Source organism: Triturus cristatus, chromosome 9, assembly GCF_964204655.1.
Source record: "Triturus cristatus chromosome 9, aTriCri1.1, whole genome shotgun sequence".
NCBI lineage: Eukaryota > Metazoa > Chordata > Amphibia > Caudata > Salamandridae > Triturus > Triturus cristatus.
In genome coordinates this window covers 1,122,103,996-1,122,176,084 of record NC_140592.1, presented here as the reverse complement: position 1 = coordinate 1,122,176,084, position 72,089 = coordinate 1,122,103,996, and positions in this window count along the sequence as shown.

The following is a 72,089-nucleotide window of genomic DNA, read 5'->3' as shown; positions in this document are numbered from 1 at the left end:
CCCACTTCTACCCAGGACTAAGAAGTGGTCTCCAATGGTCACTTGGCTGACCTTCCATTAAGCTACAGGGCTAAAAAAGCTGGAAGAAGCCTACATTTTTCAATGAGCCCTGCTGACCAGTTCCAACTGGATTTTCCCAGAATCCTGCTGGTGGGTTCTAAGAGAGTGGTGCCTATAAGGTCATGGACCTTTGACTGGTGTTAGAATGTACTCCTTTGACCCTAAAAACTGCTCAACTGGACACTTTGAAACCTTTTAAAAAATGACCTTCCAGAGAACCAGCGGAAACTGGGACAGGCGTCAAAGCCGCAGATGCTGACATTGAATCACTGGTTGGATTCAACTTGCCGGTTTCCTATTCAAAAAGATTTTGACTTCTGGTTGAGGTTCTTAGTCCAAACTTGGTGGGACTTCACTAAGCCTGATGTTAAACAGCAGATGAACTTCATTCACTCTGTGCTTTCCTGCCATCAGCATCACCAAGTTTCCAATCAAAGCCATTACATTTTGGTGTTCATTTGTTTATTACATATTGCTGTATTTTTATAAATTGGAGTGTTTTTCTACTTGTTAACTGTTTACGTACACATAAACACGTCACACATTTCTCCTAAGCTTAGCCTATCTGCTCTGTGTTACACATACCAAGGGTGGAGCTCAGGTTTAGATTAATGACCCCTAAACGCCCCATACTGGCACTAAAATATAAAAGCGTGTAGTTTGTTTTTACATTCCAATGGTGCATATTTGCTTTTGTTGCTCTAGGCCCCAATCCCACAAGTTAATACGAGAGATGAGATCGGACCCTGGCACTAACATTCCTGCAGACTGTCTCTGTGAGATGTTGTTAAAAAATATGAAGAAGAATGTAGTCGTGTACTAATAGTTCTGTCTCTTTGCTTTTTCAATCCAACCCAAAGGTATTGCAAGCAGTAAATATATGTGCGGGTCAAATCTCATGCTATTCAATGGTCCAGATTTAACTGGGGAAAGATTAAATCTGACCCTGATTCATTATTCTCTACCTAGAGAACTAAGTTAAGGAAATTAAAACAGCTAGTGCTGAACAAGAAGTAATAGGTACCCGGAAACATGATTTTGGATAGTATGAAGAAGTAGCTTGATAAGATGGAGATAAATATTGCAACTATGGAGGATGTGTGGGTGAGAGTACAACACATGTGAGTGATAATTGTCTTAAGGTTGAAACACCTTTACAAGAATGTATACAAAACGTAGGAACTTTAATCTGTTCCTGTTACAAGTACTATGCAGGGTTTACGTTATGGTGCGATATTCTGAGTATTCTGAAAAATGCTGTGGTCAACAGCCACTGCAGGTAAGAGCTGAGGGGCAGTGGGGACAGCTGGGGGGGGGGGGGGGGATTTCGAGAGATGACCATGAGGGAAAATTAATTATTTATTTTTTCCTTCCTCGATAACTCATTGCGGACCATCCGAGAGGGTCTCAACACTTCAGAAAGTTGTTCTTCTTCACCCTTCATCTTCTCTATGTGACGCCTCGAACATTTTCTTCAGCACAAGATTTCTTCACAGTGAATGTTTGTCAAGCTGGCTGGATTCATGGAAGTATCCTAAGCCACCGCTTATTGAGGTATTTCACTTAAAAGAACCCTAATACACAAATGTGTCTGCTAGAAGACTAAACATGAGTGCCCGATACAGTGGCAGTTCCTTTTTGCACAATTAGTGCACCATGTTTGCTACCTATTAGGAGTTCACAAATTCCAAAATGAAGTACATTATTTTTAAGGGACCAAGAGATATATATTGGGTTATTCTTAGATGTAATAATAAATGTTACGAATTGAAATGCAGAATTGAAAATGTCATCTTTGTTGTACCCAATATTGAATGCACAGCCATAGTCAGGAAATAGCTGGATGTCAATCCAATGATGGAAAATGATAGTAGTAGAGCTTGTGCAATTTACAAGAAAACACCACGTAAACTGAAACAAACTTAAGCTGCATTACTTTGAAATTATTTGCATACCTGAAGTTGTCTCCAAAATATACCTAAAATGACATTGCCTCCTCTTTTACTTCGTTGGACCATTCCAAACTTACTTAGTCAATGTGTCCCATTCACTGGTACTGCTTATCACTTTTCAAATCGTTTTTTGTATACGCAAAGCTGGGATTTTACCCATGAATTCCTTCCCTTTCCCTAACACTGCCTGTTCTCTTTTTTACCCCCATATCACTTCCGAAGGGCTGTTTATTAATTTATTTGCAGTTTTTGTAGAGCGCAACACTCATCCCAGGGGATATCACGGCGCTTATACCAAGCAGAAACTACTGATGAGTGATACTGAAAAGTTTAGAAATTGGGGAAGAGGTGGGTTTTCAGCTTTTTTCGGAACAGGAGATAATTTGTGGTATGTCTTAAGTCGATAGGAAGCTCATTCCACCTCTTTGCTGCCAAGTAAGAAAAGGAACGGCCACCTGTTCTAACTTTATAAATACGTTTAGTCCTAACCAATGCCGATTGAAGTGATCGTAGGTTCCTAGTAGGGACATAAAATTCGATCTTCCCTTGAAGAATAGTGGGATCAGTCTTATGCAGAGCCCTATGAGCATGGCTGAGCAATTTAAAGGCAGCCCTCTGGCGCATCGGAAGCCAATGAAGTTTCTTCAAACATTCCGATGCCGAGTCTAGCTTGCCTTTGTTGCAAATAAGTTTGGCCGCCAAATTCTGCAATACCTGTAGGCGAGAGAACAGATGTTCATTCATCCCTACAAACAGTGCATTGCCATAGACTAAACGACTAACCAATAGGGCCTGTGTGACCAAACGTCTACAGTCCAGATGAAATAACCTAGCGAGAAGTTTTAGGATGGCGAAACCTTTGCCACAGAGGGATCGCACATGCTCCTTCATGGACAGGGCGTCATCCATGATGATCCCCAGGTTCCTGGCATGTTGTTTTGGAGTGGGGGCCAGACCCAATGAGGGTGGCCACCACGAGGCATCCCACACCCGTTTGGCGCCACCAAACAGAAGAATCTCAGATTTTCCTGCATTCAACTTCAGGCAGTGTGAATGCATCCACTGGGTCATTTCTGAGAGGCAGTCATGTAATTTGGTTTTAGTGATATCAGGCTTCTCATCCAAGGCCACCATCAGCTGCGTTTCATCCGCATAGAAGCAGATGCCAATGCCCCACTTCCTTCCAATGTTGGTGAGAGGTGACATATAGACATTGAAAAGAGTGGGGCTCAATGAGGCACCCTGGGGGACCCCGCAGCCGATGGAGTTAGGCCTGGAATGGAACTGACCCATATGTATTGCCTGAGTGCGGTTGCTCAAAAAAGAGTGCAGCCACCTCAATGCAGTGGATTGAACTCCTTTGCTCCGAAGTATGTCCAACAGGCAATTGTGGGATACCGTGTCAAACGCTGCTGACAGGTCAAGCAGTATCAGTGCCACTGCGCCACCTTGATCGGTGGAGGATCTGACACTGTCCGACACTGCCAGCAACGTTGCCTCGGTGCTGTTGTTAGCTCTGAAGCCCGTCTGGGAGGGATCCAGGAGGAGGTTGGTTTCCAGGTACCTTGTCAGTTGTACATTGACCAGTTTCTCCAGAACTTTGGAGAGATAGGGAAGCTGGGAGATGGGTCTATAGTTCTCTGGGTTGAGAATGTCAGATCCAGCTTTCTTCAAGAGGGGGATCACCGAAGCGTGCTTCCAAGCATCAGGGAAAATGGCAGTTCTTGGTGATTTATTAAAGAGTTGTGTGATCAAGGGACAGAGCGTGGATGCAATCTTTGAGAACACAAAATGGGGGCAGGGGTCTAAGGGGGAACCGGATTTGACTGTGTTCATGGCTGCTAAGACCTCGTCCACTGAGAGTGGTTCAAAGCCAGTTAAAAGGGGAGTAGTTCCCGAGTCTGGCGGGGCTGTTGGTGCTTCTGTTATGATCGCAGTATTGGGGGGTTTATCTGTGTTACTGTGAGCATGTTGGGGGGTGAAAGTAGAGTAGATTATCTTAATTTTCTCAGCAAAGAAGGTGCTAATACGGTCACAGGCCTCAACCGAAGGAGTGAGTGTTTGAGAAATGCTAGATGGTTTGCTAAGCTCCTTCACTATTTTGAACAGTTCCTTAGCTGAGTTACTATTTTCTTGAATGCGCTGGGTAAAATAATCTTTCTTTGCATTTTTTATGGCAAGGGTATACAGTTTCCGATTAAGGACATAATTTAATCTGGCTACACTATCCTTGGACTGTCTCCAAAGATGTTCAAGTTTTTGACATTCCCTTTTAAGATTTTTTAAATGGGGGGTGTACCATTTCTCCGTTATAGCTTTTTTCCTAGGTTCCCGCATCGGGGCTAGTTTGTTTAATATTTGCAGTATTCCAGCGTCTATTAAGGTGACATCAGTACAGACAGAGGAATCCTCTGGGAATTTAAAATTGGCCTCTTGAAAATAATTATCAAAATTAGATTCATTAACTAACCTCCAGTCTTGTTTAGAGATCTGGGGGACTGCCTTGGGTTTCAGAGACTTGCAGGGAAGGTCGAGTGAGAAAGATATAAGGGAATGTTCCGTCCAGGAAAGAGGCTGGACCTCACGTATGTTAGTGGATTCAATGTTGGTAAAAAGTAGGTCCAGTGTGTGGCCAGCTGTGTGAGTGGGACCCACTACCCACTGCTTAAGGTTAAGGATCTCCATATCATATTCCAATTGGGAAGCTCCCAGAGCATCCATTTTCTCATCGTGAATATTGAAATCGCCAACAATTAGGTAGTTTTTCTATTTTAAACAGAGTGGCAGAAGTTGGTTGAGTAATTTAGCGCCAAGATTGGCTTGTTGTCCAGGGGGGTTGTATATTACTGCTCCAGCTAAGATGGTGAGACCCTCATGGAGTTCTCTAAAAGGTAAGATCTGATGTTCGTTGTGGGCAACTATTGGTTCCGCAAAGCATGCTAAATGCTCCCTAAATATCACAGCGACCCCCCCTCCTCTTTTACCAGATCTATCTTGCGTAATAATTTTATAATTCAAGGGGAGGGCGTTAGCTAGACCCGGGGCATTAGTATCGGATAGCCAGGTTTCAGTAATGAAAACCAGGTCCGGGGTTTTGGATGTAAGTAAGTCCCAAATATCTAGAGCATGTCTAGGTAGGGATCTGGCATTGAGGAATAAACAGTTGAGGTTCATGTGATTATTAACATGGATTGTGTGATGGCCTAAAGGAGATTGATCCATGCTAGACCAATGACAAGCGAGGCAGGAAATAGGTCCATAGGATGATCCTGGGCCCATTTGAATACATAGCCTTTCATTATTGCCCTTTTTATCAGCATAGGCTAGCAACTCGCTACGAGAGTAGCGGATGGGCGTGGACAAGTTTCGAATGAAATCAGCAGGGGGTATGGCCCCTGGTCCCGGCTGGTCGCGGACGGGCGCAGACGGGCGCAGACGAGCTTACCTTAGGGGCACCTTCGGCGCGCCATTGACGCGCCCGCTGCGCCCGCCCGCTGCGCCTCGGCCAGCACATTGGAATAAATAGCGCGGGCTCCTGGCTCCGCCCTCCGGCTCGCAGGGGCTGACCCCTGATTGGTCTGCCGGTCTGCCTAACTCCCCTTTGGCTCTCCACGCAATCGGCACTCAGCCGTGGTGGAACGGAGCCCGGGGATTGGCAGCCAGAATTTTATGGGGAAGAGGAGCAGCCTAACTCGCTGTCGTCCTCACAGTATTCGTGCAAATCACAATTTAAAATGCGGGCAGGTTCGAAATGCGGGCAGTGCAATTAACAATTTTAAAAGCGACCAGAATCGGTGCAGGTAATCAATTTTAAAAATACGAGCAAGGTCAGTGCAAATATACACTTATAAACAAGCATATAAACAAACACAGCGCTGCAGCTACAGTAGCGATTCCACAGAGGTATGCTGCGCGACTGCTGAGGCCTAAAGTTAAATAGGGGGAAGCGCGGGCTCCTGGCTCCGCCCTCCGGCTCGCAGGGGCTGACCCCTGATTGGTCTGCCGGTCTGCCTAACTCCCCTTTGGCTCTCCACGCAATTAGAGGTTTGCAGCAGTCATGTTCTGTTTGTTAGAGGGTGCAGGGAAACCTTCTTTCGAAAATGCCATATTCAAAGGTAAGATATTTTATTTACGTGCAAATTCTATAGCTAATGCTTATAGGGATGGGATTGCTTTTACTGTTTAGTTTGGAAATTCCTTTTCCTCACGCTACCTGCTCCTACGGTGAAAGCTAACATGGTTCTTGAGACAGGTTGCCCTGTCTCCTCCCTGTTTCTCAGTTTATTGAGACCATTTTTTGCGAGTGGGTAGACTATTTTTTGCGAGTGGGTATTTCTTTTATACGTTGGATGACAAATACCGCTGCCGGAGACCCACATGTTTTGTCAAAGTTTAAACTACTATCTTTCAAAGTAAAAACAATTCATCTAGTTGAGGCAGCTGTCATTTGGGGATGGTATACGTTGGCTTGAGTTGTCACTCCCTATGTAGGTCTCTATCTCTTGGACCGTGCAGAGGCACAAAGGCTTCACTTTTTAAAGGAGCCCTTCGGAGTCTGTTTTTTTGCCTGATTCTTAGGTTGGTTCAGGCAGTAGGTGACTTCAGGGCCCATATGCCCATGTCGGTATTTAGGAAAATTGTGTTTTTCCTACTGAAGGTGATTTATCCCACTAATGTGTGGTTTGCTGCTATCATTGGGAAACATACTAAATAGTCATGCCATGTGTCTCCTTTTCCCAAAATATTATCACATGGGATCAGATATTAGAGGCAAGGTTCTAGGTATCCTTAAATTTCTGGGAGAGACTTGCAGGAGATGTGAAGACTGTGGCATATAATCGTTAGTGCAAAAGGAAGTCTCCTCTCCATGAGTCTCCTATTTATTCTGAAAAGTCTGCCCTGTCCACCTGTTCTCCATCCTCCTGCTCCTGATGAAGAGGATGTGGAGCTTCCTGATGATATTTCCGCTCCCAGAGGAAAATATATTTCTAAAGAGGATCTCAAACTGGTGATTTTGAACCTCTCTTTAAATTTCCAAGACCAACCTAGCACTAGTGGAAAGTAACTCCAGGCAATTCCATAAAAAAACTTGTCCACAGTGCCTGTGATATCTGCTTATCAGAATCTGTTGAAGAGAGAATGGAAGAATTTGGATAGAGTCTAGGTTCCTACATTTATGGGCAGGCTTTATCCCTTAGCTAATTGAGATACTGAACTACCCCAGTGCTTGGTAGTGGACACGCTTCTTCCAAATGTAGTGGGTAAACATTCTCTTCTCACAGAGGATGTTGCCTTATTCAGTCACAATAAAAAGATAGAGAGCTCCTTGGAGAGAGCTCATGCTGGTATCTTGTTTCAGCTTAGCCCTGAGGGTAAAGGATTATGGAGTTAATGTTTCGCAATCTTTAATCAAGAATTTTCAGTCTCTTTTCTCCTCCAATCAAGAGTGTGAGCATTTTTCTCAGCTTTTGGAGAGAATGAATATTCAAGCCTGTTTTTTATTGAATGCCATGTTTACCATCCTGAAATCCTCAGATGTCACTTACAACATAGGACCTGGAAGTTATAAGCAACCCAACGCAATTCTCTCTAAAAAATACCCTTCCTGGGTAACATGCTTTTTGGTGATGAACTGGAGAAGGGTTTGCGGAAATACTTTATGATCCAAAAGCATACTCAACCATCCAACCATAGCGAGAGGACTTGGTAAGGGGGCACAAAGAGGTTGGATCACTACAAGAGGAGAAGAATAGACTCCACCAGAATAAAAGTCGGTTTCAACCCAAGAGCAGTCAATCTGGCTCCTCCTCTTGTGAGGTAAGTGACAGGGGCAAGACAAAACAGAATATCTGACTAAGCCTAGACCCCTACTACATGAGTAGGAGGTTGTCTTCAGTTGATCTATTAGATTTAGAAGGACTCAATTTCAGACGAGTGGGTACAAAAGATTGTTTCTCAAGGATACTTTATAGAGGTTCTCCCAGATTTTCCATAGCCACATTTGTCTAGATTTACTGGCCAAAAACAAGAGAAAAATGCTTTATGGAACAGTACTTCTCTTCTTCTAGTCCAGGAGGCCCTCCTTCTTGTACCTCTAAGGGAAAGGGAGATAGGGTGTTATTCTAGATTGTTCCATGTTCAAAAAGCCTCAGGTGATTTCAGAATGATTATAGATTTGAGATTTGTCAACCAATACATTACCACAGTTCAATTCAAGATGAACACTCTACGACAAGTTATTCCTCTTTTCTCCAAGTGGGATTTTGTTGTGAAGCTTGACCTTCAGGGTGTCAGCCTCCACATTCTGATAGCTTTGCTATTAGATTTTTAGGGTTTGGGAATTGTGAGGACGATCGAAGTTTCCACCTGCTATTTTGTAATTATCTGTTAATTTGTGTATATCATTTAATAGTGTGTGAAATAAAATGTTTTTCCTTCCCATAACACAGAATATTGGCTTGATTTATTAGGCATTGTTTGTTATGTTCTTGGTCTCAAGCCCACAGCACCTCCCCTTAATAATCTTTCGACTGCTCTTCCTCACTCTGAGACTCAAGTTTTAAAAAGAGTATGTGCCTCAGTTGTTACCGGGTTCCTTACAAGTACCTAATGGTAAGGTGCTACCCTAAAATACTACTCAAGAGTGATAAACACCTACTTCGGCTTTAAGGGACTCTGGATCACTTGAAGCATATGAACAATTGGTATTTCCTTTCTCTTATTATCTGACAGAAATATTATTATCATCAGTAAAGTGAAATTATTGAAAATCTCCTGCCTGCAAGCCATGCAACCCTACTCACCTAGGTATTAGGACTTTTCCATGCAGACACACATGTTGAACAACTCATCTGAATAATGAGAGTATTAACTTACATCCAGTTGGCTAACATTTTAAGAGGATGGCTAACTCCCTAGTAAAGGAAACATACATCTGTATATTAGGTATGTAAACCAGGAAATTGATCCCAATTTCTAGTGTCTACTGACTTACAGTCAAATCTATTTAATCACAAAAGAATAGAAACATTGTTTCTGGAACATGGTGTGTAGAATTACCATTCAAAATAAACAATCAATTGTTTTTTTTTAAAGAAATTTAAATATTGTTTACCATTTGCCTTTTAATAATTCATTTGCCTTGACAGCCTTGTTTCATTGATCTTTTTAATAATTTCATGTTAGAGAACATAGATTTGAATGTCCTACTTTCAGCTCTAAATACTGTGGGGGAGATTTAATAAGATTTTGCGCCACAAAAGTGACTCAAATCGGCGCAAAATCTGATGAAGAAATACTTTAATTTCTCCTTTCTTTTCTGACTTTGCATGTGTGCTGCACTTTCCAGCACACATACAAAGTGGGAAAATGGATAATGTGAGTCTGCGCGTAGTATTTTGTACTGGGAGGGTTTCTTCCAGTACAAAACCTATGCTAGACTCATCTAGACACCCTTAGACCATGGCACAAAGGTATCTCAGTGGGGCACGGCAGCTAGTTTCAGCGCCAGTGCTAGTGGCAGGGGAGGAGAGTGCCTTATTTTAGTAATTTCAGGTAGTGCAGCGCAGCATTTGTTGCAGTGCGTTACGTGAAAAATTGTAAATCTGCCCCTGTGTTGCTTCTCCCAATTAAGATGGTTTATTAGGTGTCCATCATGGGATATTACACATATAATAAAATTCCATCTACTTAATTTATGGGTACTAGGTATTGGCATAACCTTGCGTAACAAAAAGCTTCAGAGATCAATAATCTACCAGCAGATCTATTCCGCAGTGAGGTTGAAAATACATATAGCTAAAAATAAATCTGACATTTGCCACTTATACTTTAGTGAACTAACCATAACTTGCACCCTGTCATGCACTGCTTACGATCTCAGATATTACATCAGTCAAGACATGTGAAATTACATAATGGATGATCACCCTGATGACACCTCAATTGCCATCCTCCTTGTTAATTTCATTCACGTTGCCCCCAAGCCCGTACTTCATTTAAAAAAGAAAGTTGTAATGCAAAGGTTCTATAATCATATATAACATAGAGTTACTGCGTGTACAGGTAATGGGTGCATAAAATGGAAATAGCATAGCCTTGGAGGCTAATGTGGTTGTGTATGTTGAAAGCTATATAGCAGATCATTTACAAGTCAGTAAAGTTTGAAGTTTGAAGTGCAAGTAATACTCTGTAATAGACAAGGTAAAGGCTGAGCACATCTGATGTGGATTGTAGAGGGTTGTTTCAAAGTAGGCTGTGGCTTAAGGCCAAAGCCTGTTTAAAAAATCTGTAAGAAAAAACTAAGCTTCCAATGTTAAATAGTGGTAAAACACTGATACAGACTAATTCTATGAAACAAGGATGTTCATGAGGTGTGGATGTTTATTTCCAGAATTTCGCCAAAGATATTGAGGCATTGCAGATTGTTGAGTAATGTAGAATGTAGGAGTGACCCACTGAGAGGAATTCACACTGGGTTTGTAAGCATGGTTCTAAGACTGTATGCCATTGTGCTCATATCAAGAAAGTGTGTAGAGTATTTTAGCAAACTATGGAGTGCTGCCCATAGGTTATTGTAGAAGGCGTCTTATCAGTGATATATGCATACCTGTGAAACTTGTGACTTGAAAGTACAGGTCATGTGAAGAGGGTAGCTCTGTTAAGGTGAATAGAGTAAAAACTCTTTTTCTGGAGGCTGTCCAATGTTTAAAAAGGGAGAGAACCCTTTAAAATCCAATCAGCCATTCTGATTGTTAAATGGGTGAATACCAGTTAAAAGGGGGTAACATTCACCAAATGTGGCTGACATGACAAAGAAGCTATGTGCCCTGCATATGGTCAAAGGTTCTGTCCATTACCATTTGATTGGAAAATTAAAATTTATCACAGTTGTAGATTGTGAAATTTCATCAAATCCAGAAACTATATGCTGTCAAGGGGGCTCCATGATGTCATCAGTCATGTCATTTGAGGTGACGTCAGTGATGCCATCAAAATAGTAATTTAACATGTCATGAGTGAGGTAATATGTGAGGTCATAAGCAGTCCATGACAGGGCTAAGTTATAGCTAGTTCACTAAACTTTAACAGGCAATTGTACCTTTCTCTTTTTTTTAAATGAGTTCTTGAGGTCCCTGAGACCTGAGTAGCAGCAGCAGAATTTCTTTAGTGTTGTGCCCAGCCAATCAAAATCACTCACTACCGAGGACCTGCACTGGTTCCGCGACACTGAAGTAACCAATGGTCAGAAAGTTCCCTCTACCATTCAACGTGGCCTAATATCCAGGTACACCCAACGTTTTCTGAGCATAAACCTTTTCATGCCCAACATTAGCCTCTCATTAAATGTTAATTACCCCATAAGGCCTGAATGGACTTATAAATCACAAAAAACACAATATCTGAGTAAAGGATTAACATTTTGGCAAATTGGGTTCAGCTGTTTTATTCGGTATTGTAGAATAATGTTTCCCATGGGAATTAACATGTAAAATCACACTTTTCAGACCACACCACTATTTTCCTAGGCTCCCTCATGATAGATTGGTACGAATCTTTCCATGACAGAGCCAAGGAGGATGAACATTTAATGGAAAGGTTCACACAGATTCATTAAGAAAACAAAAATGGTCTTCTTATAAAAACTCTAACCTAACTATAACTATATTCTGACTAGCTGACTTCCACTGTATATGGTGATTGGCCAAAGGGAAGCAAAAAAAAAGGGAGGTCCTAAAACACATTTTAGCACCCATGCACTTTCAATAAACTTTCTACTCAGATGTAGAGGCCAAACAGCTTGTTGGATTTTCATAAACATTGGCAGGATTATAGATTATGGTGTACAGATAATCTTTTTTGGTAGCACGGGTAAGTAGGGTAAGTATTTTTGAAGTTACAAGGGATTTAAACTTAGTGGCATCCCAGGCTGTGAAATATCACAACATTTTGTGAAGCCATTTTGTTTTACCCACTCTAGCTGTGTTCTGGTTTAGGGCCTTAGATATAGGTAAGTGGTAGGTTTTATATGTTTTCCCTACCTATTTCCACTTCATCAAATTGGTAATAGGTAGGGAAAATTAATTATATTTTCTTTATATATTTTTTTAAATCATGGAGTACAGTGGTACTACCCAGGAAGTGCTGCAGTACTTACAAATAAATGAAATTTGTAAAAAAAAACAAAATACAATGGCTACACTCTATTTCACAAATATACTGTACTATATTGTTTTTTCAACTTTTAACATATTTAATTCTTTACAAAACAATTCTACGGCAATACCTACAAATTACCATACTACTTAAAAAGCTATAAAAAACTTTACACTTGTTGAAAAAAAAACAGACTGCACCACACTATATTTCACGAATAAATTGTACTACTGTGTAGTTTTTTCCATTGTTTCTTTAACTATTGAGGTTCATTCTACTAGCGCTGAATTGGTCATCAGGTCGTGTGTGAGTGTTTGTTGTCAGGCAGGTTACTTTTAGCGCCGGGACACTCTTTTGAGTAGCCGAGCGCTTTACAAATCCGTCTTAACATAACATAACATTAGCCAGTCATATGCTGCCTTGTCATCGGCATGTACTGGAGTATACTGTGAAGTTACCGCAATAGACCATGATCCAAAATATAACTAAGGGCCATATTTATCTATGTATTGCACAGACCTTGCATCATGCATGGTTTCACAAAGCAACACAATACATTAGTCAGATTTACCAAGCAATGCAAGGCATTGTGTTGCTGGGTAAATCTTAAGTAATGTAAGGCAGTGCACGTTGCTGCCTTGCATTACTCTGCCCTGGGAATGCATTCCATGGATGGAGCATGGGTGTTCTCATACATCCACCCATGGATTTTGACACATTCCGAGATTTACCAAGACTGGGAAACAGAGAAATGGGTCAAAATGCTACCCCTCCCTACTAGAGGCAAAATCAGAAGAAATATCTTCATTTCTCCGTGTTGTTGCCACTTTTCAAGTATGCTACATTCTGCAGCACATATACAAAGAGTATAAAGCTTCCAAGGATTGATAGATATGGTACATTCCTTCCCTCTCCCTGTGAGGCAACACAGTGCAGCAAGGTGTCTTGCTGCATTGCGTGCCATTTTATTATATCTACCGCTATGTGTTTTGTGACTCATTCATTAACACTACTTTGTCCTTTTAGATTTATTACAAGCCGTTACCCTTTTCACCTCATATTCTACATTCCTGTCAAATTTCATCCACATCTGTTCAGTCATTTTCACACTACATCTGTTTAAACTAGAGTCTATGTCACTCCACTGTATGACATGCCACTCTATACCACTGTATGTAACTCAACACCATGTCATGTGACTCCATGCCATGCCATGCTATGCCATGTCATGCCACTCCACTCTACAACACAACACAATACTCCACTCTATGACACCCCATGCCACTCTAACACACAGCAGCACTCCACTCTGAGGGATGCCACTCCCCTTTATATAACACTCCATGCCACTCAACTTTGTGACATGCCACTCCACTGTATGACACAATGCTCCACTCTACCATGTACCACACCACTTTACAACATGCCACAACATTGCACGCCACTCCACTCTATGGTGTCCTGGTTCACTTTACACCACTCCACTTTATGACCCTCCACTTTAAGACACCATCCCCCACACCACTCAATGCTACTGTACAACATACCACTGCACTCTATGCCACTCCACTGAACTACAAACCACTTCACTCCCTGACATTCCACTTGACTCTATGCCACTCATCTCTATCCTACTTTAGTGTATGCCACTCCACTGTACACCAGCCCACTCTATGCTACTTCACTCAATGATATTCCACTGTATTCCGCTCCTCTGTACGCCGCTCTATGATATTCCACTTTGTGCCACTCCATCGTAGTAAGGAGCGTCATTCTGAGTCGACTGGACTATGGTAAAGCGCTACTGCTGGAAACCCCTAGATAACTGATTGAGAGACTCCAGAGAGTCCAGACGGTGGCGGCTAAACTGGCCCTATCTAGATCACGACGGTCATCTATATCCCTGGCGTTGGCAGAGCTCCACTGGCTTCCTGTTTTCCAGAGGATACAATTTAAATCACTGTGCATTGTCTTTAAGGCTCTGCATGGGATGGGACCGATACCGTTGCAATCTAAGTTCAACTGGTATAATCCCACCCACAGCCTTCGGTCCTCCTCGACTAATCTGGTGAATATACCCAAGATTAAGAAAGTTAAATCTGGCAGAAGAGCCTTTAGCTATACGGCAGCACGCCTTTGGAATAGTCTGCCAGTTGAGCTAAGACAGATGCAGGATCGGATGAAGTTCAGGGGAAAAATTAAAACTTGGCTTTTCCCTAGAGTACAGGCTTAGCCTAGCAACCAGCTAGCCAGGAAGTATGGTGGTAGAGTATTTGTACCGTAGAGAAAGGATGTCCGTAGGGTTACAGAGCGCTTTATAAGTCTGAAATACATACATACATACATATATTTTACAGCACTCACTGTATGGCACTCCTAGCTACACTGCTTTACTGTATGCTGTGTCACTCTATGCCACTCCACTATATACTCTTCTGCTCTATACCACTCCACTCTAAGCCAGTCCACTCTATGCCATCCCTGTGTAGGCCACTCCACTCTACACTATTCCATCATATGCCACTCCACTCTACACCATTCAACCATAAGCCTCTCCACTCTACGTTATTCCACTGTACGCCACACCACTCTATGCTATTCCACTTAATGCCACTCTACTCTCTCCCACTCCAATGTACACCACTCCATTGTGCTCTATGCAACGGTGCGCCACTCCACTTTATGACACTTTACTCTATGCCACTTCTCTGTACGCCACTCCACTATATGCTATTCCACTCTACCTCACTCCACTCTAGTCCACTCCAGTCTATGTCACTCAATTCTGTGCCACTTCACTCTATGCTATTCTACTGAACTGCCACTTGACACTATGCCAGTCTACTAAATAGTATTCCACTCTATGGTAATCTACTTTACTGTACGAAATGCTATTAGACTCGATAGTGCTCCAATCTATGCCACTCTACTGTACGCCACTCCTCTCTACTCTACGACATGCCCCCTCACTCTGCACTACTCCTCTCTATACACTCCATGGTATGGTATTACACTGTACACCACTTCACTCTATGCCAATCTTCTCCATGCCATTCTACTCTACACCACTCCAAATAATTCCACTCCATGCCACTAAACTCTATGCCACTCCTGTCTATGCTATTTCACTGTATGCTACTCAACTCCAGGCTCTTCCACTCTATGTGACTCCACTCTACTCTCTAAGAGTCTCTGGTATTCCACTGTACTCCACTCCACTCTACACCAATCCACTCTACAACACTCCATTCTACGCCACTCCAGTCCATGCTATTACACTCTAAGCTACTCCACGCTATACTATTCCACTGTACACCACTCGACTGTCCACCACTCCACGCTAAACCACTCCAGTCTTTGCTATTCCATTCTACAGCACTCCAGTCTGCTTTAGGACATGCTACTCAATTCTAAGCCACTCCAGTCAATACCACTCCACTTTATTTTAGGACACACCACTCCACCTTACACTGCTCTATTATAATCTACAACACGCTATTACACTGTATGCCACTCCAGTCCATGCCACTCCACTATACACTATTTCACAGTATGCCATTTCACTGCCACTCTACTCTAGGCCACACCATTCTACGGTACTCCACTCAATACCACTTCACTCTACATCACTCCTCTGTATGGTATTCCACTCTACTCCACTCTAGGCCACACCACTGTAATCTATTCCAGTGTAGGCCACTCCACTCTATCTAACTACCCTTCACACCACTCTACTCTACTCTGCTCTTCGATACTCTCCTCCACTCAAAGACACTCTATACGCCCTCCACTCTACCACTTAATGCTCTAGTTTATGCAAGTGTTGGGCACTCAACTTGACTCCATATCACTATATCACACTCTGATACACTCTGCACAAGTTACTCCACGTCACTCCACCACACTATAATGTACTCTATTCTATGACACACTAGTCCATTCTACCCTACTGCACTCCACTACTCCACTCTCATTACTCCACACTATGCTCCTCAATGCCACTTAACTCTATGACAAGCTTGTGCTAATGTGTGTGCTGTAGAGAGAAAAACATAAATGCACAGACTCCTTCTGAGTCATGTAGAGCAAAGAATGTGACCGTGGTATGGCCCAAACTGTCCTAATATGATGCCATACAGTGTCCAGATGGTATTTGCAGAAGGTATCTGTGTCTTTGTGTTTTTCATACTTGCCCTTTTCACGGTGCATATGTTAACTCAGAATATCTCAGAGTTAATGGATCACCTGCAGTCATTAGCACCGACAGCTAACTACTGCTCCCTGTTTTCGAACTACGCTGTATGCAGCCCATGCACTATCTTGGAGTTTTTGCAGATTAATACATTTGCTGCAGGTAGTGCAAATGCGAGGAAAAATAAAACCTCTGACACCATCTGCCTCTGCACTCCGTCCTGGATGACATCATCATGGTATGAGGTCTATTTGTAGCTTAGCTGTGCTGGTATTTTTCAGTAGGCTTCTGTGGCTGGGCAAAGTGGCCAGGGTAAAAATATACTTCCGAGTGCATTGTGCTGATGTTCATGAAGAACTGTTAGCATGGAGTCAGCCTTAACATGCACAGTCGATTCAGTCTGAACCTAATGATTGCCTTAGGCCTTTGGCAATTGTCTCATGGTATTGATAGCAACAGTTACTTAGTAATGAATTGTCACTGCAGACATTTGGTAGTACATCTTGTCCAACATCAGCTATTACTTGTCCCTTGTTGTCACTATGAGTACTCAGCCAACTACCAAATTTTATATTGCCTTTATGTTTTCACAAAATGAGCCACAAGTTACTTTCTCTAATTTTCACACTTGATTGCTAGTTTGGACAAACAATATACAAGGCTAACTTTACTAGTGAACTTTGAAATTAAAACATACACCTTAACGTCCTTTCACATTAATGAATGAAAGATTCCATGAAATATGTGCAAACCTAGAGAAAGCGTTTCCAGATGTACAATCATTTTTAGCAGTCGCAAATGGGAAATCGGCCCATTTGCAACCACTACAGAGGTGTGTGGTTTTTATAAATACTATTTTGCGAGTCAGTGATCTATTACTGACTCGCAAAATAGGGGTTGTGAGTCACTATTAGGAAGGGGCGTGTCATGGACCTCCCTTCCTAATAGTGAGTCACATTGGAATGTAACATTGTTTTGCGACCGCAAATGTGGTTGCAAAGTAGTAAATTTTTTATTGTTTGGTCAATTTAAACCTTAACAATATAAACACAAGTAAAAAACGAAATTTAAAACATTATAAAGGGAAAAAAGGAAAAAATAAATCACTGTAAATCAATTTAAAAATGAAAAAGGAAATTAAAAAGATCGTAAAATGACGTTGTTTAACAAATAATTTACCACATTATTATCCTTTTTCTGATATCAGACCTGGTGACGAACTTTTGTGTGCTTGAGCAAAAACTTTCAAAAATGTGATAATTTTACAGTTTAGTTGTGTGTCCGATGGATTTAAGCTTGCTATTATTGCGGCTCTACAGGATCTGACACCTCTATCATTTAAAATTTGTCTAAGAAGGGTGACTCGAGCATTATGAAGTTGGTTACATATGCAAATAATATGAATAAAATCTTCTTTATGGTAACCGTAAAGTCAACATGATTTTGGCCCTTTATATAACCAAGTGGGCTGATCCGCAACTGATGGTAATTTTCCAAATCGTATAGCCATTAGTTGCTTTTTCAAGAAAATGGAAAATGTCACATTCAGATAATGGGCTGGTGCAAGTGTCTAACAGTTGTTAATCACCATCCAAGCGTGCGACCTTGTCCTGAAGATGTTTTTATCGATTAGTAGTGAATTAATTTTTGCTACTTTTGTTATTGTTTGTTTGAAGCTTAGATAGGACAAGTTTGTATTCCATAAATCTTTTGTGCAGGTTATTGTCAGGGAATTGTTTAGGTATTGGTTGGAAGGTGATTTCCTGTTACGTTCAACGTCGATCCAAAGGGCTTTATTAATTGGTGATGATCCCACACTCAATTTCAGTCTACACCAATGCTTTATGGTGGCGTACATTCTTCCTATTGTTTCATTTATTAGGCCAAATTCAAGACGGACCTGGGCTGGGGAAGCTGACCCATCTACCTGAAAAACTTTTTTGTACGTGGAAACGATTAGTTGGTTTAAAAGCTCTACATCCTTGCCATGAAAGGTGGCACTAGCATATGTAAGGAGAATTTTCGCCGTCATTACCGCTAGTAATGGTTTATATGATGGACCTTTCAACTTCTTTGCCAATTGGCTGAAGGCGAATATAAGTGCGCTAGTTCTCTGAGTCATATACTTTTTCTGTTTTGTTTAATTTTGGAGGTTGTCTATGTAAAATCCCAAGTATTTGTAGTTCTTAACTTCCTCTAATTGACTGCCGTTATGCCAGATGATCTGTTTACTTCTCTGCCGACTTCCAATGACCATTGTTTTTATGTTTTGATATATTTATCTTTAGATTGTTCTCTGAGATATAGTCTGATGTTTCGTTTAGGAGTCTTTGTAGACCGATTTTTGTTAGACTCATTAGCACCACATCGTCAGCATACAAGAGGTGCGTGAGTGCTAGCCCACCTAATTTTGGTGGGTGAGAGTTAGTACAATCTAGCCTCTGTGCAAGGTCGGATAGGAACAAATTAAAAAGATGTGGTGCCAACACACAAGCCTGTTTGAGGCCTTTTGTTGTGGTCAACTTTCTTGATAGTCTGCTGCCATTACCTATTTTAATTCTTATCCATGTGTTCAAGTAAAATAATTGTATTCCCTGTATTATCCTTTCGGGAATATTCCATGTTCGCAGTTTTTTCCAGAGGAGGTGACGGTCTACACTGTCAAATGCAGCCTTTAGGTCTATGTAACAGAGGTAAAGTTGTTGTTTCCTCTGTTTACATTTGTTTGCCATTAACCCCTTGGCTGCGGCGGGAATTCCGCCGCAGCGCTGGGGGGGTTTGGGGGCAGCGTGGTGGCGCTGTGCTCATGACGGAGCCACTCCGTCATGAGCCACGGTTGAGCTGTGCTCATGACGGAGTGGTTCCGTCATGACTCCACCCACTGCGCTAATCGCCCGCACAGGCGGGGAATAAGCGCAGCGTGGGAGGAGCGGCGGCCAACGGCCGCAGCATGACGGAACCACTCCGTCATGAGCACACGGCACCCGTGGCTCATGACGGAGGGGTTCCGTCATGAGCGCTGAAGGGGTTAAGGATAGAGCTAAGATGTTTGAGATTATGGCTGTCTGACCATTCCTTAAGATCTTCCAGAATGAGTGCAGAGTGATATTTGGCTTCGACGTCCAGGAGGGCGATTAACCTGTAATTTGATGGATTCTGCCTATCTCCACCTTTGTAGATGGGAGTCAGTATTGAACCCTGCCAATTCGATGGAATACAATTTAGGAGCTCTATTTCATTATATAGTTTCAATAAGTGCTTGCTCCAAAATGATGGATCATTTTAAAAAAATAGCTTGTGGGATTCCGTTAGGTCCTGGCGCCCCATCCTCTCTGCTCGTCTTTATTATGCGTTTTATTCCGTCTAATAACAGGTTTTCCTTTGCATTTGGTGGGGTAGTGCCTATAGCTTTAGGAGTTTTTGATTTAAATTCCACTGGTTTTTGACCTAGAGCCTTTCTTTTTCTTCTATATTGCTTGCCATCCTCTCCTATGTTGGTTCCATTACTATCTCGTTGTGTAATGGTTTCAATTATGTTGTTTTTCTCCAGGTGCACCTTGATCTTTGCCCCTAACATGTCGTGAATTACTGTTTCTGTAAACTTTGTGGTTAAAAATTTAGCCCACTCATATTCCTGTATGTTTGATGATAACTCGTTTACCGGTCTTTGTAGTTTATTTATAATTCTCCAGAATGTGTTTGAATTTATCCTTGCTTGTTCTTTTTTCTTCCCATTGCTGCTTTTTATAGGTTTTTCTCAATTGCCGTACCTTGTCCCAGGCTATTTGGTCATGACTAGTTCTTTTTAGTCTCCAAATGGCCTTTTTAAGTTCGCTTTTTAAATCTCTTAGCCCTTTCGATGGTGTCTGAATTATTTCATTGCTGATTCTTTGTTTTTTCTTTTGTTGGTGTCTCACTGTCATCAATTTTGAGAGCTCCAAAGTGAATTTTTCCCAGGCTTGAATTTTATTCGGGGCCTCCAGTTCGCCAGCCATTATCATCATCTTTAAGCTGGACTGTAATGTATCTATCATTTCGTTTGACCATTTTAAGCGTTTTAGGTCAGTTGTATGGATACTTCCTTTTATTTCCGTATTCACTTGGTGTTTGCCAATTTTTAACCCAAAGTTTATGTGCTGATAGGAGTGATCACTCCTATTAGTGTACTCTATGGAGAAGTGTGTGAGATATGGTATCAAGGTTACTGAAATAGCTGTATAATCCATGAAAAGTATGTTTTTCCATTTATTATTCTCAGACCAAGAAATTTAACTAGGCGCCGACATTCAGGGTCCGATGTTGTACTCTTTGGCTGATATTGCTGCGGGACATTCCAGAATGTATTGTCGGCTGATAGCTTGTCATCTTCATCCGGGGTGTATATTAGATTAGAGTTAAAGTCCCCTGTCAGTATCATATCCCATGTGGGGTGTGTACTCCTTATATCTGTAATTATATTGATCAACAGGGCATTATGAGCTTTTTTACGCCATACTGATGGGTGCACATATGTATTAATCAGCAGGACAGTTTTTGTTCTGCCGATTGTCCCTGCAGTAAGTTTTATCAGTTGAATATTTGGATCTGTTGATGTTAATTGCTCTGATTCAATTTTTACTGCTACCGATATATATACTGCGAGACCTCCTTTATGTCACCCATAACTTTTTATTGCTGGAACTGTATAATGTGTGTATTTTGGCAGGGGAAAATCTTCCTGCGCCCATGTCTCCTGCAGTGCTATTATGTCGCACTTTTCCCAATTGATGGGTTGACAGCTGTTTTCTAACCATTTTTTTGCCCCCGCAATATTCCATGAAAGCAGCTGAATATTTCTTGAGTCTTGCTTATCTGTTGTTACTTCCAGTGGTCAGCGTCCTTTTTCTAAACTTAGCACTCGTGGAAGCCAACCCCATTTGTCCTGGCATGGATTAATTTCGGTTATTTGTTCATTCAGTTTTTCTCTCTTTAACAAAGCTGGACGGTTGCTACCTATTGCTCCTTTGAGGACTGTCTGTTTATGCTCGTTAATTTCTTTTTGGTTTAAGCCGTTCTTCTTGTTATAGGCAAAATTTAAGCTCAAAGGGCCTGGATAACGCGGTGCTTTTGGCCTTGATAGTTTGATTCCCCAAGCTTCAAATTGCAGAATACTATTCATAATTAGCTGGACGTCTTCTTCTGACTGCCATGTTGTTAGAGTTTGCTCTCTGTCTTTATTGTTTCCCTTTATTATAAATTCTACAGCCAGTAGATTCGACGAGTGCAGATGTTTTAGGGCTGGAATACTTGCCGTCAATATCAATATGTTCCCTCTATTTAGTGTGTCTTGTGGTCCTTTAGAGTCAAATTCCGGTGTCATAAGGATTTGCTGTCTCAGGGGTTGATACCGTTGCTCTATTTGTAATTTAGGGTCCTCGTTCTCTTTGACGGCTGTAATTTGTTTTTTTTCGTCTTGTATTTGGATTCTTAGGTTCACATATTGGTTTGGGTTTCCCGTTCTGTTGTTTTGAGTTGGAATTTCCAATAATGTTATGTTCTCCTGATTGATCTCTTTATTAACATTAACAAGCAATCACAGTTTACCACCTACTTCAAGTAGGTGGTAAGCAAGTCGCAAACGGAAAGGGGTGCCCAGGGGACCGCTTTCACTTTGTGCTGGGCAGCAAATATGTTTTCTAAGAGCAGGCAGTGGGCCCACGGTCTACTGCCTACTCTCAAAAAATGAAACAGAAACGTTTCATGTTTCTTTTTTGAATACATCCCATTTTCCTTTAAGGAAAAGGGGCTGCATTAAATAAAATAAAAACTGCTTTATTAAAAAAGCATGTATGAGGACACAATGGGCACCCTACTCACATGGAACCAGGGTACTTATAGTTTAACAGAAAACAGTGGTTCCTGTGGGCAGTCAACAAGTAATAAAGAATAATGAACAGCACAATCGCAATAATCGGAGGCAGTGAGATGTCAGGGAGAGAAAAAACATATGGCATGAATTTTTAATGAAATCAAATTGTTTATATGAATGCGCATTCACATTATTTCAGATTAAGCACATGGTGTCCCATGTGAAAGTGGAACCTATATTTCAAGGTTGTGACATAAAAAAGGTTTCAACACTTTATACAAAGATGACCATCATAACAATATACAATAAGTACTCGCGGCCTCCTAGTACAATGATAGGGGATGGAGAATGGTTTGCTTCAAGTTGTCGACGATGTTTCGACCCAACTATCAATATGGGGTCTCATCAGGACCTAACAATGGAGGGACACCTGAAAAAATGATAACCCATGCATCAGTACAGAGGTTATGCAGAAAGCAAGAATACTGTGTTAAAAAATGCTCTAGGCAGTTTGGAGAACTGCTTCTGTCTCCGCTCATAGAGTGCCATTCTATTATACGGAAGCAGTTCTCCGAACATCACTTTCATTTGGGACACCATGCACTTGATCCGAAATAATCTAAGGAGAATCAAAGAACGAGCACCATATAATCCATGATTCCATGGCCTGGGAAACATGACTGAAAACCTGCAGGACTGGGAGGGATTTGGGCCCAAGAAAAGCAGAGATAAGGGGCGTTGGTGGCTTCCCCGGTCAATTATGAAATGGTGTCACCGCCAGTATAACCAAATGCCTATTGCGTAATGCTGGAGCAATTTCAATGTGGTCATCAATGCTGCGTACACTGTATGCCTCGGGACAAAACAACATTGGACTTGCTGGTGTACATATAGGGCTGTCCGTTGTTCTCACAAAGCGTCATTATGTTACTCTGAACTTCGAAGTCTCACAGGACTTAGATGCCCCTCTTTGATGGAGTCATATCAGCATAAAAAGCCTTCTCTTGCTGTAAGTCAATAATCATTTCAATGCTCAGGCATCCCTGAGCTTCGTCTCCGGTGGCAGGAGAGCCACCCCAGAAGTCTAAAAACCCCAAACTGGTGGTAAGAGCACTCCTTATGATCGGTAATGTATCAGTTCTGCTTGATAGCCCAAGACTCAGATAAACCTGGCTCTGGCTAGGGAGTTAGGGACGCCACATACCTTGGAGATCCTGACCAATCAATGGTAAGACCGTCTGTATCCAATCGACAGGAATCATGAGCTACTGCACTTTGAATAAATAACATTAGTGTAGCATCTATCAACCTTTTAGGTGCTCTTGGGGCATGATAGAAAGACTTTCTAATGCACTTAGTAAAAACGAATACATTGCATCCATAGAAAGTGTCAGATATTTCAGGTAAACTCATTATAGCTCTGGTCAGGTAAAGGCCTACTCACTTGTCATTGTCTTGTATTGTGTTTTACCAACCTCATCAAGGAAGTGCGACACTGATAAACCAACAGTACCTAAAAAAGAACCCAGCCTTTTGCATTGGCAAACAAGAGTCATTTGGGATCCACTTCAGTGGGCCCCTATAAAGAACTGGGACCTCACGAACTACAAGAAGCCATATTCACTGGGAAGAGGTTCTTGTGGGCACAGCAATGTCCCCTGTATCGTGTACAGTTGTGTTTTCCTACCCTCCATGTATATACTGTGTCTTTTATTTTTAATTTTGCCTTTGTGTCACACTAATCTAAGCATGTGTGTAGAGGAGGGGCACACATGGTCTGCTATTTTTGTGAACAGTCATCCACTGTCCCTTTCTAGGATACAGCATATAAAGTAGGGGTTGCAGCATACTGTATTATTAATTGAAATCATTGGTGTGACCGGACCTTTTTACCTGTGTCACTGGTGGTAGAAGCTCCCTGGCACATATGTGTAAAGTTCTGCTGTTATGTGTATGCCCGTCACCTTGCAGTGACAGTCCATGTGTGTCAAGTGTGTATACATGTGTAGTGTATGAATAGTGTTGGCCAGTGGGATTCGTGTTGGATTCCCCTGGCCTGGTCTATTCAAGCATGTGATGGACATTGAGGGTATTGCCAGGCACTGAAGTGAGGAAGGGGGAGACAGTTGAGCACTATTACTTGGTGGCTGGTTGGGGTGAGGGGAGAAACTAGATACTCTGTTGTGCTAGGTTTAGAAGTTTCCAGATGAGGCTTTCCCTTTTGTCTATCCCTGCATTTGCCTTCAGTTCAACTGATGATAGCCAGATGTAGAAAGCTCACACCTCCTTGTGCCTCTGTTTCGGGCGCTCTAGGTTACATACCAACCCAGTGCTACCTGCGGTGAAAAATATTATTCCAAATAAAAAAAGGCTGTGTCTGGAGAGCAGGCTGAGGAGTACACTTGAAAGAAGAACCACCTCTACTGGTTCAACAATTGAGACTGTACATATACATCTCCTGCCAAGAAGTTCTGTATAAAAGTTGGACCCAACCCCCACCCCCACCCCCACACTTTGTTCCAGGTCTTAGTCCCTTATGACTAGGGAGCAAGTGCTCTGTAAATTACTCAAATGATTGTGGCACAGCCAGGCCTGGTGTCTACATGATAGCCAGTCTCCCAGAGGTGAGGGGACATCACCTGAAGTCTTCTCTTTCTACTGCAGGAGCTTTGAATCTGCCCTGAAGTACATAGAAAACAGTCTGACGCTGAGAGAGGAAAGTAGAATGCCTGTCTCTGCAGGTGGAGAGACTGTCCAGGAGGCGAGAGGTTCAGAGCATCCCTGGTGACTTTGGGACACCCAGTGAATACTGACTGTATGAGACTAAACTTGAAACCCCTGGTCTCTCATCCTGTTTTTGCCAGTAACTACAACACTGTGCTCATAACTGAACTAGTAGGGGCTGTAACTTTGATTGCCTTAGGCCCAGACAAGGGCTGCATCTGCATATTAGCCATCATCCCAAATGAGGGCTGCAAGTGCATGATTGCCATCATCATGGAATAGGGCTGATTGCTGTAGGCCTGAGTGGGGCTGCATTTACGGCCAGTGTGATCAGACCCATCACTGTTATAATCAATTCAGAACTGGCCCAGGGTGCATCTCTTCTTGACACAGGCAGGGCCACATTACGACAATGTCTGAAAGCTGTCACTGCCAGACCCACATCTGTACCAACCTCACCTCTGTGCCAACCTCACCTCTGTGCCTACAAAGACTGAGACTGGGCGGGCAGTCCGATAGACGCAACCTACTCCTGGCCTTCGACACACTCCAGTGGACCTTTTGACTCAGCACAGTCTCTCAGGTTACACAGGATTGCCATTGATAATCAGAGGTGAATAAGGACTCTAAGCATGCCACCCATCCCGAAAAGGTGATACGAAAGATTTAGTATACATTTGGCTGGAGGCATAATACTTGCCATAGCTTCATTCATGCTGACTTTTGACTCATACAGGGGGTGGCACGCACAGAGAGGGAGAGAACCACACAAGGAGATAGTGTCTTGTATGATCCTTGCATTTGCGTGGTAAGCACTGGGCTGAACATGGAGACATTGTTATGAGGCCTGGGAAATTGTTTAAACACGCTGGAGTAGCCAGAGTAAGTTTGGTAATTTTGCCTGTTCATGCAAGTTAGAGGAATTTAGGGCAACAATACCTACTAAAGTGCACAGGAATAGAGAGTAAGGACAGCAGCTGACACTGCTGTTTGTGGCCTGCTGCATGTAGTGCTGTTTTCTCATTGCAAAATGCATCTTCGTTTCCATTTTGGATACAAGGCTGCATTTTGCTCAATGAAAATAGAGATGAAATGCTGGGTTACGCTACTCACATAATTCTGCGTAATCTAGCGTAGTTTTGCTGTAATTTCTCATTATTAATCTACAGCAAATTCCACAAGTAATGCCAACTCCTTATTGTTGATTGACTTTTGAGGGTTGAGTTTGAGTACCCCATAGAGAAGCATGTGACTACTCTCTATCCCACGGGTACTCATAGTACGACCCGCGGGCCGCCAGCGGCCTGGAAAGCCTTCCTTGGCGGCCCGCGGACCTTGCAAACATTGTACCTGTGTTTTAAAAAAAAAAATATTAAAGAGTGTCAGCAAACACCGCCGCAGCAGCGCGGACTCTGAGAAACTCTGCTCTATGGTGGTCGGGCGATTCTAGTGACAGTCAGAGTGGAGATGCAGGTGCTCTAAGAAGAGGTGAAATAAAACAAAGCCTCAATAACAAGTAAATGGTCTTTTAAAGACCTGTGAAGTACTCTGGTGCGGCGGTGTGTGCCCAGGAAGCTGTCTCAGCTCGGACTGCCACACACGTGGGGTGAAGTCCCAGATGGTGACAGACAGAGGGAGACAGAGGGAGTCAGGGGGAGGGCGACAGGGAGGGAGACAGAGACAAACAGAGAGAGACAGAGAGAGAGGGAGACAGAAAGAGAGGGAGACAGAGAGAGAGGGAGAGAGAGGGAGGGAGACAGACGAAGACATACAGAGGGAGACGAGGGAGAGACAGAGGGAGGGAGACAGACGGAGAGAGACAGAGGGATGGAGACAGAGGAAGACAGAGAGGGAGACAGAGGGCAACAGACAGAGGGAGACTGTTGGACTTGGCCCTTCTGGCAGGTTCACCCCTGAATTTTTTTGCTTTTTACTGGTGACTTGGTGTGGTGATTTTTTGGTTTCTGCGCACTTTCCCTGTGTCCCAGGGTAAAGTGCGTGCGTGCTCTGAGTGCATGTGGTGAGATAGGCCTGCCCTCCCATAGGAATGCATGGGGAATGTATGTGTCCCTAGTAGTTCCTGATGCGTGGGGTGTGCAGGCCCGAGTTTGGTATGTGCGGACTCGTGGGAGTGAATGCTGCGCGATGATGTGTGCGGCGTGCATGTACCTAGTGTGGAAGTGCCACTTCTAGAAGTGGGCACTTCTGTGTGCAGTGTGTCTGTCGCGTGATTGGCTGGTCATGTCATGTGACGGGCTAGGGATTCCCCAGAGTCAGGATGAGTCACCCAGTGGTGAATGGGGAGATCAGCAGCTAGATGGGTGGGAGGAGTACACCTGGGTCCTGAATAGGGCAGGGTTTTCCACACACAATGCTGGCTCCGCCCCCTGCGGTGCGACTGACGACCCTAGCCCTGCCAATGAATAGAGTGAGGGGCTGAGCACATCAAGGGTGCTCCCCAACCAGCTGCGACTGGTTTTCCCCTCACCCTGAACCAAGAACAAAGACTTTTACTGTATAAAAAGGGGCTGTGTCCCCTTACAAGTTGTTCTGTTTTTGGATCCTAACAGGAGGGGGGGCTGCTGCTGCTGCTGCCGGAGGCCAGGAGGAACCGCCACGTGGGATTGCCTCCCTGCCCTGGAGGACCCAGTGAGCTGGCCCCTGGCCCAGCCTTGCCCCCTGCCTACCTTCCTAAGGACTTTGGTTCTGGACCTTGTGGGAATCCCTAAGCGCTGGGAGCGCTTTATGTGTATCCTCCTTAAGGCGCCTGGGAGCTTTTTGTTGGCCTTTAGCGCTGCGAGCGCTTTCACATTTTCTCCCTAGCGCTAGGAGCGCTGTATTTCTGGGAGCCGGTGCCCACCCGGCATTGTTACCACCATAGCGGGTGCCCACCCCGCCAGGGACCTGGCCGTTTTCTTGTGGTCATCCTCGCGGGTGCCTAACCCGCTTATGTGAGGTGATATCCTCGCGGGTGCCCACCCCGCATCACAGCCATCGTAATCACCGCCGCGGCCCCCGCGAAACCGGAAGTCAGGCAAGCCAGGTGAGGACGTGGGCGGGACCCTAGGCAGGAAGCGACGGGAGCCTACCCCGCGCGCCTGCGGAAGAGGAAGGGAGCGAGGCAGCGAGACGCGCTGCTCGGCCGGAGTGTTACCGGCAACAGAGACGTCGGAGTGGTGATTCCGCCCGGGGCTCCCGCGCAGTCACGGGAAGCCCCGCGCCGAGAGGAGACGCCGCCGGCAAGGGAAAGAGCCCCGCCGCCACCGGAGACGTCCAACCAGCGCCTGGAGAGTCCGGTGAGTGGGTTCTCTTGCCGGCCTGGTGAACGGGGCCAGCATTGGGTGTTGAGAGCGCTAGTGGCGCTCCAACGGAGAGGGGCACCTGCAGTCAGTCCAGAGCGGCCCCGCTTGGCAGTGGGCCGCTCCAACGAGGCCCCCCTCCCTCTAACTGCTGGAGTATTATCATTGAGAGCCTTGAAGGCTCTACGGGGGCATATTCGTTTTCCGAGCCCACGAGGCTCCAAAGAGGCACATGGTTCTCGAGCCACAGAGGCTCCAACGAAGGGGCACATTATTATTTAGAGCCTGCGAGGCTCAAGGGGCACATTATTGTTTAGAGCCTGCGAGGCTCAAGGGGCACATTATTGATTCAGAGCCCAGACAGGCTCCAACGACTCCCATAAGTGTTCAGGCCCCAGTACCTACAGCTGCCCAGCACTTAGTGGGCAGCTGCAACGTTTAGGTTGTGCAGGGTGCGCCTGGCTTGCGCAGCCTGCGCAGTCGCGCCCTGACATTATTGGATTGGTCATTTCTGCACCCCTGAGAGGCCAGTTGGCCTGGGGACAGTTTTTTCTGTACTGTGCCCTCCCCTAGGGTACCTGGTGATTTGCATATATGTACTTTTGCGCCTGCGCAATGTCCTCATGATATTTTCCTTCCTAACTGTGTTTATACATTACAGATTGTTTTACTAATAGTAGTCTTGCTAGTGTGTTCATGTTTCCCTGCGTGATATATTCCTAAAGGTGGTTAGGGTTGCGTAGGTGGTACTTACCTGATACCTTTAGTTACTGGTTGTGTGCTACGTGTTCTATTTTAGTGCTACAGTGATTGTAAGTGCTATGGTCTAAAGTTTATTCCTAGGTTCTAAGTGTTATTCCTAAAAAGTGCTAATTCCTGACAGTGGTCCATGTGGCCCTGTCCCCTGTATATATAATCCCTTGTAAATTCTGCCCGTGCCTGTTGGCACATTGTAAAGTGTGGATTTTTATCTAATGTGTTGTGTATAATACAAAGGTTATTTTTATATAATACCTTGTGTGGAGTTTCCTTTGTGGTGGGCCTTGGGTGTTGTTGCTGGGTGCGCGCGCAAACGCTTTACACCTCGCCACAGGGATAAGCCTGTCTGCTCGTGCCAAGCTACCAAGGGGGTGAGCAGGGGTTATCTTTGGCGTGTAACTTCCTTGCCCTGACTAGAGTGGTGGTTTCTGCCTGACTTTGGCGCAAGCCTTAGCCAACCAGAAATCCCATTTCTAACATTGGTGATCAGCGGTGGGATTTGGACTTGCGTTTGCGCTGTACCGCAGCGGCAACTGGCCGCACTACAAAACTCTGCATTTAGATAAATCACATGATACAGGGATTATTGTTCTAAGTTTGTTTTTAATTGTCATTTCTTTGGAAATGTGTTTTTGTGCACTGTGAGTTAGGTGTCCCTAGCCCGGGAGGGTAGATCATCCCCCCAAGTGCATTGTGTTTTCTGGATTCACCAGAGGGTGGGATCCAGTGGTGGCAGCGTAATAGTGTCCTGTACATTTGTCCCCCGCCCTGCGCCCAGAGTTGGTACCTGTGTCACGTGGTGGTCAGGTTGAGGAATCAGGGGTGGTAGAAACTGCCTTACCAGTCCGAGGGGAGGGTTGTGTGTGGATGAATGGTGTGTGGCACTAGGCAAGTGAGTGTGAGTTCTCTGGGGTAGAGAGCTTGCTGAATCTTTTTGTGAAAGTGTGTACTCCTGTGTTAAACGCAGACCCCTAGGTTCCCTGTGTGATCTTTTCTCTAGAACGTCTGCCAGAATGGAGCCTGCTTTTGATCCCACTGATCTAGTTTATTACAGTATGCAGGAGTTGGAAAGGTTCTGTAGAGAGAGAAACATAGGGGTGAGAGAGTCAGACACTGTGTACGAACTGAGGAACCACATGATTGGATGGCAAGCAGGTGAATGGGAACGTGAGCGCAGTGAGGAAGACAGGGCCCGGGCCTCTCACCTGGAGGGTGGTGGGTCTGTGGGGAGCCCTGAAGATTCAGAAGATGACAGTACCTGGACGCCAGTAGAGAGTGAGGACCCCGTAGGTAGGGAGTCCCTTGCTGGGTCCAGCGTAGGAGATAGCGCCTCATCCCTTTCCCTGTCCCCTGAGCACAGTGGTAGTTTTCTGGATTCCCCAGTGAGGGTGGAGTCCAGTGGTGGCAGCGATATAAAGTGCAGTATAGAGAGTCCCAGTCCCAGTTCCCCGAGTGTGGTACCTTGTTCCCGAGAGGAGGAATGTAGGTTGAAGTTCAGGGGCAGTAAGAAGCTGTCTCACCAGTCTTGGGAGGAGGCTGTGGAGGAATGTCATGATGCACTGGTGGACTGGTTGGTGTTTAACCCGGAGCAGGATTTGGATGGAGTACTAAATATGATTATCAAAGAGCAGATGCTCAGTAGTTGTTCTCCAGGGTTGCGCCAACACCTGTTGAGGTATAACTCTTTTTGTCCATGGGAACTTGCAGAGGAAGCAGAGCGCTGGGAAAGGGCCAGAGGTTCTCTAGAGTCATTAGTGAGTGATTCCAACAATAGTGGGTCAGAGATCCTCCAGCCCAGTGTGGTGGAGGAGGCTCAGTGTAGCCCAGCTAGGTCCCAGGATAGCGAGGAGGGTGTAGGGGCTCACTGCCTGGCTCAGTGGAGCAGGAGTGAGGGGGTGACCGAGGGTCCCCAGACGCCCGAAACCCTGCCTCAGGACTTGGATGGTTTCATGAGGGAACACCAAGTTGGGGACCTAGGCTGTCCTGTTAGTCCACTTGAGGAAGATCTCTTAGTGAGTGGAGGACCTGGAGCACCTGTAACCAGGGCTCCTGTGGTTCTGGAGTCTGGCAGTACCGCTCCGGTAGGGAGGGTACAGGAGTCCAGCGTGAGCGATTGGGGGATGAGTTCCCCAGTGGAAGAGCCGGTGGGTCAGGGACTTCCCAGTTGGGCTAGGATCCCGTGTAGTGACCAGGGTGGCACCACTTCTGTTCTGGGGGATCTCCGCGCACTGTCAGGTGGACAGGGGACGGGAGATCAGCACCAGACAGACAGTCGCTCGACATATGTGTCATTTGTTAGCCTCAGGGGGATGGAGTGTAAGTCCCCCAAAGTCCTGGAGTGCCAGGTGATTATTCCACCAAAGGTTCTAGGCCGGAGGTTGGAAGGCCAGGTTCGGGATCAGCCTGACCTGAAGGGTGGGACGTCTGTAATCAGCGTCCCGACCAGTTCTTCTTCCAGAGGTACCGCCCCAGTTGGTAGGGAGCAGGGTTCTGGAAGGGGGTGCAGAGGGTGGGAGAGCCCACCTCTGCCCCCGGTACAACCTGAGGGGTTAAACCCTGGGTTGGAATGGCGTTCTAGGTGTACCCCTCGCCAGAGGAGGAGGAACCCTAGGAGAAGAGGTAGGGGGAGGAGAGCCTTCCCTGAGACTCCTGGTCCGCCTGAGGGTGTAGACCCTAGGCTGGAGAACCAGTGGCAGTCTAGTCCTTTCTTTCAGAGAGGAAGAGTGGAGAATGGCCGCTATGTGCCAGGGGTTACTACCCCCCACTCTGTGATTAGGCAAGGACCGGTGGCACCTGGGTGGCCTAGGGCCTGGTCTTGGCCACGGACAGCTTGGGAGTACCAGTGGGGTAGCCCAGTTGGTCCAGACAGTGGTGTTAGAAAGAATTCCATGGGTTCACCGTGGCGTAGAACCGGAGGGTGTCCCTGCAGTTGCGGGCCCGCGTCCGTGTTCTATCGCCCCAAGCAGGGAAGTCCATCACGGTGGTGATTGGGCTGCCCTGCTTTTTGGCTGGAAGGGGGTTGTGTTGGACTTGGCCCTTCTGGCAGGTTCACCCCTGAACTTTTTTGCTTTTTACTGGTGACTTGGTGTGGTGATTTTTTGGTTTCTGCGCACTTTCCCTGTGTCCCAGGGTAAAGTGCGTGCGTGCTCTGAGTGCATGTGGTGAGATAGGCCTGCCCTCCCATAGGAATGCATGGGAAATGTATGTGTCCCTAGTAGTTCCTGATGCGTGGGGTGTGCAGGCCCGAGTTTGGTATGTGCGGACTCGTGGGAGTAAATGCTGCGCGATGATGTGTGCGGCGTGCATGTACCTAGTGTGGAAGTGCCACTGCTAGAAGTGGGCACTTCTGTGTGCAGTGTATCTGTCGCGTGATTGGCTGGTCATGTCATGTGACGGGCTAGGGATTCCCCAGAGTCAGGATGAGTCACCCAGTGGTGAATGGGGAGATCAGCAGCTAGATGGGTGGGAGGAGTACACCTGGGTCCTGAATAGGGCAGGGTTTTCCACACACAATGCTGGCTCCTTCCCCTGCGGTGCGACTGACGACCCTAGCCCTGCCAATGAATAGAGTGAGGGGCTGAGCACATAAAGGGTGCTCCCCAACCAGCTGCGACTGGTTTTCCCCCTCACCCTGAACCAAGAACAAAGACTTTTACTGTATAAAAAGGGGCTGTGTCCCCTTACAAGTTGTTCTGTATTTGGATCCTAACAGGAGGGGGGGCTGCTGCTGCCGGAGGCCAGGAGGAACCGCCACGTGGGATTGCCTCCCTGCCCTGGAGGACCCAGTGAGCTGGCCCCTGGCCCAGCCTTGCCCCCTGCCTACCTTCCTAAGGACTTTGGTTCTGGACCTTGTGGGAATCCCTAAGCGCTGGGAGCGCTTTATGTGTATCCTCCTTAAGGCGCCTGGGAGCTTTTTGTTGGCCTTTAGCGCTGCGAGCGCTTTCACATTTTCTCCCTAGCGCTAGGAGCGCTGTATTTCTGGGAGCCGGTGCCCACCCGGCATTGTTACCACCATAGCGGGTGCCCACCCCGCCAGGGACCTGGCCGTTTTCTTGTGGTCATCCTCGCGGGTGCCTACCCCGCTTATGTGAGGTGATATCCTCGCGGGTGCCCACCCCGCATCACAGCCATCGTAATCACCGCCGCGGCCCCCGCGAAACCGGAAGTCAGGCAAGCCAGGTGAGGACATGGGCGGGACCCTAGGCAGGAAGCGACGGGAGCCCACCCCGCGCACCTGCGGAAGAGGAAGGGAGCGAGGCAGCGAGACGCGCTGCTCGGCCGGAGTGTTACCGGCAACAGAGACGCCGGAGTGGTGAATCCGCCCGGGGCTCCCGCGCAGTCACGGGAAGCCCCGCGCCGAGAGGAGACGCCGCCGGCAAGGGAAAGAGCCCCGCCGCCACCGGAGACGTCCAACCAGCGCCTGGAGAGTCCGGTGAGTGGGTTCTCTTGCCGGCCTGGTGAACGGGGCCAGCATTGGGTGTTGAGAGCGCTAGTGGCGCTCCAATGGAGAGGGGCACCTGCAGTCAGTCCAGAGCGGCCCCGCTTGGCAGTGGGCCGCTCCAACGAGGCCCCCCTCCCTCTAACTGCTGGAGTATTATCATTGAGAGCCTTGAAGGCTCTACGGGGGCATATTCGTTTTCCGAGCCCACGAGGCTCCAAAGAGGCACATGGTTCTCGAGCCACAGAGGCTCCAACGAAGGGGCATATTATTATTTAGAGCCTGCGAGGCTCAAGGGGCACATTATTGTTTAGAGCCTGCGAGGCTCAAGGGGCACATTATTGATTCAGAACCCAGACAGGCTCCAACGACTCCCATAAGTGTTCTAAGGGCCCCGAGGTGCCCAGGCCCCAGTCCCTACAGCTGCCCAGCACTTAGTGGGCAGCTGCAACGTTTAGGTTGTGCAGGGTGCGCCTGGCTTTCGCAGCCTGCGCAGTCGCGCCCTGACATTATTGGATTGGTCATTTCTGCACCCCTGAGAGGCCAGTTGGCCTGGGGACAGTTTTTCTGTACTGTGCCCTCCCCTAGGGTACCTGGTGATTTGCATATATGTACTTTTGCGCCTGCGCAATGTCCTCATGATATTTTCCTTCCTAACTGTGTTTATACATTGGAGATTGTTTTACTAATAGTAGTCTTGCTAGTGTGTTCATGTTTCCCTGCGTGATATATTCCTAAAGGTGGTTAGGGTTGCGTAGGTGGTACTTACCTGATACCAGTAGTTACTGGTTGTGTGCTACGTGTTCTATTTTAGTGCTACAGTGATTGTAAGTGCTATGGTCTAAAGTTTATTCCTAGGTTCTAAGTGTTATTCCTAAAAAGTGCTAATTCCTGACAGTGGTCCATGTGGCCCTGTCCCCTGTATATATAATCCCTTGTAAATTCTGCCCGTGCCTGTTGGCACATTGTAAAGTGTGGATTTTTATCTAATGTGTTGTGTATAATACAAAGGTTAGTTTTGTATAATACCTTGTGTGGAGTTTCCTTTGTGGTGGGCCTTGGGTGTTGTTGCTGGGTGCGCGCGAAAACGCTTTACACCTCGCCTCAGGGATAAGCCTGTCTGCTCGTGCCAAGCTACCAAGGGGGTGAGCAGGGGTTATCTTTGGCGTGTAACTTCCTTGCCCTGACTAGAGTGGTGGTTTCTGCCTGACTTTGGCGCAAGCCTTAGCCAACCAGAAATCCCATTTCTAACAGAGACAGACAGAGGGAGGGAGACAGACAGAGGGAGACAGAGGGAGACAGTAAGAGGGAGACAGACAGACAGAGGGAGGGAGACAGACAGAGGGAGGGAGACAGAGACAGAGGGAGGGAGATTGAGGGAGACAGAGAGAGAGAGGGAGACAGAGAGGGAGACAGAGAGAGAGGGAGACAGGGGAGGGAGACAGATAGAGGGAGACAGACAAAGACAGAGGGAGGGAGACAGAGAGAGAGGAAGACAGAGGGAGACAGAGAGAGGGAGACGAGGGAGAGACAGAGGGAGGGAGACAGACGGAGAGAGACAGAGGGACGGAGACATAGGGAGACAGAGAGGGAGACAGAGGGCAACAGACAGAGGGAAACAGACAGAGGGAGGGAGACAGACAGAGGGAGACAGAGGGAGACAGTAAGAGGGAGACAGAAAGAGGGAGACAGAGGGAGACAGACAGACAGAGGGAGGGAGACATTTATAATAGTGTTCGCACTGTGCAAGATGTTGTTTTCAATGATTGCACAGTGCGGACAAGCAACCGGCACTGTGCAATCATTGAAAATGGCATCTTGCACAGTGCGAACTGTAGTTTTCTGCTGCTCGAGTAGATTTTTACTCGAGCGGCAGCTTTCTCAACGCGAACTGGTAGTTTCTCATCGCGAGCGGTCGGGAGCATACGCGACCCTTTGCAATGAGAAACCTGACCTCCTCGCGTTGGGAATCTCGCCGGGAGGTTTATTTTCCATGCTCGCGATCGCCAACTTGATGTTGCTGATCGCGAACAAGGAAAAAGTCTCGCCGGGATGTGATTTTGCTTGCTCGCGGTCGCCAACTTGACGTTGAGGACCGCAAGCAAGCAAAAAATGACCGCAGCACTACGCAACACTACGCTACGCGTGTTCGCACTTGCTACGTGCAGTTCGCGTAGTGCGAAGTAGCGCGAACTTCGCAACCTACGCGAGCGTAGCGTAGTGCTTCGCCCAGGCTAAGGCTCAGTGTCCCATGAGTCTGATATTCCAATTTCTGATAGCACTTCTGGGCGCGGCAGACATGAGTTAAAATGTTGGGTATCTCAGATTTGTTTCTTTGTGTAGTTGGCCAATGGTAGTGGCAAAACATCTGCAGTGGCTACCATCTTGTCGGTTTGTGCTTCTTCAACTCTTCTGTCCCCGGAGCTGGTCCCAGGGAATCAGTCGACTGATCGTTGGAGTCACTCCTGTAGGTTGGGGTGGGGAATCCATTTTTCCCTGAGACAGGAACTGACATGCACAGTCCAAATTTTGCTAACCCACAGTGCAGCGGGTGCAGCAGGTGCAGGCCTTCTGACAGTGCAGCTTCTCCTATTGCAATTTGAAGGGCAGCGAGGCAGTGCTTATTCGGTCCTCTCTCAGATTCCAGTGTGATCTGAGGGGCAAGGGACCAGGGGTGCCATATGTTTCCCAGGAAAGAGACCCTCAGGGGACCATCAATCAATCAATCAGGGATTCTTTATAGGGTACTACTCACCCGTGAGGGTTTCAATGTGCTGGAGGGAGGAAATCGGGCAGCTCGGTCATTCAAAAAGCGATGTCTTGAGGCTCTTCCTACGTGCTTGCAATATGGGGCTTCATATGATGCTAAAGAGGAGTTCATTCCAGGTCTTGGGTGCCATGTAGGAGAAGGATCTGCCACCCATTCTGTGGATGCAGTGGATTTCAGCCAAGGTTAAACAGCAAAGCAGAGGTTTCTCTTGGGGGCATTGAAGGAGATTTGTTCTTAGAGGTATTGGGGTCTGGTGTTGAAGAGGGCTTTGTATGTGTGTGTGAGCAGCTTGAAGCTCATTTTTGTTCGAGGGGAGCAAGTGGAGGTCTCTTAGGTGCTGGGTGATGTGGCCTTGTCATGGAATGCTGAGGACGAGTCTGGCTGCGGGGTTCTGGACGATCTGGATTAGAGATTTGAGATTTGTTGATTCCAGCATAGAGGGCATTCCCGTAGTCTGGTCTGCTGGTGATGAGTGCGTGGGTGAAGTTCTTGCAGAGTATGCGGAGGTTGTTGAAGCATGTGGAGGATACAGTGTTGATCTGCCGTTCATGGTGAGGGAGTAGTTGAGTATGATTCTGAGGTTGAGGGTGTGGTCTGTGGGAGTGGGAGTGGGAGGGATGCCGAGGGCACGGAGACACCTGGTGTCACCCTATGTGGAGGGGGTGGACCCGAGGATGAGGACTTCCATTTTCTCGGAGTTGAGCTTCAGGCAGCTGCTGCTCATCCAGGTTGCGAGCTCCTTCATTCCTTCCTGGAAGTTGTGCCTGGCAAATATGTCAGGTTCTTTGGTGAAGGAGAGGATGAGCTGGGTGTCGTCTGCATAGGATACTATGCTGAGTCCGCGTTTTCTGTCGATGGTTGCGAGGGGCGCCATGTAAATGTTGAAGAGGGTGGGGCTGAGTCAGGATCCGTGTGGTACTCCGCATCTGATTTCTGTGGGGTCAGAGAGAAAGAGAGGGAGTCTAATTCTTCAAGTTCGGCCAGTGTGGAAGGAGCAGATTCACTCTAAGGCAGTTTGTTATATGCCGGAGTCATGGAGTTCGGCAGTAAGTGTGCGGTGGGAGATGGTGTGGCCTTGGTTGTGTAGTGAGGGCTGCAATTTATATACGTACATTGCTAAGTTAGCATAACCGCGTTAGATGTTAGAAAGCCATCTTGCCACTTTTGCTGCTTTTGCACACGACACTGCAGTTACATGTTATTATTTGAGAAATGCTTGCTCGCCTTTTCTTCACATGAGAACTGTCTGTTGTTCACATCCCTAGCCGTGAGCTGCGACCTTGGTCTGAACATTGTGTAAAGAAACAGTCTGCGTCGCTAGACTGTGCATGTTTTTGGGTTCAGGTTGATCGGCCCACTATTTAGCCATAACACGCACACAGCTGCAAATACCTGAGAGTCGAGCGCTTTTGATATTTCAGGCTGCATGCTTAACACATTCATTCGGAAGAAGAGCTTTCCCAGGAACAGAGTACACCGGATCCTGTGATGTGATTGCACTAAGCTGATCTTTACGGTATGGGTTTCCCCATTCAAGCCTAGAGACCTTCTATTAGTCTAATAATATTAGTTTACTAGCGAAAGGAAGGTGGATGTATTCCACTGTCATTATATTAAGATTTCTCCTTTCATTTTCTATGGAATTGTAACTATGCTGATGGTTTTGATTTTAATCATTTGTCTGCTTATGTTAGCCAAAGTACTGCATCTTAGGACACGAGGTTTATAAAACAAACTCTTTAAACTTTGCCGTGTCTTTGTTTACTCTTGTTGTGGACTGATATGAGATTAATAATGAAAAGGTATTTCTGATCCCCACCATTCCTGAGAATACACTAAATCGCTTGTTCTGGGTTATGTATACATTGGGACCGCCGAGATAAATACGGGTAACGAATGGGACACTGATGCTGGTCGGATAGGGGCTCTGAGTTCTGAGGTGAGTTTTTGGTACACCACAATTCACTGAGGTCCTGGTTTCCTGCACATAGTTCTGTGCATGAGCAGAATCCCTGCAACATGGCGCACCTAACGGTTGGTCTATTGATATGAAATGCCTTAGTAGTGCTTGTATTAGTCCACGACTCCCTCACTCTTGTTTCCGGATAACGGGAGTGACGGATTTTGACCTACCTGTTACTCACCTAATAGGTTCTTTCAAGCTTGATCATTAAAAAGGTTTCTTCTATTTCTGAACCCTAGTGCTACTGATCAAACTCGTTGTGGATCTGTTGTGTGTACTTATGGCGGTTGAAATTACTGCACATAGCCGTACTCCTCAGCGACGTCATTTGATGACGTATGGGGTGCCGGACGATGGGATGGCTGTTACTTTTGTGGTGAGCGCTGATGCGTCGTTTCCTTACGAGTTATTTTACACTTGGGTGACTTTGCCGGCAGTGAATGCAGACGATAATACGTTTCACTCCTATACTCCCACGCAGCTACCTGCAAACTATACGCCATATAGGACACAAGAAATTCCTATTTATGCCTGGCAGCATAGCATTTGGTTTAATGGCGCCCTTCCCCATGCGGTTACACCGGCTAGAATGGGCCCTTTGTCATTTCCAGGGGCCACATGGCCGGTGCTGGCCGGATTTACGCCTCATCCCCGCTATCTGACGGTAGCGGTGGCTGAGTTGCGTGTACTTCACACAGCCCTTATTATAGTGCATAGGGCTTTAGTGCAGTACGTGTCACGAAACGTGCAGGTAGGGGCACCTGCTGTAGCGGGACAACCAGCTGAACACCACGCAGTGGTTATTAGTCCTGTTATGGGTTATTCGGTAATGGGAAAGCGCCCCCAAAATAAGGATGACTTACCTTATTGGTTTGCTGAGAAATTTGACCAACTGGAAGCAGTTTTTCCGCATACTACTCCTGTGGAGAAACACAGGATACTCACCATTAGTTTGCCGAAAGACTTAGTCCCAGAAATGGCCGATTGTGACAACTGGGGCAGGGTCTTTGCCGCGACATACTCGAAGTGCTTCGGCACTCCATCTATGTCTGTGCTTCCCTCCGTCATTAAACCTGTTCAAGATAATCACGGTGCGGAGGCTGCTGTAGAATTAGGAATGAGGCTTGTCGGGGTGTTCGATGTGGTTGCTTCCATGGTAATGGGCAACCTCAAAGGAGATGCAATGCAATTCCAAGTGGCTAATAAATTGGACCGCGTGGACGAACTCGACAGGCCTAAGGAGTTCGCTAAGATTATTGCAGAAGCCTTTAGAACCATAGGCCGCAGTGCCTTAGGTGTTAAACCAACTGTAATAATTCCTGATTTGACACAGCAAACTAAGGTGAGCTCGTCTGGTAAAGACGAACGCCCAAATTTTCCAAAACAAAATTGGCGAACAAAGAAACAGGGGAAGCAGCAACAGAAACAGGGGTCTCGCCCTGCCTCACCCGTACAGTCGACTAGTGAACGCACATATGATCTGCGCGATCGCTCTAGTATTAAGTCACCTGATAGATTTCAGGTTTCTGAACAACGTTCTCCTCGTTCTTCACAGGAAACATCGGCTTCACAGTCCGGTGGCGGAGACCGTGGGAAAGGACGGGGTGCCCAATAAGGACGTGAGCAACCCCGTCAGACTGGCGGTAAAGGCAAGCAGGACGAGTCTGCACGTCAACGACCACCGTTTCAAAAGAAGAAGGTTGCTGCGCTAACAGCGAGGTATGCCACAGATAGTGCGGACGCAGCTTCGGAACCTGACATGGGCACTAACGCTGCTCGACAGCGCGGCGGAAGTTACAGTAGTGCGACAAGCACTGCATCCATATCTGGAGGCGACAGCAACTGACACGTTCATTACTGTAGAAACTGCTGACACTAGAGTGGCTCCCCCTGACAGACTATATAATATAGTCCTCTTAATTGAAGGTGACATACAACGTACAATTCAGGGGATTTTTTGGGATAATCTGACCTCTTCTTACGATATTCTATTGGCAGAGGCAGACTGACCCCCGGTTTTCATTTTAGATGCTCCTAGAGGGGAGGAGCTGATCCTCCCATCCTTTGCGCACACAGTGCCAAAGGACCACGCTAAGAAGTTCGCTGAGGAGGGGGCTTTGGTGCTTGCACCGGCTTTGTATCGTACTCAGGTAGGCTGGGATAAATTGTCTCCCAGCCATGAGATTCCGTTGCGGTCTATGCCCCAGCCACAACCCCAATATCCCATGCGTCGCGAAGCAAGACCTCGCGTCGCGGCAATCCTTGAACAATTGGAATATCAAGGTTTTATTGAAACATGTGTGTCACCAATGAATAATCCTTTATTCACTGTGACGAAGCCTGATGGGTCGTACCGCCTAGTTTTAGATTACCGGCATTTAAACTCTCATTGCCGGACATGCGCGGTACAGAATACCCACAGTTCTGCTCTCGTTGATAGTCTCGTGAGAAAACGGTTTAAGACCACACTTGACATTTCCAAAGGCTTTTACAGCCATAACCTGTCCTCTCTTAGTAGTCAGTGGACAGCGTTTACTTCAGGCGACAAACATAAACAGTTTAAGAGATCAGCCATGGGCTATAAAAACAGCCCTGGCGTCTTTGCCGCTCATGTAGTCTCTCTGTTAGAGTGCATTGACCCTGATGCGTACTCGTATGTTGATGATATTTATCTCACAGATGACGAGTTGTGGCCGCATCTGTGTCGCGTTGATCGCATTATTGTTATGTTTGCAGACTTCGGTTACAAATTCTACTATGCGAAGTCTTACATTGCAGAGTATACAGTGTTGTTTTTGGGCTACGAACTCAACAATGAGGGTCGAGGATTGGCTCCGCACTTCCTGGAGAAGTGCGCATGCCTGCGTGCTCCTACAACACTGAAAAAATTACAGTCTTTGCTGGGCTTTCTGAATTTCGGTCGTACGTACATTCCTGATTATGCTCAGCGTATCAAGCCGCTTTATGCCTTGGTACAACCTACTTTTTCCAAATCATGCTGGCTGCCGGAGCATTCAGCTATTTTGCAATTACTGCAAGCTGATCTTCTTGCTTCAAAATACTTACTGACGCGTGATAACCGCACTAACCTGGTAATAGGAATTGTGCCAGGCGCAGTGGGTTTCACGTACTTAACGTTCAATGAGGGCGATACCGTCCCCATTGCATATAAATCACACCTGTACACTTCGGCTGAACTGCGCTTTTTCTCTGTCGAGAAAGTTTTGACGGCAGTACAGATGGCGATTCTTAAAGAATGAGCGCTCTCGCAAGGAAAACGCATGTTGGTGGTCACACCATATCCTGCCCTTGAGGCAGTGACCAAAGTGAGTGTACCAAATTCTAAGGCTTTGCACCCTCGGTGGATTCAATGGGCCACTTCCTTGACATCGCCCGACGTCACCTATATCTTTGATGCCTCATTACAGACTCAGGAGTACTTACAGTATGAATTCGTTCATCCAGCTCCTCTGTCTTTGCGCCCACTCGAGGATTACCATTGTGTCATTTACACTGACGGTTCTGCGCAACCGGTGACTGGATCGAAGCATGCCTATTCAGCGGCCTGCGCAATTGTGGTGGGTACTTTCATGAATGGTGAATTCCAATCTGATGTTGTGCATACGCAGTCATTGGGTGATTGTACCGCACAGTTGGCAGAGCTCCGTGCTCTGGTGCTCGCACTGGAGTTTGCTGATCCTCGGGTCACTACTCTTATAGTGAGTGACTCGTTTTATCGTGTTCAATCTTACAACGACAATCTACATTTTTGGTCTCAAAATGAAAACCGTGATTCCAAAGGTAGCACAATTAAGCATAAAATGATTTGGGTTTGAGTGGCAGAACTTAAAGAACATCTGCCTCTTGTGAATGTTATTCACACTCTTGGTCACCAACGAGTTGGTGTCCATGCTGTCGGCAACAGCTTAGCTGACGAGGCAGCAAAAACAGCAGTGGCGACATACTTAGTAGCAGCGGTTACAAGATCCAAAAGTAAGATCGATGATGACATCTTGGCAGCTATTGCTGCTACAGAAACGGGAAGTAATTACCCGCAAGGTTTCCCTTCGAGTTACCATTATCACTTAAGTCCTGATAACGTCCCGTTAGTGAGGATTAACGACGTTGGTGACAGATTGATTCCCAACGCGGACTGCAGACCATCTTTGATATTAGCGGCTCACGAGGGTATGGCCTCTGCCCACGCCGGCGTTGCAGCTACTGTATCTCTGTTACAACAACGCTACTGGTGGTTCGGTTTATATAAACAAGCTTGCGCTTATGTTCTTGATTGTGACATTTGCTAACAGATTAAACCTTCAACTGCTGCGCGCCCACCACAAACTCAGTTGTACATATCTAATAAACCACTAGGGTGTGTTTATTTAGATCACTGCGGTCCTTTCACCTCTGATACTGCGTACAAGTACATCTTGGTTGCAGTGGATTCATGCACACGTTTTCTGTGGATATGGCCACAAAGGAGTGCTGATGCCCGTACTGCCATCAGGGATTTGCGTGTCTTTGTGGGAAGTTTTGCGTGTGGTACCTTTCATTCTGATCAGTGCCCTGCGTTCGCCTCTAAGGCGTACAAAGAAGCCATGAGAAATGTGGGGGTCCAAGTCAAATTTTCATCTCCCTACCGACCTAAGGGTAATAGTGTGGTGGACCAAATGAACCGTGACTTAAAGCAATCTTTGACAGTGAGGGTTTTAGGCACTGGCCGGAACTGGCTAGTCCGTCTGTATAACGTCCAACATGCACTTAATAATCTCCCTAGAAGGTCTCTGGGTGGGCGGACCCCATACATGATGCTCTTTGGCATTCAAATGTTTGTCCCGGACCTTGATGGTCTAGACATGGCGGCGTCAGCCACACCCTTTGACGTAGATGATCACTGTGCTGTATTGCAGACTCTTCAAGACGCCAGAAACAGTCTAGCGAAGGAACACTTGCCCTCCACATCTGCTGCTGCGCTTGAGATTCCGGTAGTCGGCTGGCTACCTCGAGTTGGTGATCTGGTCCGTGAGAAGGTGGAGAACAAGAAGGAGTTTGGCCCCTCTTATCGTGCACCGGTTCCAGTGCTTGGCGTGCACGGTACAAGAACAGTCATTTTACCTCCACTTCCTGGTCGCAAGGATAACAGGTACATCTCTATTGACAATGTCAAGCTACAGCGAGTGGCCGATTCTTCTTAGTATGACTCCAGCGGTTTCTTGCCCTGCGATGCTGAGAAACTCTGTTTTGGCTCCAGCTTCTACCACCTTGTCTGATGTTGCCATCGAGATGCATACAGTTACTGGTCCTTTGTTGCTACCACCGTCTGGTAGTCTACCTGAAGATACTGAGTATGCTTATCCTGCAGATGTACCATTGCCTGTTTTACAATCCACTGCAGTTAACCAGTCACGCTTCTCCTTTGACACTAACTCAATGACTTCCAATGCCTCATCAAAAGTTTCTATTTTTGCTGTTTGGTTTAAAAGAAATTTTTTAATTCCCCCTTGGACTTATATTTGGCTGGTGCTCGTATGTATTTTTTTGTTCATGTCCATTGGATTTGTGGTGATATTTTATCGTCTTGTGAATGGACACTACCTAAAAGAAAGATCTACAATTAGACTAATTGATGGAACTTTGGCCCCCCCACTCCTCATCACACATCATGAAAAGGGACCAGACTTTTGTGAATATTACTGCCTGGCCTGTGTTGGATGGGATTGCGTGGGATGCTATTAAATTTCGAATTCATGGTCCCACCGAAGTAATCAATGTGCCAAATGTATTTCGTGTTTCTATGGGTGATGTAGTTAAGCAAAGCATCCGCTCAGATGATTGGGATGTTCAAGCCATAGAAGCACTGTTTTCTGATTTGAAATATTATGCTGCGTTTGATGCTGAGGATTTGTATTTAGATACTGCTAATTATGATGAGCAGTTTTGCTATCAACATTATGGCAATCACTTCCTTCATAAAGCCAATACGTTTCGAAATTTTGTAAATTTCACACAATGGGAACATTGTCCAGTGCCTAGACTGGGCAGCTCCACCACGTAAGTGAACAAATTCCCATATTTTTCTGATTTCAGTGTTTCAAATCCTGCCTCCTTTTATTTTAAAGTGGCAGCTGAGTCTGCCTCGAAAGTTAGGCTGACACACACGAAATTGTTATATTCCAAAACCTTTATGGATAATTTGGCAATCAGAGGTTATGATCTGTGGAAAGCAACTGTTGATCTTAAATCGGTTTGGGGTTCTAAACCGTTGCAGGTACAAGGAACGGAAGCTTTGCATCGTGCCTGCCTCATCCCGAACCACATGTTGTTTTTTAATTCGTCAATTTTTCAGACCACCTGCTTTGGATTGGCTACTTCCAAAAAATGTAATTCCCCCTCTACTCCGGATCTGGGTGCTTATCCTAATTGGGATAACCATACAGATCTGTCCCTTGAAGCGTTGCAGTCATACATTTCTAACACATCCTTTAATATTTCCAAATTAAATCCGGAAGGATGGTTAATATGGCAAACGAGCTCAGATTCCTGTCAACATCGTTTTCTGGATTTAAATCCGGGGTATACGCAGATTCGTGTGGACCCCCGTTTTGAATCATCTCATACTGTAACTACCTACTCTGTAGGGAAGTTATGCCAATCTTGGCTGCAACATTCCACCTTAGCATCTGTTAAACTTCATTTATCACAATTACATGACAAAATAGATTTGAATGATTTTGTTAAGGGTCCTGCGGGTGGCAGTTCCAAAAGATGGGTATATGCTGTTTATAACGAAGTTTGGAAGCTATCACAAATTGAAGCTGCATCCAGATTACGAGCTATTGATCAAGCCAATATGGAGAAGGTATTGGCTGTTATAGATAATAGCATTAACACCCTTTCTTCCAGAATTTACACGTTAGATAATATCGTTTCATCTGTTGTTGACATTGTGCAGGATGATATGTCTGTTGTATATCATGGTCACAATCAATTGCGTTCTATAATGCAATTTGCATGGACATTGCAAACGTTAAAGGCTGGGAAAGTCCCTTGGGACTACATGAATACTTCCTCTTTGTTCCTTCCTTATAATTTAACTACAAAACAACAGTTCATGTCCATGAAAGATGCAACATACTCATTGCTGCACATTGAAAAATTAGAACCTTTGCCTTTCTCTGTTGCCGAGTTAAACTCCGCCGTGTGGCTTATCCACGGGTTAATCACATTACCATTCCTACTGTTTAAGTTCAGTTCCTGCATGAAACATTATGCGCTAGGCAGATATTATGAACAACTAGGTACTGCCTTCCTTCATGAAGTTTGGTCACTCCCATTCACGTACAGGTGCGTGAGAGACGGTAAAGAGGTTTACTTAAAAGGTGAAGAATGCACTTCCACTCCGGATCACTCTGTGGTGTGTCGACACATTCAATTGCATGGTGCATGCAATGTACACGCTCCTAATTTAGCTTGCGTCCTGAAAGGGATTCCAGTGCTAGTCATTACACCATCGTTTACGCTGCTGGCTAACGGTAGTTATTTGCTATTAAATAATGAAGCTTGCTGTGGGATGTTAGTGGGAATTCCCTACATAGTGACTGTATCACAGAGAGTAGTCTGCTGTAACAACGTCCTTTTCCCACCCCCGCATGGACGGCTCGATGTATCCATCTGGCCTTCCATTCCAACCTTAAAAGCAGAGTTCAACAAGATGAGCAGAATAAGGGCTCTATTGTCTCAAAAAGAGGTCGCACTGACTTCGTCCCGGGAAACATTTGTCCTTCACGTAGCAAATACGCGCACCGAGGTGCAAGCCCTTTTGAATACTGACCTCCCACTTCATTTTGGTGCCCTGAGTCAAACCATCTTTAATGCCTCGTCAACAACGGGCTTGGCACATTTTTTCAAAATTGTGGGCTCCGGCCTCGTGACCTCCTTCCAAACTATTTTTGGTGTGATACCGGCATTTTTTCATTCTATTTTTTCCAGCGTCTTTGGCGGTCTCCCGTTGATTCTAGCCCTTATGGCTGCGGTGCTGTTGTTGGTCTGCTTACTACCCAATGGCTGCACAGTTTGTATCACACGACAGCCTGGCCTGGCTGCTCCATCTTCGTAACCGGATGCTTGAATATTATGGAACATTGCCTCTGGCAACCTTAAGCATAGCGTATGGATTGTCCTTCCGGTTTTCCTATTTTACATGCGTACAACCTGTTTTTCATTGCCTAGATTGTCCATTCGAATGAGCTCTGGATTTGTGCTTGTTGAACTCGGCGTCTCCTGCCCCGGATTATGATCGACTAATGAGTCCCTTAGTGGCTCATGAGTTGGACTGTTCTGGCGTCAGGATTATGGCCTGTGGAGCGGCACATGGAGTCCTGGGGAATTGGGACATCGGTACGGCTGCAGATGACTTCCTAGCAAGAATTTATCTTGAAGAACACGCCAGTTGTCCTCTGAAGCCGTTGCTACTTACTGTGCTTATACATTGATGGATTAACTTGGATGTCGCCCAACATTCCTTTTCACAAACTTTTACTTTTTATTCAACATCCTTCGATATTTTTTTTTCTCCCCTTTTTATGTTTTTTTTTTTCTCTTCTCTTCTCTTCGAACCTTCACTGCCTTTATATGGATCTCCAATTTGTGCTCTTGGTTCCGTTCTATCGAACTTGAACTCTGCGTTCCATAATTGTACCCCTATTAGTTAGTGGTTCGATCAAGGGGGGGTGTAGTGAGGGCTGCAATTTATATACGTACATTGCTAAGTTAGCATAACCGCGTTAGATGTTAGAAAGCCATCTTGCCACTTTTGCTGCTTTTGCACACGACACTGCAGTTACATGTTATTATTTGAGAAATGCTTGCTCACCTTTTCTTCACATGAGAACTGTCTGTTGTTCACATCCCTAGCCTTGAGCTGCGACCTTGGTCTGAACATTGTGTAAAGAAACAGTCTGGGTCGCTAGACGGTGCATGTTTTTGGGTTCAGGTTGATCGGCCCACTATTTAGCCATAACACGCACACAGCTGCAAATACCTGAGAGTCGAGCGCTTTTAATATTGCAGGCTGCATGCTTAACACATTCATTCGGAAGAAGAGCTTTCCCAGGAGCAGAGTACACCTGATCCTGTGATGTGATTCCACTAAGCTGATATTTACGGTATGGGGTTCCCCATTCAAGCCTAGAGACCTTCTACTAGTCTAATAATATTAGTTTACTAGCGAAAGGAAGGTGGATGTATTCTACTGTCATTATATTATGATTTCTCCTTTCATTTTCTATGGTATTGTAACTATGCTGATGGTTTTGATTTTAATCATTTGTCTGCTTATGTTAGCCAAAGTACTGCATCCTAGGACACGAGGTTTATAAAATAAACTCTTTAAACTTTGCTGTGCCTCTGTTTACTCTTGTTGTGGACTGATATGAGAATAATAACGAACAGGTATTTCTGATCCCCACCATTCCTGAGAATACACTAAGTCGCTTGTTCTGGGTGGTTTATACATTGGGACCACCAAGATAAATACGGATAACGAATGGGACACTGATGCTGGTCGGATAGGGGTTCTGGGTTCTGAGGTGAGTTTTTGGTACACCACAATTCACTGAGGTCCTGGTTTCCTGCGCATAGTTCTGTGCACGAGCAGAATCCCTGCAACAGTTGAGGAGTGTGCGGATGTAGTCCGTGGCAGCTAGGAGGGCAGTCTCAGTACTGTGGTTGCTGCAGAAGCCGGATTGAGATGTGTAGAAGATGTTGTTGGATTCTATGAAGTTCATTAACTGGATGTTGACGATCTTGTCCGTGACTTTGGCGAGTAAGGGGAGGAGGTAGATGGGCCTGTAGTTTTTTAGGTCCATCAGGTCTACAGAGGGCTTTTGGAGGAGGGGTTTGACTTCTGTGAGTTTCCAGTTGTCTGGGAACGTGCCTGTTTCAAGGGTGCAGTTCATTGTCTGTCGTAGTTCTGGTGCGATGGAGGAGGCGGCCCTGTGGAAGATGCGCGGCAAAGCATGGGTTAGTAGGTGCTCCACAGTGTATGCACCTCACTGTCTTTGCGATGCCTTCTGTGGTGACAGGGGTCCAAGCAAGGATGGTCTGCTGAGTGGAGTTGCTGATGGAAGGTTTGGGGTCGGTACCTTGGTTCTGTTCGTTAAAGTTGTCGTAGAGTGTCTCGATCTTGTGGTGGAATAAGGAGCCAATTTTGATGCAGACACCCTGGGAGGGAGGGATGTTAGAGGTATCACTGGGGGGTCTGGTGAATTCTTGTGTGATGTTGAAGAGGTTCTTGGAGTTGCGGACGTTGGAGAGGATTCTGTCCTGGATGAAGTTCCTTTTCATTGATCTGCTAAGTTGGTGGTGTGCTGCAGTGGCGGTTCTGTAGGCGGTATGTGCTTCCAGAGTTTTGCTGTTCCTCCACGCTTTCTCAAGTCTTCGGCAGGAGTGTTTGGATTCTTGGAGGGCTGTGGTGAACCACGTGGCTTTTGTGGTGTGTTGTCTGTCAGAGTTCTAGAAGAGTGCTAGAGTGTTGGCGCAGTCGGCGATCCATTTGAGGTGTTCAATGGCTGCGGAGTTGGCGTCGGTCATGGTGGGGGAAGGGGAGCAGCTGAGAGTGGAGGCGAGGTGCTCTTTGGTGATCTTGCTCCAGTTTCTGCACGGTCATGGTGTTGGCTTGTGTGTGGTGGGGTTTGAGAAGGAGAAGTGAACGCAGTGGTGGTCTATCCAGAGGGGTTGTGTGATGTGGCTGAAGTGAATGTTGATTCCTCTGGCAAAGATGGGGTCGAGGGTGTGTCCCGCCTTGTGGTTAGGGGTGGTGATGAGTTGCTTCAATCCAATGTTGGCAAGGTTGACTTGGGGACGCTGAGGTTGTCTAGGTGGAAATTCAGGTCTCCGGCCAGTACATAGTCTGTGGAGTCGAGGGAGTGTGGCGCAATGTAGTCTGCGATGGTGTTGGTGAATGGGGTGTGGGGTCTTGGAGGTCTGTATGCGAGGGTTCCATGTAGAATTGTTCTGGGGTTGACCTGGATCTGGAAGTGGATGTGTTCCATAGGGGGCAAGGAGTCGTTCGAGGTGGAGGTTGTCAGTCAGAGGGCACATTTGTGGATGATGGCGAGAGTCCAGGGTGGTTGGGGCTGTCATTTCTCTGGATCTTGAACCCATCGGGGAAGGCGGTTGCGATGTCGGGTGCAGAGCTGAATTAAGAGGGTGTTGAGGAGGTCCTAAGTTTCTACTGTGTGTCGGTGCAGGGAGCATTCATTGAGGAGGATGCAGCTCAGGGGTTTGGGTGTACTGGCATCCGGTGGGGTGACGGTAGCTGACAGGGTCCAGAGTTGTGTGAAGGTATGGTGGCAGTGTCGGCAGGAAAACAGGCCTTGGGTGATGTTTGGGGTTGAGAGCTGGCAGTCTTTGTTGCGTCCAGGGTTGAGTACCTGGAGGGTTGCTGGGTAGTAGCGGTGAGAGGTCAGACTACCAGGGTTCCTGGCGCTGGTCGCAGTCGGATCATGGACGAGGACATATGACCTTGCCTTTGGCGCAGTACGGCCACGCAGCGGCCGCCATTACATAGGGGTTGGGGGAGGGAGAGCAGCTGGGAGGCGGGAGCGGAAACTCGCAGGGGGAGGGGCCATGGGGGCAGCAGCAGCGGGAAAGGAAGTGAAAATCACAAACAAGGCAAAAGAGTGAAAACAGACAAAAAGGCACAAAGAGACAAAAAGGACTAAACTGAGAGAAAGGTAGAAGCTGCACAAACAACCAACACGGCACAGATAGACAACAAGGCACAGACAGACAAAAGCAGGAAAACAAACCGAATGGCTGGCAGAGCGGACCAGCAGAAGAGCTAGGCTCTCCCACTGGACCACCAGGGATGAGATGCAGGCAGGAGCCTATGGGTGGAGAAGGGGCTCTAACACCTTACACCTTACCAAAAGGTGCTGGGGCAGATATGCAACAAGGGAGCTGTGCAAGGGGAGAGCAGTTTCTCTGACCAGGAGCCAATGGGCTACTGGGTCCCCTTCTGTCTAGTAACATGTTTTCTGCAATGTGTGGCATCTGGCTATCCCGGAGAGCCCCAATCTTGCCCCTTTCAAAATGTAAGTATTTTCCTTGGTCATCAGGAGCACAGTAGCCCACCCTAAAGGTGTGGCTACCTGTGGGCTGCATGATCAAAAGGCATCCTGCTCAAGGGTGTTGTTGCATTTGGCCATTCAAAGGTGGCTTTGCCTTTGAAGCTCGCATTTTGGGATAACATTCTGAGCGGCCATCCTGGAAGAGGTAAGTCAGATACACACCCTAAATTAACTTTTGCTCACCTTCTGGTAGCTTGGCACAGAGCAGTCAGACTTAACTTAGAAGGCAATGTATAAAGTGTTCGTGCACACTTTAATTCCAGTAACACAATTACAACACCTGAAAAAAACTCCACATCAGTTTAGAAACATAGAGAATATTTATCTGCGTAAAAAGACCAAATTGATAAAAATCCAATCAATAGAATTTGAGATATGAATTTATAAAGATTTTTTTTTTAAATTGTATAAACTTTTAATAAATTGCATGATAATAATAACAAACATTTCCAGCATGTCTGAATTAGCACAGTAAAGAATACACAGCACATCACATCACATTGTCCGTAGTGTCAGCCAGACAGTATATCCATTGAAGTTAGATTAATTGTACACGTTATACATCTTTTGACAACATATCAGGGTGTGCACACAAATAAGTAGTAAGGGGCTCCCAAAAGTTAGAAGGTTTGGCAGCTGTAGGCAGCTCCTCTGCATATAATAAGAAATTGTCTCTGCAGTTAATGGAGTCCATTACCCAACATTTCACAGTGGGTGCTTTTTTACTGTTCCAAAGTATTGCCACTCTGCGTTTTGCCAAAAGTAGTGCTATGGCAGCAAATTTTTGTTTGCGGAATTCAATGGTATCAGGTGGCCCAATAAGCATAGTTGTGGTGTGCAAACCATTGTACAGTTCAAAATATCCCCCAAAAGGTTCACCACTTGTTCCCAATATGTACGCACCTGGCTACAGTGCCAAGCAAGATGAAGAAAATCAGCTTGGTCTACTCAATAGAGTCGAAGGCCTTGGCTGCATCAAGAAGCACAGCCGTAGCCTCCAACTCAGGATTCAATTGTTGTAGTAGTGCAAATATGGTGCGAAGGTTGTGTGATGTCGATCGGGTTGGTATAAAATCAGATTGATCTGGTAAGACTATGACCTGCATAAAGGTCTGCAGTCTACAGGCAATAATCTTGGCTAATATTTTAACATCTGTATTTATTAGGGAGCGAAGTCTATATGATTCACCATATTCAGGGTTTTTATCCGGTTTCAATAAAGCCACTATCAGCGCCTCATGCAGTGTTGGGGGGAGGACTTGGTTATTATAAGCCTCATCATACATTTCCACAATATGTGGGCTGATCAGCTCAGAGTACTCTTTAAAGAATTCTCCCATGTAGCCGTCAGGTCCTGGGGTTTTGCCATTAGGCAATGTTTTTATAGCACCTTGTACTTTCTCTGTGGTGATGGGCTGCGCTAAAAACTGTGCGTTGGTCATTGGAGAGCCACGCTAGTGCTATGTCCTCCAGATACGTTTGAATTTCTTGTGTAGTCGCTGAGTCTCGTGCAGCAAACAGCATGCCATAAGTTTCCATGAATGTGCCCAATTTGCCTTTACTGTCATAATCTAATGCACCCTCAGCATCCACCATTTTCAGTATAGTGTGTTGTTTGTGTTCCATGTTGATTTTTTGTGCCAAGTTACGACCAGGCCTGCCATCTTCTAACATCCTGCAGGCTTTGTGTCGACGAGTGACGTATTTTATTTAATCGTCTGCTAACTCATTCTAGTTTGTTAGTTCGTCCCTGATTTTGCCTGAAAAGAGTCCTGTTAGAGTTTTTAAAGAGTAAATCTAAAAAACAGTGCATGAAAGTCCATAGCACTGAAAGGTTATTTGAGGTCGTGCTAGAATGGGGAAAATGCAAAGTTCAGGCCGACCGCGATGACAGCAGGGCAGCTACAGGAACAATGCAGGGCCCGCTGAAAAAATCCTTCACAACGCTGATCCTTTGACACTGACTGCGAGGCTCGACTTCAACGCACTTTGTGGAAGCCAGCCTCGCAGTTAGTGACGAAGGATTGGTGCTGTGCTGTTGTCGAACCTCACAGACGGGACCCGCGTCATCGTCCAATCAGCACTGCTTCTGCATCAGAGGACAGTGTGCCAGTTCTGACTGGCACAAAGGTGTCACTGCATCGAATTTGAAGAAAACAGCTGCATAACTTACTTCTAAGGCCCAGGGCTTGAGAAGGGACCTCAGGCAAGGGAGTCCAGAAGCACCAGCAGAGTTACAAGTAATTTTTTGTGTCCCTGAGACTTAAAAAAACACAGAGGGCAAGCCATTCAGCTCTAGGAGAAACTTGGGTTCAAGGATGTAGAGAGTAGGCCCAGTCCCTCTCACTCCCAGGCAAGAAGCAACAGACAGAAGTCCAATACAGCAGAGCAGGTAGCAAAGTGGCAGTCCCTCCTAAATCACAGCAATCAGCAGGCAGCCGGCCAACACAGCAATGCAGGTAGCAAAGTGATAGTCACTCCTAAAACACAGCAATTCTTCTACCTTGCAGAATGTGCTTGGTTATGTTATGTTATGTTAGCGAAGCTTATAAAGCGCACTTCTACCCATAGGTGTCCTGGCACTACACACTGACTCACTGTAAGCGGGGTGCCTAAACCGTAAATAACCAAGTCTTCAGCCCTTTTCTGAAGGAAAGGAGCTCTGAGGCCTTCCTAAGATGTACTGGCAGGCTGTTCCAGGCTTTCGCCGCCCCATAGGAGAAACTTTTGCCTCCCCAACTGGCCTTCTTTATTCGGGGAACGGCTACTAGTCCTCCTTCGGTGGAACGCAGCTCTCTGCCCGGAACTTACCATTCAAACCACTTAGTCAAAAAATCCGGGCCAGTGCCACTCAGTGCCTTAAAAACCGTGCACAGTGCCTTGAATTGTACTCATTTTGTGACCGGTAGCCAGTGCAATTGCCGGAGACCATCTCGAGCAGAGGCAAACCTCGGTATCCCAATTAGTAGTCTTGCCGCTGCATTTCGTACTGTCTGTAGTCTGACCAGATTTTTTTTTCAAGTTAAGGTACAGACTAGTGCAGTAATCGAGGCGGGACAAAATGAGGGCTGAGACAGCTGTCCTGAAACCTTCTGCTGGAAGGAGAAATTTAATTTTTCTCAGAGTCCTAAGGAGCTAGAAGCAGGTAGATACCACTCCGCTGACCTGGTCCCCAAGATCGAGTTTATGATCCAGGATCACCCCCAAGTTTTTGGCTTTGTCTATAGGAGCTGGAAGTTTGCCCATACCCTCCAGCCACATGTCAGGAGACCAGATGTGTGGATTGTTCCCAGATATAATGACCTTGGTCTTGCCTGCATTCAATTTCAGGCAATTAGAGGCCATCCAGCCAGAGATACCGTTCAGACAGTCATGACATCTTGTGGCCATCATGTCTTTAGTCCCTCGTTGAATGGAAAACACAATTTATGTGTCATCTGCATAAGATGGTAATTGCAGCACGAAGGACCTTATCTGTGCCGCCAATGGGCTGACATAGACATTAAAGAGCGTCGGGCTCAAGGAGGAACCCTGCGGCACCCCACATGGGAGGGTAAACGGCTTGGATTTGTCCTGCCCCATCTCAACTAATTGGACTCTGTCCGCCAAGAAAGATTTCAGGAGGTGCCAGGCCCTCCCTTCCACACCTGCCTTCGACAAACGGTCCATCAACACATGGTGATGGACCATATCGAAGGCCGCAGACAGATCCAGCAGGATCAGGCCGGCTACACCTCCCTGATCGACCGCTGCTCTAACCTCCTCAGTGCCCTTGATCAGGGCCAGCTCCGTGCTATGCCCTGCACGAAACCCAAACTGCGTGTGGTCAAGTGCATTAGTGCTTTGAAAGTAAGTTCTGAGCTGTCTGTTAATGGCTTTCTCCAGCAACTTGTCCAGCAGCGGGAGACGAGATATGGATCTATAGTTATTGGGATCATCTTTATCCAAATTGTTTTTTTTTATTAGCGGTAGTATAGAGGCGGGTTCCAGGAAAGTTCTCTGTTGGTGGTTTCAGAGGTCCATAACTTATTCCTAAATGTGCCTTTGAAGTGGGAGGGACATCAAAGAGGCCTTTGAAGATCACAAGGTCTCTGCCTTTCCTGCCCTGGTTCCAGGCACACTACATGGGGGGTATGCATTTCTTTGTGTGGGGACAAGCGCAGCCCTACTCAGGTGCAAGTGTCAGCTGCTCCCTCCCAATCCACCTCAGGAAGGCCAGTCAGCATTGTAATTGGCATCAGAATGCACATGTCACACCCCATGCCCCTTTGAGTGACTGTCTAGAGAAAATGCACATAGCCCAGCTGTCACCCAACCCAGACATGTATTCAGAGGCACAGAATGGTTAAAGTAAGAAAATGTCAACTTTCTAAAAGTTGCATTTTCTGGCTTGCAATTTAAAATACTACTTAACCATAAGTTGATTTAAAAATGTGAGTCCAGAGACACCAAACTCCAAATTTCTATATGTTCTCAAACTAGAAATTACACTTCAAAGATGTTTAAGGCAACCCGAATGTTAACTTTTAAATTAGGAAGCCTTGAAGTGGTAAAAAATGAATTCCAAGTAGTTCACAACCAGGACATGTTAATCCTAAAATTACATGTCCTACTTTTTTAATAAATATGCCCTGCCTATAAGGCTTTCTAGGGCCTACCCTAAAGGCGCCTTATATGTAATAAAAGGAAAGGTTTTGACCTGGCAAAAAGGTTAACTTGGCAGGTGGAAATGGCAGTTTAAAACTTTACACACATGCTTAGCAGTGGCAGGCCTGAACCATGTTTAGGGGCTACTGAAGTGGATGACACAATCAAAGCTGCAGGCCCACTAGTGCATTTTTTTTTACATTCTTTTTATTAGGACAAACAATAAACAATACAGATATACAGGCATTATAGTCAGCACCTTTTTGGGCTTTGTTAACATATCACTACATTTCTTTACAATTATTAGGTCGACAATATTTAGTAGGGCCCCCCACTACATCTACATGTCCTCCGAGGAGGTGCGATCTGGCAGTTTGGGTGGATCACATATATCTCCTCTCCTCTTACCATATATTTGCATCCATTTTTTGGGACTTCCCCTTGAGATATACACTGTTTTTTCTCTCAACACCATTCCATATCTTCCACCCATTCCCTTATTGTTGGCGTCCCTTGTGTTCCCCACCTTCTTGCGATGTTTCTTTTTGCTACAATACCCCCCATGGTCACCCATGTCTTCTCTTTAGTTCCAATATCCGTTGGGTCCCAAATATTTGAAAAGCACAATTTTGGATTCAGTGCTAAGCGAGTTCCCAGTATTTCCCCCATGAATTTAGGGACTGCTTCCCAGTATGTCACTATCAGTGGGCATTCCCACAATATATGTAGGAGCGTACCCTCTTGACTGCAGTTATGTCTACATTTAGCATCCTCCTTATAGCCCATCTTAACTAATGTGTGCCCTGTATAGTATATTCTATGCAGCACTTTCAATTTCACAAGCCTCAACTTCAACAAGATCGCCACCTCTCAGGGTGACACTGAGGCCTCAAGCCACTCCTCCTCATCTAAATCATGTAATTATTGTTCCCATTATGTCCGGAGCTGGTGAAGTGGATCCGGGAGTTATTAATCAGTTTGGAATAAGATTGCCTTGCATGGCAGGTTTTCATCTGAATGGCAATCTTCAAGAGGCGAGGCCTCTGGAACCAAACCCTCCCTGGGCAATACCGCTTTTAATGCATGTCGCACCTGCGGATACCTGAATCTCTCACTCTCCGCCAGCTCATACTCTCATTGTAACATCTGGAAGGTTGCTACCTTTCCAAAGGTTTCCTACACGCGATATCCCAATAGTGTCCCATTCAGCAAAGCCTTTCGTTTTCCAAAGGTATCCGAGCTGTTCTGCACCCCACAGAGTGGTGGCGAGTGTTACAGTCTTTGCCCATCCCATACTTTTCTGCTCTATGTGCCATACCTGAACTGCATGGTAAGTGGGTCCTGTCAGTCCCATTTTGGATGGGTTAGTATACAAGGCTCTCGTGTAGTTACTACCTGCAGTAGCCACCTGTCCATTGCATACCTGGGATTATCATGGGGCTTATAGACCCAATGAATAATGAAGGATAACTGAGATGCCCAATAATACTTGTTGATGTCAGGTAGCCCAATACTCCCGTCCTACCAGTTCTGTACCAATTATGAGATTGCAATTCGGGGCGGGCTGTTACCCCAGAGCAGTTCTCTCTCTGCGCTCTCCACAGCTTTGAAATAGGCCGCTTGTAGCATATCTGGCGGGTTATGTAAGATATACAAGAAACGAGGCAGCGACATCATTTTGAATAATGCCGCTCTGCCCAGAAGGGAGAGCGGTAACAAGTTCTAATGTTCTACAACACGCCTCAGCCGCTATAACCTTGGTAGCAAGTTGGCAGTGTAGAACAATTTAGGATCCTTGGTGATGTACAACCCCAAGTATTTAAAGCCATCCTCAGCAATCTCCACTGGACAACCCCTGGGAAGGGAGGGGGGGTTGCCATGCAAAACGAATACCACTGACTTTGTCCATTTTTATTGCGTACCCTGAATAGGTGCCAATATTCGTGAAAATATTGAGGACCTGATGCAATGACCTAGTTGGCGAAGCCAGATACAGTAAAATATCGTCCGCATGAAGGGAAATGCGATCTTTCCAGCCCTTCGCCGATCACACCCCACAAATTACTGGATCTTTACCGATCCAACAAGCCAAAGGCTCCAACGTTAGAACAAACAGCAGTGGGGATAAGGGACACCTCTGCCGAATGCCTCTGTAAAGTTGAAAAAACATAGATTTTTTATTATTGACCAAGACTTTGGCAAGCGGTGCTGAGTATAGAAGCTGAACCCAGCCTATGTATCTAGGGCCGAAGCCCAATCTCCTCAATACTGTAAATAAGTACGCCCATTCTATGGTATCAAAAGCCATGGTGGCATCAAGTGACACCACCACAGCACCCTCCCTCAGTCTACCTACCCTCCCCATGACCCCATTCAGTCGTCTCAGATTCATTGACGTGTTTCTAGCTGGCATAAAGCCGGACTGGTCCGGATGGACGAGTCCGGAAATCACACGCACCAATCTGGTTGCCAAGAGCTTAGCCTGTATTTTGACTTCTACATTTAGCAGGGAGATAGGCCTGTAGTAAGAGCATTTTCTCCTGGGTTTTCCTTCTTCATGAATGACCACCAACATGGCTATTCTCTGATCCTGGGGGAGGCATCCCTTCTTTAAACTCTCCTCATACATAGACTTGAGGTATGGGGCGATCCTATCTGGCTTCAATTTGTATAGTTCAATGGGAAGCCCATTTAGGCCCATTGCCTTTCCCGACTGGAGAGTTTGGATAGCCTGTGCTATTTCTTCTTGGGAGAGGTCACTGTCTAGAGAGACTTTATCCTCCTCTGTTAAGTGTGGTAATTGCATTCCTGACAACAATTTGGTCACCTCGCTTTACTGTCTTGTGGATGTGGATGTGTATAGGTTCTCATAGTAGATTACAAATCCGTTAGCGATGTCTCTGGGGATTTCTAAGGATGACACCTGTACTCCCTTCTAGCTCCATCATCAGCCGACTCGCCAATTCCCTCTTATTGAGCCATGCCAACAATTTCCGAACTTTGTCTCCTAATTCGTGAACACGACCCAGTTTGTGCCTATCTAACGCTTTTGCGATTTCCCTCGCCTCCTCCCTGTATTCGTTTTGCTTAAGCTTAAGAGTAGGTGCGGGTTCCTGTCCCCCCCACTGATTGCTTCACTCTCCAACTGTGATATCTCGAGTTCTAAAAAGAGTAGCCTTGTGTTCTTTTCCTTCCTAGCCCCTGCCACTTATGCCACTGCCTGGCCCTTTGTGACTGTCTTAAAGGCCTCCCAGAGGGTACCTGCCGAGTCTACTGTTCCTTCATTCTTCTTAAAGTAGTAATCTATTTTGTTAGTGATTTTTTGTCTAATTACTGGGATGCGCAAGTGCCATGGGTTTATGGGTGCTACACGGGTAGTACTACTGTAGTGCATCGCAAACTGCACACATACTGGGTAATGATCCGATATGCCTCTCGCAAGGTGCTTGATCTGTTGAATATATTGGACCTGATCTGAAGAAGTGAGGATGTAGTCAATGAGGGAGAAGCTATTATGGGCCCCTGAGAAAAAGGTGATATTTACCTCATTAGGATGGTGTATTCTCCAACTATCCACTAGTCCCATGGCCTCCAGGAAGTGAGATAATCCCGCCTCTGTTGCGTTAAGTATCCTAAGAGGGTAGCAATCCATACTACTGGAAACTACCGCATTAAAGTCCCCACCCATGACCAGCTTTCCTGTAGGGAGTGCCATCAGCACCTTTCCCAAGTCTCTTAAGGCCACCTGTTGGAGACCTGGCGGTAGGTACACCTATAGTACATTCAGTGTCTCTCCTTCCCAAGTCCCCGATATTGCTACATATCTCCCCAAACTATCTGTCTGCACCTGATCAATACTCATGGGGAAGAACTTCCTCTGCAATATGCCAACCGCACATGATCCACTAGTCGGTACCTCATTAGTCCCAGGGCTTTGCACATGTTGCCTACCAGGTGTGTTCCTGAAGAAGGACTAAATCTGGTGCTTGCCTTTTGATAAATTGCAACACTACTCCTCTCTTCAATTTATCCCTCAGCCTATTTACATTCCATGATAGTAGTTTGAAACAGATCATAAGGACGCGTGTATGTATAAATCCTCCTGGTTTTCTAGACCACCTCAAGGGGACGGAAGGGGGACACGTTTGCTTCCCCATTGAACCGCTGGCTTTCATTCCAGTGTGACCAGTATAAGCCCTGTGAAAACATGCAATTTACCACCTGAATCTGCAATAATAAAACACAACAGTAACATATAACCCCACTGAATACCTACCCTGCTCTCCTGCACACTGGGCTTTGAACTACCCAGGACCCCAACCATGCAGAGTGCCTGTCGCCCTACTCAACTAACTACAAGTAAATTGAGGGGGTAGGCTTCGGGCCGGCTCCTTGGGCTCCACTCCAAGCAATGTCTATAACAGTGTTTATACAAGTTTACTGCTAGCACAAAGTAAGTCACTTATCCTGCACCCGGCCTCCCAGGTCCGCCGTGTCTTCATATGTTCATCGTACTCAGCCGTACATTCCATCCCCTTCGGACTCTGTCTCTGCTGTTTCTTGCCGCCTTCCCTGTTGCAGGGTTTTACCCATGTCCGTATGGCTTTTCGCTTTTCCAGCGTTGTGCACCTTTGCAGGTCGCCAGTCCTCCAGCCAGTCCGCTGCCGATTCTTGGGTGTCATAGAACCATGGCTTGCCATCCTTCTCTACCCTCAGCTTCGCTGGGAATATCATAGAGTACTTAAGCCCTTTTTTGCGTAATTGTCTCTTAACATCCAGAAAGACACATCATTTTTTCTGCACCGCTATGGTAAAGTCTGGGTAAAATGTAATCTTGCTGTTTTCATATCGTATCGGTGGGGCTGTGCGGGCGGTCTGCAGAATATTGTCATGATCTCTAGAGTTCAACATTCTGGCCAATAGAGGCTGAGGCGGGGCACCTGGTTTTGGCCTGCCTCCAGGCACTCTGTGCTCTCTTTCAATGGTAAAATATTTTGATAAAGTCTTTGGTTTGAGGTAGTCGCAGAACAATGACTCCACAAATAGATCAGCCGTCCGTCCTTCCGCATTTTCTGGAACCCCAAGAATTCGCACATTATTCCATCTAGATCGACTTTCATAATCATCTAGCAGCTTTTCCATCCTCTGACTAGTTTCTTGGAGCTCTTTGATTTTCTTCTGCATCTGTTTACTCTTGTTACTTAATTCCACCGTGACCACCTCCACATTCCTCACTTTTTCGCAAATGTTCTTTAAATTAGCTCTCATCAGAGTCATCTCGGTTGTGATTGCATCCATTCTCGATTCCAGCAATGCACGAGTTCCAACCATGCTACCATGATGTCTTTCAGGGACGGATCCTCACTCACTGCACCTCGTGGCACTCCATCTCCATCTCACCCTGGGTCTTCCGACTCGGATCGCTTCTGTGTTGCATACTTATCTAGTTTAGTTTGGAGGGATCCTCTCTCCCCTTGACTTCTGGACATTTTGTCAGATGCCTCATTGGGCGATGATTATGCTCCCTGCGGCGTATTTATAGTACTTTTCTGAGCTGATCCGCCCATTGTCCTATCCTGGTACTTCGGTTATTTGCAGCTCCTGGGGCCTTGGTTTATGTTTGTCACCACACTTCCCCAAAACCTTGTGAGGCCTTGGACCATACCCCTGCAGGTTATCGGCAGCAGGAGCAAGATTGTGGTAAAGGAGTCCAGATAATTACTGGCTAATGCGCTGCTGGCACAGTATAGGTCAAATTCTATGCCGCCCGTTCAGTGGGTTTACAGTTCACCCCCTTCATTGCTGCACCAGTGTCCTCAATGCTTCCCAGACAGTTTTCGGCTCCAGCCGCTCTGCATCCAACTAGAGCTGCCCTGACTGTGCCACACTGCCCCTGGAGCATAAAGGTCGTCACAAACAGCATAATTTCGGCTGCAGCGGAAGCCGTCCCTCCAATGTATCCGGGGCATTTCCTACCTGCACCTTCGATGGCTCCACTAAAGCTGTTGCACTAGGGTAATGAGGGTGGGAGGGAGCCCCAAGATGATGAGTAATGGGCCCGATCTCTGCACAATTGACTCCTCTCCTCTCACCTCCGACCGCCTGCTATGATCGTCTACCAAGCAGGGGCATTCCTGCACTTGCGGCGGTGTTGGCGACTTCCAACAGCCTTCCACCCAGTCAAGGGCGCCCAACAAGGGTTTGTAGATCCTGCTGTGTGACGGATGGCAGGTCTGACGTTCTCAGATGACGAAGTGGCAAAAATCCAAGCCACAATATCTCATTTTGAAGGGACATATATCCCAGAAATGGGTACAGACAACCCCAACTGGAATTGACTGAGTTGGAAAGAACCCAGATAAAGACCATGATATATGGTTTGATGATGACTGAATACCTAAGAGTGAATTCAGCCCCTTGGGGCTTCATAGTCAGCAATTAACTTTTCATCTTCCAACATGACAAGGCATTCAAGAAGGCTTGATCTTTGATTTCTTGGCACTGTACTAGGGCCTGGCTAGTTCTGATTATAGAAACAGCTGCCCGACTTTCACAATAAGTTAAGATTGAAATCTACACGATAGAAGTACGTTTTAAGTCATATCAATCCACATCCAGCATTATGAAAAGGATAGATGAACTCAACCAGATAAAGACCATGATATATGGTTTGATGATGACTGAATACATAAGAGTGAATTCAGCCCCTTGGGGCTTCATAGTCAGCAATTAACTTTTCATCTTCCAACATGACAAGGCATTCAAGAAGGCTTGATCTTTGATTTCTTGGCACTGTACTAGGGCCTGACTAGTTCTGATTATAGAAACAGCTGCCTGACTTTCACAATAAGTTAAGATTGAAATCTACACGATAGAAGTACGTTTTAAGTCATATCAATCCACATCCAGCCTTATGAAAAGGATGGATGAACTCAATCAGACAATGAATTACTTTGAAGCAACACTAAAACAAACCAAAGTCCAGAAATTCAAAAAAGATATCAGTAACTTCACACACGAGCAAGTATTCCCCTTACATTAGCGACAACTACATCATAACAGGGAGGAACCCAAGAGATATATCTGATACTGATGGTTCAGGTAAAGGTTACAACAACTCAGATTCGGGTTCAGGTCCATCTGAATATTGCATGGACAGAAATAATTATAGGAGGAATGCAGGCCAGGGATATGGACAACGGAGGGGTTGGACACCATATAATGGCCTCCAACATACAAGTTTGGATAAGTTTAGACTGTGAAGTAAAGGAATTCACCAGGAAAATCAAACTGGAGGCCTTTTATGAATGTAAACCACAACAGAAAGAACAGATGGGTGATACAGGGCTAAGGGTAAAATCCTCGATTACCCCCATCAGCCACCATCCCAGTAGAGATCCTAGCAGCAGTCTTAAAGATTTCGGGGAGATAGACCCGAGGATAATACGAGTCTTTCATAATACTACGATAGAAGAACAAACAGCAGTACAAGAACTGTCCAGAGATAATAGTATTGTTATCAAGCCAGCCGATAAAGGGGGAGCCACAGTCTTCCAATCCACTGAAGTCTACAGGAAGGAATGCCAAAGACTATTGGGAGATAGGCGGAATTACATACCACTGACGGTGGACCCTACAAAATTTCCCACCACTGACCGTGGATCATGGCCCCTACAAAATTTCCCAGTATCCGGATTCTGTGTATGCCCGAACAGGTCCTGGTACATGAGTGGATCACATGGAAAGAAGGGGAATTTCGGAATAATAAGAATCCAGTCACCTCATACTTCGATACCACCCCTAAAATCCACAAAGCATTTGATAATCCACCCGGGCGCCCAGTTGTGTCAGGGATTGGATCAATCCTTGAACTGCTTTCCAGGTTTGAAGATGCCTTCCTAAGATCTATTGTCCAAAAGATGGATACTTACCTGAAGGGCAGGGAGGCCATACTTAGCCTACTAAGGGACATACAGTACAATCCAGATATGCACATTCTTATGGGTTTAGATATTGAAAGTCTTTACACAAGTCTCCCACATGTGGAAAACCTCAACATAATCGAAGAAGTACTCTTTGAAGAAGAATGGGCTTTAAAAACACCTAGGAATGTGGTAACAGAATGTTGTAAGTGGGCACTAACCTAGAACTTTAAATTGGAGGACACATTATATCTACTATGGCACAGGACGAGTATGAGAAGCGCCTTTGATTCAAGTGTAGCGGGGAACAACCTTTACAACGCAACTTTTACAACGCACTACCATTACAACGAAACTGTTACAACGCAAGTGGATTTACAAAGCATGCCATTACAACGCAAGTCTTCACATCGACTTGCGCTAGATGGCGTGCTAACATTACAAATAGTGTAGTTTACTATCCCAACACCTTCTCTACTGTTAAGTGGACTGGAGTTGGAATAGTAAATTACACTTTTCTAATGTTAGCACGCCATCTAGCGCAAGTCGATGTAAAGACTTGCGTTGTAATGGCATGCGTTGTAAATCCACTTGCGTTGTAACAGTTTTGTTGTAACAGCATGCGTTGTAACAGCACGCGTTGTAACGTCATACATCCAAGTGTAGCTGGTCTCTACGTGCACCATTTGGAAACACACAGAATCCTTGGACCTCCCAATCCTTTTTTGAAACATGTTAAGCTATGGAAAAGATACATCCATGATGTATTGGTGATTTAGGAGGGAAACTAAGTCACAGCAAAGAACTTCTTGACCTGGCTGAATACGCAGAATGAATTCCTGAAATTCACGATTACCATACGCACAAAGGAATTAGTGTTCCTGGATCTGAACATAGTAGTGGACAACGGGGGTCTAAAAACCACTACACATGAGAAACACACTGACTGCAGAGAACTGTCTTGTACGACAGCTTTCACCCTAGATATCTAAGAGAGAATTTTCCTTTCGGGCAGTTCTTATGGCTTAGCTGGAACTGCTCTGAATTAAAGGACTAAAAAATCCAGGCAGACTGCCTTGCCTCCAACTGGAGGCTAGGAAGTACCCATAAAAGCTAGTGTCATGAGCTAAGAAAAGGCCTCAAAATAACAACAGGGAAGCCCTTGTGAAACCTCCGGTACAAAAAGACAAGGAGGAAAGACCAATATGTATTAACACTTTCAGCATAGCATCCAATTTAGTGATAAAAATCCTTAACAAACATTACCAAATTTTGAACAATAGATCTTTGTAAATACCACTCCCAATGTTTTCACGCAAGAGGGGTAAGAGTCTTAAAGATATGTTAGTTCACACATGCCCTAGCAACAACCAGGACACCTGAGAGAGAGCTCAAGGCACTCTGGCACCAATCATGGGCCATTACCTGTGTGGTAATTGTAGTGTGTGCCACCTGACCAAACCAACAAAAACTGTGGTGTTTAATAATCAAATGACCTGGCAACTTAGTAATTGCACAAATTACAATATGCAAAGAGTAATGTACCTGATCACGAGCTGACCACAAGAACCATAACTACTTCTCCTGAAATCCAATGACAATATTTGCCTAGAGATGAAGGCATCAGGGCAAACAAATCGGCATTACGCCTCTGCTCATGAAATGTCAATGGCTTGGCAACAAAAATCTCAGACCTGGAATTCTTGCAATACCTTAACTCGTTTGACATATTCTTGCTACAGGAAACATGGCTCACAGAACCACTGCATCTACAAGGGTTTTTATGCTTTGCCACGCCAGCCGTAAAGAGCGTGAAATTCAACCACTCCTCAGGATGGCTGGCAACTTATATATCCACAACTAGTATAATGTCAGCAGCAACAGTTGGGTCTGCCACAGGGGTTGTAGCAGCAGTTAAGCTCACTCTCACTCTCTCAGGAGCACAAAACGACATAGCGATAGTGAATGCATATATCCACCCAAAACATAAAGCAAATGACTCAAACAAGTTAATCAGCCAACTAACAACTTACATCAGCAATAAAAAAATGTCAAACCTCACTCTGTATGGGGACTTGAATCAATATCTTTTGGGTACGTAGGAGGGCAATGGAGTGAGCTTCATATCCCTAATTTGCAACATACCAACCCAATGTGGTTCCACTTATGGAAAGAATAACAACAAAAACAGACGACTCCTAGAGGATCTAGAACATTTTAATCTCAGGGCCTTAAATGGAAGATTTGCCGGAATTCTCCCCCTGTAGCGAGCCACTATTCTTCATCTCCTTGCTGCATATTGGACTACATGTTTGTCAGTCTCTCTCTGTTCCCCATGTACTCGGCTTCAGAATGGGAGACAGGAGGGACAGTGATCACCGTCCACAAAAAAATCTCCTTATCTGTAACCGCACCTCCTTGCATTCAGCCAGCACCACCCTTGGGCTCCACTTATATGCCAAAACTCAAAGGAATTAAATTTGCAGCGGAAAAAATGGAGTCCCTTTGAATAGCAATTAATCTCTTACACTCACAGACAACAGCAATAAGGAGCCATATTACCAACTGGGAACGCTTCACTGCTAAATTGTTAGACCTTCACGTCTCACATGCATCCTAAAAAGAACTGCCCATGGGCCCCCAGTCAGGAAAACAGGATAACGAAATGGGCTCAAATAAAGGGTCTTAAAAGATCCATAAACGGCTCCATGAGATCCCTGCGATATGACCCAGAGAACACAAGTCTCCATTCTTCTGTGCGACAACAAAGAACAAAGCTAAAAAAACTATGGGGCATCAACAATAACTATGAAGAGGAGATCTGGGCAAAGCTCCTCCACAACATAAACCACACTGATAGTGATCACTTTTGGAAAATGGTAAATACAATAACACGCCCGCAGCACGGAGGCATCTCTTCTCATATCTTAGAGGAAACCTGGGTTTGCTTCTTAAATGAGCACTTCAATCACTAAACTGTGGACACTCGGTCAACTTTCCCCAACAGGGCTTCACCGGGAGGCAGCCCCACCAACAACTTCTTTCATAGATCAATCGCCAGAGGATGAGACCAACTCCTCAGAGTTGCTCCTAATAAGGAAGCAGTTCGCAAAAGGAAGGGCCCCGGGCCCGAACAGAATCCCACCGGCACTGTTCAAACAGTGGGCAGCAGAGTGGGCAAGCATACTCCAACCACTATTCCTGGGAGTTAGATCACTGGGCAGACTCCCTGACCTATCGAAAGGCTTTACGATCGCTTTGATACACAAAAGCGATGACAAGGACTTGCCCGGCAATTACCGATTGCTGGCACTAATTTACAACAAGGCCAAATACTTTGCCGAAACTGTGTTGGAGGAACTCACAGCCTGGGTAGATGTCAATGATATAATACCATTAAACCAGACAGACCTCTGCAAAAAGACAGGTGCAACAACGAACATCCAGGCAATCTCTCTGCTCATTGATGCAGCAATGTCCATGAACATGCCGCTACACCTCTGCTTTATCGATTTATTTGCCGCTTTCGATAACGTTGGCAGGGCAAGATTGTGGGGGAAGCTAGCCCATGGGGGCATTCCACAAGCTCTATTAAAAATGTTAACACTCCTCTAGACAGTTACCTGGGTTCAGGTGAAACAGGGAGCAGGGACCCATCTCTCGAGAAGAGTAACAACAACCAAAGGCTTGAAGCAGGGCTGTGTGCTCTGAAGATCTACCTCAGACAGTCAACATGAGCAACTCCCATGCACCCAGGCTGTGGGGCACAACTCTGTCCAAACTCCTGTACGCCTACAACGTAATTCTACTTAGCCACACAGCAGTCAGCATGCAACACCTCCTCAACAAAATGAAAGATTATGCCACAGAAAACAACTTGACAATCAATCTCAAGAAAACAAGGACAATGTCCATCAATAACAAGAGGAAATGAGCAAGGTCCGGCACCTGGAGGGCACTCAAATCGAACCAGTGGCGGATTACAAGTACCTTGGTGTCAACATAGATTAAGAAGGATCCTTTGCATGCCAACAGGAAGAAATCAGTAGGAAAGGGCTGGTGCTAGCAATAACTTTGAAAACTCTATCATCAATACTAAGCAGTCCAATACTAAGACTCCTCCTGAAAGTAGCACAGGCTAAAAGTCTACTCACAGTAACCTATGGGATGGAATCGTTGCGAGACGTCAAACTACTAGACAGAATTTTAGTCAAAGCAGACAGAGCATACAGAGCAGAGCTGTGAAGTCCTCACCGAGACCAGCATCTTAGAACCTCCGTGAAGCACCTTCCTGCACTGATTGCATTGGTCGGCCCGGCAACGACTGTGCACTGATTGCATTGCTTGCACCGGCAACGATCTCTGCATTAGCACACAGGCAAAGTCCCTAACTTTTTTAATCAAGGTGTTTTTAACTGTTATCAACCCAATTCACTTAAAGCTTTTATGATGCTCTCTGTAAACTATAAGTGTGCTTCTTCATATTTTATCATGTTCTTACGGTTTGAATTTGAGCTTTTGTATTGCAATGGTTTTTAGTAACTAGGCAAATGAAATAAACTTGAAACTTGAAATGTACATGATCACCTTCAATTTACACTACGTAGGGATGACAACAAAGAAGATCAAAACCAGGATCATAGAACACAGCAGTAACCTGAGATGTGGTCATGCAACAACGAAAATGTCAACCTACTACAATGAGAAAAACCATATGGCACATGATTACCAGTGGGTTGTCCTGGAACATATATGGAAAAGGGAATGTTGAGACAAGAATGTTTGAAAGAGAACAACATTAGGTTTTGAAACTTAAAATGCACTCATAGGGTATTAACAACATCAGTCCCTGGAGCCAATTTGTTAGATAATAATAACCACTTGATAATAGACCCCTATACCCTGTGGTTTTGGTATCACACATATTACTAGTATTTAGTGACTACATTATGCAACATCCTATTTATTCAAACAGGGCTGTCCAGAAATGGCAGCCAGAGTCAGTCAAAGTTTGGATATAGTACATACTGAATATGTTTGATATAGACCACACAGAAACACCCCATCACTCCCCTATGTTGCTCCCAGGGTCCTATACAACTGCTAGACACCCACAGAACATTTACCAAAAAAACAGCAATACATCTGAACAAAGTACCACATTATTTGTGGCAATTCCAAACCAACTGGTCTCCCTGGATGCTTAACTAGAAGCACAATTGTATGAATACAAATAGAATACAGCGCATCACAAAGGTGCTTGCTAAACCCCCCAAAAATATGTTCTTTTAATATCAAGAATCCATTTTGCAAGCACACAATATTAGTTTTTTTGAAAATCTTTTTATAAATCTTTTTGTCATCATCCCTCCATATATCTATCAATGGGGCTAGGCATTCAAGATCGGACGTATCCAATCCCCTAAGGGAACCAATCTTGACCACTATTTTTATCTGAGTGCGGTCTTGTGCTGAGGTAAACACAAGGTTGCGATGTGACAAACCTACTCAACAGGATTTAATCAGCCGGTGAGCACTGGCAATATCAGGTCCATGGCAATGATTCCTAAATAGGTAACCCAATAGAGTTTAAGACTTGACGAGGTAAGTGCGGCACATGCCCGTCCTACTTCTCCAATAGTATATTAAGTAAAGAAGCTACCAAGGATTGCTCTTGAATATGCTACGTGCAGATTTAAACAATAAGTCGCCCGTACTAATACAAATGCCCTCTCCTTGTTTTTTATTGTGATATTTTCCCTTAGAGTGTGACTACAGGCTTCACTCTCCCCCTGAGGAACCATGAAACAATAGCCAAACATTATTAATGATTGTAGTGTGTTTTGTCTTGTTTTGTTTTTCAAAATGTGTGTCTTTGATGGTAGTTTGTGCTAAGACCTGCCTACTGTGATTACACTAGATATACCACTAGTAATATATGATTTTAAGATTAGTCATATTTTTCCTCACTTGTAGGTGCTTTCTAAGATGCACAGGAGCACATGTACAGCCCTGAGGCTGTAAAGTGTAACTCTCCTTTTGAATCTACAAAGAACACAGTGAGTGATCACCAGATAGGCAGATAGGTTGTATAAGTATAAACACTAGTTAATAGCATGCATTGAATATATGTCCAGTGTGAATATAGCAGGAATTGTATCAGGGAGTTAACATCATAATGGAATTATTTTCACTAGGTCCTGATAAAAAGCCAATAGCGGTATGGCTAGAAACGTGTCAACCTTTTAGGAATCAGGTACATCAAACCCTTCCTTCCTAAATCCCTCGTTTTAAGCATACCGAGTAGAGGTCAGAATAATTAGATAAAACCTACTAGCCAGGTATTTTTAAAACTTCATTCCAGCACACCAATCCCCAATTCCTATTTCTTTATATTATCCCCTTTATCATTGTATAACCATCTAAGGCTCCCACATAACCTGTGTTTCGCAGCATGTCCCGCTCTGATGCAGAACGGGATGGACCTGATGATGAAGCATTCCACCAAGGGATAACCCTGTTTGGTGAGGGTTTTATAATAAAGTTTTTTTTCTCCTACAGAGGGTTAGTCTTCTCGGTATATCTGGTTCTTATTTTTGCTTGTTAAATCTTTCAACAAGGTATTACCTTTGGGACAGTAAGGTTAGTGAATTTGTAAGTCACTCTAGACTCATCCCACATTGCTTTCAGATAGGCAGACATAATCTCTGTGCATCTATCTGAAATGGGCACCTTAGGGAAACCCACTCTAGTGAAAATGCCAGATAGGGCTTTAGCTACTGCTAGAACATTTGCTGTCCTAAGGGGTATTGCTTCTGGATATCTAGAAGCATGGTCCACTACCACTAGGCTAAACCTATGCCCAGAGGCAGTAGGTGGGTTTAGTGGATTAACGATATCAACCTCTACCCCCTCAAAGGGATTCCCCACCACAGGAAGTGAATTAAGGGGGGCCTTTGGCATGCTACCTGATTTACCACTGGTTTGACAGGTAACACAGGAGTGACACAACTCCTTTACCTTTTCTGATATTTGAGGTAAAAAAAAAGTGATTGACCAATCTGTCCCAGGTTTTGATCTGCCCCAGATGTCTCGCTAAGGAGATGACATGGACCACATTAAGTAGACATTCTCTTTACTATTGAGGGACCACCAGTATCCTAGTTGCCCCTGATATGGGATCCTTGGCCTCACTGTGCAGTATTCTCTCCTCCCAGTATTACTTATGGGTACATCTGCCTTCTTCTTTCTCCTGTTTGACAGCCAACTGTCTCAGACCCTGAAGAGTGAGACAAGTCTTTTGTCCTCGGCTTAAGTCCTCACTGGATGGAACACCTGTTCCTTGAAGTTCTGCCAGGTCAGGCCAGTACTTCAAGGCAGCACCATCCTCTTCAGAGACCAGGCCTTCCCCTGAGGGTTAGGCTCCTTCTGGATGGGAAAGGAGCATTTACATTGCATGCGCTACAATGCATGCGATTACAACGCGGTTTTTACAACGACCATGCTGTAACAACGCAAGCCAGTACATCCCAAGTCGTTTCTATGACTTGCTGTAGGGGGTGCTGTTCTGCTCGATTTTCCCGGCCTTCTTGTGAGGAAAAGTGAGTGAATGTGACTTCAGTCTCTTACCATTCAAGTTTAAGGGTTAGAGTGGTGAATGGAGCCTATTTACTAGGCACTTCGACATGATCCTGTGCTCTTCCCCATAGATCAGGGTTTGCACACATAGCCTAGGGGATAGATTCGTTAGTATTAGGGATAACCTGTCCTGTAGTGAGGGTATTTCATGGAGCCGTGCTGAATTCAGGCCTGGTAGGCCTCAAACGGGAGAGACTCCATCTTTCTTTCTGCTCCGGCAGCTTGGGATGCTTCTAGGTCAAATGTAATGTTTTAGTTATGAGGTGTTATTCGCTTGGAGAGAACCGGTTCAGGCCGGCCCTTATCGAAGGATTGTATTTTTCTTCATGCCGAAGACACTACATCAGGCCGGCCGGCTGGGAACGTGTCCTTGGTACGGGGAGGTAAAAGAATTTGGTGGGCGGCAGGTTACGGGCCGGAATTTTCCATGAGGAAACGCACCTCTATATTAGTGAAAGTCTGAGACAGTTACATGTTCAGTCCGTAGGCGGCATCTAGCCGTTAGCAGTAAAGCTACTACTTATTCCAGGGAAGACAGACGCCATCTTGAAGGCGGAGAAGAACCGAGAGACAGATACTCTCCTAGCAGAATAGCCAGAGAGGAGAGAGTAGCCGATAAGGAAGAGGTCCCAGTGACTCGGAGAAGGGTGAAGAGAACAGCGCATAGTGGTGCAGACATGTATCCGTGACTGCGGAGGTGTGACTTCCAGGCGAGCCGAGGCACAGACGAGAAGGGAACCTAGATGACCACTGAGTGCAGGCTACACACTACTAAGGTGATGTCGACCCTTTCTTATTAGAGTGTACAACTTAATCTTTCACTTTTCTTTGCAGGTTATGTGTTATATTGTAATGTTATGTGATTGCGTATGTAATGAGTAATAAAGTACCCAGTTTGTAGTGAACCAACATGTGCTGCGTGTTCTTGTATGAGTGGGTAGCCTATTCTTCTAGTCAGCTGCGGCTACATGAACAGATGTTAACCCTGATCAGGTAAGTGGTAACTGAATAAGGGAAAGAGGAGCCCCTCGAACCGGAGAACAGGCTATGCTCGAACTGGCAGTCCTTGTGTGATCTGATGAATAGTGAGACTGATTCCCTTTTTGTATGTTATGGTAATCATAGGATGAACTGTCGTATGAGACTGCCGTCTGGGTAGAGAGGTCTGGATTCGTAAGGGATCGCGAGGCCGCCACTTGTGATACTGTCGTATGGGCAGAGAGGTCTGGATTCGTATGGGATCGCGAGGCCGCCACTTGTGATACTGTCGTATGGGCAGAGAGGTCTGGATTCGTATGGGATCGCGAGGCCGCCGATTGTGCTGAGACTGCCGTCTGGGTAGAGAGGTCTGGATTCGTATGGGATCGCGAGGCCGCCACTTGTGATACTGTCGTATGGGCAGAGAGGTCTGGATTCGTATGGGATCGCGAGGCCGCCGATTGTGCTGAGACTGCCGTCTGGGTAGAGAGGTCTGGATTCGTATGGGATTGCGAGGCCGCCACTTGTGATACTGTCGTATGGGCAGAGAGGTCTGGATTCGTATGGGATCGCGAGGCCGCCGATTGTGCTGAGACTGCCGTCTGGGTAG